Raw genomic sequence first — 72,089 nt, 5'->3', positions numbered from 1 at the left:
ATTTTAGTGTCCAAGAACCTGACTTTAATTTCCTTTCACTCATTCTCCAAGAAGGCCTGTCAGGGCCACGTGCAGACACGACTCCCAATACAGTACTCTGGGTCCCTCTGTTCCTGAGTTGGACATTCAGGTGAGGACTCCTGTTCTTCTTTGTCTCCAGGTACTTAAAAAACACTTTCCGGGGAGCCTGGTGGCTCAGTCTTTAAGTGTCTGCCTTCGGCTCAGGTCATAATCTCAGGATCCTGGGATCGAGCCCCGCATCGGGCTCCCTGCTCCACGGGAAGCCTGCTTCTCCCTCCCCCTCTCTCCCCTGCTTGTGTTCCCTCTCTCGCTGTCCCTCTCTCTGTCAAATAAATAAATAAAATCTAAAAAAAAACAAAAACAAAAACCCACTTTCCTAATGATAAAATTGGAAAAACAGGAAAGAATTTTTAATGTGTGTGCTCCTTTGTCTCTTGAAAGGTTAAAAAAATTGGAATGTCTCTTATTCACTTAATCTTGACTAAGATAAAATATGGAAAAACATATTTATATAAATATTCCCTTAAGATAAAGCAACATTTTCCCTTTCTCCCTTGTTGCATGCTCACACTTTGAGTATAGTTTGATGTGAATGCACATACATATATCCCACTTCAAAATTAAAGCTCTGGTGGGGGATTTTTTTCCTCCAATGGTGAATAAGTGTTTGGGGGGTAATGGGGTAGATAGTGGGTAATTTCTGACGATAACACAGACATATTACGCTTATTCTGGTTTGTTTATTCTTTCCTAGGGTAAATAAATCTGAAAGAAGATAGAAATTGCTTTTCTCACATTTCTTGGGGTTGTATACAATTTCAGTCAACTTTCATGCCCAAATTTTTCTTTTCACTTGTGTATTTGGTTGATCTAAATGTATGGAAAACTTGGAGGCCTAAAGTGAGGATTCTTTTCTCGAGTGAGGATTTGTGGTTAATTCAGCTGGGGACACTACTGCTCCTCACAGTTCTCGCCTCCCGTGGGTCCCAGGCTTCATCAGAGTGCTTCAGAGCCAAGGCCAGTTTCCAGCTTAGGGTGTTTTGTTTTGTTTTGTTTTCATCTTAGAGGTATTTTTACAATCTGTCATCCCTGCGATGCCAATTTATAAAAAATGCAGAATATGTAGCAACAGAGCCACTTATGGATCCTGTCCTCTGTATTGTTGGTGATAGAAATCTCTGCTTTACTTCAGTTTACTTTTACATTATAGCAAATTTACTTAGTAAAGGGTCAGGCACTCAATAATGGGAAAGATTAGATCCTTTAACTCATTTCCATAAACCAAAATCATTTTAATAACATGAATTTAAAAGGATTTTGTATCCAGAGACTGACATTAAACTAATTTCTCTATGAACATTTCTTTGATATAGTCACAGAACTGGGAGTGGAATCATTTCCTGCAGCAGAAACTAAAATGCATGCTTTGGGGTATGTCTCCATTGCATTAATATCTCATCTTATTTATTTGTGTTAAAGGATACATTTGAAAAGAGGGTTAATCTTTACTCTAAATAAGATCTAAAATAAACCCCACTGAGGACTTTATTTAACTCATTAATTAATGAGGGAACCAAGATGTTGCAATGTCCCTCAGCGATAACTAGAGAATCTGAAAAATCTACTAGCCTATTTTCTGTTGTTTTGCCTTCTGTCATTATGACTCAGTATCATTCATGGACACAGATGGTCCTGCCCAGTCTGATGCAATTCCTTGCCACCCTTGAGATGCCACTGTTGGTTTTGTAATAATTGCTCCTGTGTATGAGAGTGAGGAAGGGAGGAGAGGTCCTGGCTCTTGAAGTTGCAGTTCCTCAAACACGATACTGATGCAGACCAGTGTCTGCATGGACTACAATGCTTCTTCATGGGAGGACCACCCCACTTGCTGCAAACCCGAATACAAAAGAAAACATTTGTCAAAGGAGAATGGGGATTCTTGCTTCCTAATAGAGAGGGGTGTAGAGACTGTTCCCAAACAAATCTTCTGGAACTAGGCCAGTGTTCTGGGGAAGTGGCTATGTGAATCCAAAGCGTAGCAAGTTGGATGCCCAAGACAGTTGTTTCTTAAATACATCTTTTATAACTAGGAGGTCTAATGGCTGTATCATTTGATCCATAATTACATCTGAAGATTTATGACTTGTCAACATCAGTCTTCATTGACCACACTTCTCAATTCAAGTTGGCTTTCCCCATGAGAATAAAGCACTCTGATACATTTTATGTGCACATCTCAGTTAAGTATTTTCATCGTAAACATGGATTTCAATACGTGCTCTTCAAAGACCACGGTCAAGAGCAGGGAATTCCTGATTCCATTTAAAAATCTCATTAATGTTTCTCTCATTGTTTTCAAAATATTTTTAAGGAAGTAAATCTTAGAATGATAATTTCCCATTCACATGATTATTTATATTCCCATTATTCATATCTCTTCTAACGTCATTACTGAACTTGTTTTCCTTTTCTGGTGCCTTTTATCCCCTCCTACTTCCTTTTTGCTCTCATTCTTACTGCCAGTCTTTCATTTTCTCACCAATGTCCTCCCATGAAAGGAGAACTTTATAGTTTACTCCAAATAACTGCTCTGTCCATAGTCCCCTAGAGACTTTCTTTGTGGTCTCTACAGTTGGCTTTTTCTTTATTTCAGCAGTTCTATAAAACCTCAAAAGAACTCTTGGGAGTATCTCTTTTTAAAGTCATTATCTGCAAATTCATGTCTATCTTCTCCACTGTGTAAGGGATGAATTTTATGGGCATATTTATAAGCTCCTGATCATTTTGGCAATAAGAAACTACAGTTTCTCATTATCTTCTGAGCAGCACATTTCCTCTTATAAAAAGAAAAAAATTTATGGGCTGTTAGATGAATGCTTTGCTTTTCTGACGTTGCTATATTTATCATTTGATTGTTTACTGAAAACCATTTATTGAGTGCTGACTATGTGCCAGGCACAGTTGTAGATACTTGGAATAAAAAATGGGGATGATACCCACCCCCTGGCTGCTGGGAGTTCCCAGTCTAGTGGGTGCTATAAATATTTAAGCAAATGTAATATAGTGAGAATTACTAATAAGGTTAGAAGGAAGTCCTCTGACAGCACATTTGCCTTCTGTTGGGAGATTGGATATGAGAGAGGACTACAGGACAGAAGAGGGAATCATACAATTATCCCACAGGATGTTTGAGCAAGGTTTTGAGAGAACAGAGGTTCTCTAGGCAGGGCACACAGGTAGGGGGAGAATACAAGAAAGAAAAAAAAAAAGACAGCAAGTAGGAAGGTAAGGAGACATGGAAAACCATGACATTTTGAGAAAAAAAACAGTGTTGGCTGTAGTAGGGATTGTGCTTTGGAGTACAAAGAGAGATGAGGGTGAAAATGTATATGGGGCCCAGAGAGCAAAACTCCTTATATATGTGATACTATTGCATTTCCATTCATCTTGCAGGTGATGATAAGATATTGAAGACTTTAAAGTCTCAGTTGGCCTGAGGTCTGCAAGCAGTTTGAAGATCTGTTGAAGGAAAGAGTTTCCCGGCACAGGGGAAACCATGTAAGTAGCTTAGGCAAGAGATTACAGGACTTTGGGGGTGGAGGTGGGAGTGCAAACTCATGCGACCAGGCATTGAACAGACTGCACAACTGAAGAAGGCAAAGTGCACCATCTGAAGACTGCTGAGGTGTGTTGAGAGAGGGGCAGACAAGAGTTAAGTGTCATTGAGAAGATTTTGACCTGGAGCCTTGCATAAACTTCAGTGCCATTAACCAAGATGTGAATTCGAGAGAAGGAAAAGGATGGGTCAGGGCAATGTAGGAACTTAGTTTAGTTTTGAACATAACAGAATATGAGTTTCCAGGTGGTTATCACAGTAGAGATTGGGACTCAAGAGAGAATATAGTGCAGGGAAGGAAAAGGGAAGAGAAAATTGTTTTTATTCTAGATGCTAAGAGCTGTGCTAGGTGGTTCAGACTACCATAAGGCACCGAACAGAAAGGGATCTCAACAGTCTAGTAGAAGTATCACCATTCAGAGCCTGGAAGCTCCCTGTACCAGAGATTCTTCTTGTTTTGCAAAATTCTCTCCAGTTATATAGAAGTAACTGGAGAAAAAATTAAAGTCATTATAAATATGAATATAGATGCCATAACCTGAGATGTTAAATGGTCTCTTTAATCATGTAAATTGGGTATCTTCAGTGCTAAACTGTGGCCTTGAAAGGTTAGAGGCAAGTTTTCCATATATTCAATTTTAGAATGAACCATTGGTATTTCCCACAGGGTATTTTGTAAAGTTGACAAATCCAGACTTTGGCAAATTCACTATTGACAGTTATAGGCCATGGAGCACACAGCTTGGGGGTAGGATGGGGTTGGAGGTGCTCCTGAAAGAGCCTGGAAAAATAAGTGAGACCCAATCCTGTCTTGCAATAGCATCTGGTAGGACCACACACAAAAATAAAATCCAGAGGAACCTGGTGAGTTCAGTGAAAGAGACGGAGATTCAAGCAGCGTCTTTGGGAACCTTCTAGGAAATACCCAGTGCAGGAATGGTTGGAAGAAGGCAGGGGTAAGGTGAAGACTAGGGAAGAGCATAAAGGAGGTGATGTCTGCGCTGAGTCTTTGATGGTGAGCAGTAGTTGTCCAGGTGAAAGGTCATGGGGAAGGCATTGCAAGGAGAGAAAATGGCAGTGGTGGGGGCAAAGTCCTGGGGTAAGACAGTCTAGTGCAAGTCATGAGCTCCTCACTTCAGTGTCTTGGAGTCTACAATGCTGGAAGGAGGGGGTGGGAAAGACCTGAGCAGGAGCAATAGGGAGTCTGGAGTGGTGAGCAGATTAAGGAACTTGGGCTATCCCTGACAATGGTGATAGAAAGCCATCATGAATTTAACCAGAGGAGCAACCCACCATCACAGCAGTTGTGTGGAGGACTGACTAGAACAACCTGAAGAAGGCAAACTCAGCTCTTACACTAGATCAGGTGAGAAATGCTGAAGGCTGAAATCAGGTCAGAGGTAGGAGGGCTGGAGAAGGTGGTGGAGCTAAAATACATATCAGGGTGATAGAACTGATGGCCAGCTGAGATTTGGGTGCTATTGACCAAGGTGGGGAATAAAAAATAAGGGAATATAAGAGGTAGGGAAATGAGATGAATATAGCTCTAGACATATTAATTTGAGGTCTTTATGGGCATCAAGAGAGAAGTCCAGGCTAGAGACAGATTTGAAGGATGATGACAAGGGAGATGTTGGTGGCAAGCATTTACTGGGCTTCCCCTCCATGCTAGGCACTATACTGACTTTCCCATTTATTAGGTTGTTAATTCTTATCCTACTTTATTCTTCAGAGCTCCTATCACTGTTGCATATCCAATGGCCCATTTCTCATTTCTTCAGTGTCTCTCACACTATAGTAGAAGTGCCACAAGGACAAGGATTTTTATATGTTTTTCTTATCACTATGTATCCAGTGCATAACACATAGTAGCTACTCAAAACATCTTGGTAAATGAATGAATCTTCATGATAACAGTAGCACTTAGAGATAATTACTTTTTTTCTATTTTATGTATGTAAAAACAGGCTTGAGGGATTATGTATATTGTCCCAGGTCAAATGTCCAGTTGGTAGAAGTTCCAGGATTTACACCCGAGTCTCCATGGTTCCAGAAGTTAGGCGCTTAACCACACTCCATACCACCATTAGCATAAATGACCACTGAAACCACAGGAAGTTATCCATCCCTTTCTCCAGGAAGAAGAGTGGAGTGAAAAAAAAAAAAAGAGAAGGACAAAGAGGAAATCCTCAGTGACCCCAACCATTGTGGAAAGAAAGAGAATCTCTAATGAAGACTGAGAGTAATATCAGAGCAGGAAGAGGAAACCAGAAAAGGAACTGTGTTCTAGAAACCGAAGGAGAGCCTACCCAAATAAGGCAGTGGTCAGCAGTTCCAAACTCAACTAATGGTCAGGCAGGGAGCGCTCTAGAAAATGCTTATCAATTGGACATCTCCATGGCTGGACTATGGTCTTGAGGAGGGAGAGACAAGTTTTCTTGATAATAGTGAAGACCATGCTGAGCACCTTGTCAATGGGATGATGGTGGCAGAAGCTAGCCCATGGATAAGGACTAAAGGGAAGGTGGTGGAGAACCTGGGGATAAACAACAATTGCCATTAGTTAGTTGCCTGTGAGGGGAAAGAGGAAAACAGGACAGTGACGAGTAAGAAAGAAGTGAGGAAAGATTTCTTTGTTAAGGTAGGAGAGAATCCATCTCTTTGGCTTGAACTAGACACAGTAAAAATGTGTGTATGTGGAGGTACAGTGTGTTTGTGGGGGTGTGTAAGTGGAAGGCGGTATGTGTGTATGTGTGTGTGATGTGGTACATATGTGGGGGTGTATATGGAGGGTGTGTATGTGGAAAGGTACATGGATGTATGGGGGGTTTGTGTGTTGAATGAATGAATCAATCAATAAAATCCAATAATGCCCATTAACCTTCTTGGGAAGATTGTGCCTTCCAAAACCTCACCTTCTGCTGAACTAGCAAAGGCACTTGCTCCAATGGTCTTCCCCATTAGTCCCCCTTTCACAGGGACTGTGCACCCTTTACTATGCCATTGCTTATCGAGAGTTTATAGGGAAACAGTTGTCTGTCCTCATAAAGAGAGGGGGGACATTGTGCATCACTGATCTACAAGTTTTTGTGCAAGTAGTTTGTGCCAGGAGGAGACCCAAGAGGAACCAGCAGAGCAAGTCTTCTCCTCTTGGTGAGAATTGCTCCTCCTGGAGCACCAGATTTTCCTACTCAGGCAAAAAGAGAAAGCAAAGATTGTCCTCCACTCCATTCTAGGGACAGGCTTGCCTGTGGACTGGACTGGCCACATAATGTGTGGGCCCCATTGCAAAATTAAGTTGGGGGGTGTCCCTGTTCAACAATGATTATGAATCCAACACTAAGAGCAGAGCACTGACCAAGGGTGGGTCCTTCCAAGTTCAGGGCCATGTATTAGAGCCCAGTGATGAACCCGCGGAGAGCCCTGCTGCCAACCAGGCTGAGGTTTGAGTAGGAGCTTCAATTCTCATCTTATGTAATATCTCTGCAAACCTGCCCATTATTGATTTTCTTCTATTAAATGCCAGATAATTTCCTGAGACATATTACATGGCACGCCCCCTCTATAGGTCCTCTTCTCTCTCCTTTGACGGTTCCTCTTCCCATCTTTCTAGCAGCACTATCTGGCAGTTTCTTGAATTCATTTATTTCAATCCTGGGACTCAAGGCAGGAAACTTCTCCAGCTTCCATATTTGGTGAGTCCCTGAAAATGTGAGCCTATGGCTATTATTTATATGTGATATTATATCCTCCCGTGGGTGCTCATTAAATTTGCAGACTTTCCCACAGGTGGCTACAGAGCATCCCAAATACTTTAAAGAATACGGGTCAACAATTGCTTATGCACAATTCTGGAATTCCAGGGGTGGCAGAGGGGACAACTCTGAAAACTTGTTATTTTTGGTCAATTATTTGAACCAATGTGAGAATATTTAATAGTGATTATCCTACTTAGTGTGAATATTTATGTTTCACTATAGAAAATTTAATGGGTTTGAGTGCTTCCTCTGGCCCCCAATGGGGATGCTGCACAATATACAGCATATACTCATGTTACCTTTCTGAAATACAGTAAATTCTGAAGTCTAGCCTGCATGGGTTGTGGTTCAAGGACCGTGATATGATATTAATATATGCTTTGGGAAGCAGTTTGCACTAGTCAACGTTAATCTATTATCATCTGATTCATACACATTCTCTCTGAGAATATAATTAAATGGGTATATAAGCCATCCCTTTCTTTAATATTTAAATAAAGGCCAAAAAAACATGGTCATATGCTTCCTAGATATTTTCATTTCTTTGGGAACATTTGCTGACTATAGAGTTTTAATATTTAAGTCTTAAATCTTTAGCAATGAATTTCTCATGGATTTATTAGAGTTTTATGGACTTAGGAAACCTATATGGAAGTACCATAATAAAGAGGTTCCTGTTTTAAAAAATATGACATTACTGTAATCAACAAACATTTCTAACCTCATTGGAAACAAGCAAAGGAAGAAAATACAACCCTCAAACACACTTAATCTACAGGTAGAATTATTCAGGGACCAACGATAATATTTTATTTTCTATGGAAAGTTACGTGTAATGTGCCTGATGGGCATTTATAGTTTTGTAGCTAGTGAGTGAATACTAACTGTGGTTATAAATAGGGCAGAAATATAAATACTAAGTAAGCCGGAGTTGAGCTGTTACCCCCATTTCCCAGATAAATAAACCGAGGCACAGGAGTAAAGGAAATGTCCTTCACCCACTTTTAAGTTTACTGTTGGTCCAGAGAGTAACTCATTAATTCCCATGCCCCCCCCATCCTCCTCCTCTTTTTTCTTCTGCTCCTCCTCTGCTTCTTTCTTTATGCAGTTCAATGCCATTAGTTGATTCTTTCATTTACTTAACGTTTCTATTATCTTCACTGGCACCAAGAATTTTTCAGTTTTCATGTAAAACATACACAATGTGTTTGGGATCAGGGATTATCTTCTTAGAGACAGAATTAAAGGCTGTGAAAAGTATATGAGGCAGAGGATGGATTTTACTGGCCAATCTAAGAAACCCATTACTTGTCAGAGTCAAGTGTAAGTGGAGGGCTAGTGACCATAATTACAAACACTAAAAATGAGTACAATTTGCTAACATTGTTGCAATTATGTTTGGGTAAATCTCAATTTATAAGCAGTGACTGTTCACAAAGCATCAGGGAGACTGATGCCGGGCAGGTTGGAGAAGGATGCAACTTTTGACTGAACTCCACAGAGGACTTTACAATATAATTTGGTGTTCCTTATAATTTGGTAAGGTGAGTTACAGTTGAATACTGTCTTCCAGGACCCATATGCAGGAGATGTTTATAGTATACCTAGTACAGAAATGAAGTCAGTGGTGGAGCCAGAATTAAAACTTAGGGCATCTGAGGATCCCGTATCTGCTCTCACCCATTAGCCAGAAAGGGGATGAATTGAGTCACCGGTGTGAACTCTGGGGGAGGGGACCCTAAAATAATTTCTCCTGACTGTGCTACATCTTATCTTGCCACATTGTGGGTGACAGAGCCTGTCCTCATTATCTTATGCCCAACCATGAGCCCTTGTGTAGGAGAAGTGAGAAAAGTGAAGTCTGTGGTGTGATTTTGATTGTCATGTGGGAAGGCGATGGAAGCGACTCCCTCCTCGTGGACCGGGATCTGAGTGAGCAGGCCTTTCAGGATGGATCCTGGGCACAGCACTCTTTTCTCGGCCTGACAGCTGAGAGTGCACCTCCTACTTCCTTGGCCACAAGCACACATTTTTAATAAGACATCAGTTGAGCAGCAGAATATTGGATATGACTTTTAATTACATTCTGCTTCCCATAAGCTCTACCTCCTCACTGCTAAAGAAAATATCACTGCCTTTGGGGTCACATAGCTTTCTGTGATAGACAATTTTCAAATTTTACTTCAAAATTCTCATGAAGCTATGACCCACTTCACCAGCTCGCGGTGCAAAATCAGGTGTCATTTCTCCTTATCATTATTGACTACAAGCCTTTGTCATGCCTCCAGGGATTCTAACAAATGTCTTCTGACTGGAAGGGAATCAATGAATAACCCTTTATATAGAGGAGGAAATGGGGATGTTTGGCAATTTCCTCTGAGGAGACTCCTGTGAGTGCCACTTCCTGGTGTTGCTACCAAGATAGGCTGCCAAACATCCCAGGGCAAGGCTTCATGTGCTCGAGAAACCCCCAGGGCACTGAAGAGCACCCCAGCTGCACCTCTGGATCCAGGCTATGCAGGAAAATGCTCCTGCTCTTGGGAAGATTCTCATCTATGGTGCTTCACACTGAATCAGACACAAATTCCAAGATGTATCCTGCCACTTTACGTTCATGCACAGACGCTTCCCTAGGATATACAGGCCATGGTACCTGGACACTGGTTCCAGAGGGGTCACAGCACATGCTCTGTCAGAAGAGGTCTCCTCAGGATGCTTGGGTGGCTCAGTCAGTTAAGCGTCTCCCTTTGGCTCAGGTCATGATCTCAGGGTCCTGGGATCGAGTCCCGCATCGGGCTCCCTGCTCAGCGGGGAGCCTGCTTCTCCCTCTGCCTGACATTCCTCATGCTTGTGCTTGCTCTCTCTTTCTGACAAATAAATAAATAAAATCTTAAAAGAAGAAGAAGAAGAAGAAGAAGAAGAAGAAGAAGAAGAAGAAGAAGAAGAAGAAGAAGAAGAAGAAGAAGAAGAAGAAGGAGAAAAAGAAGAAGGAGAAAAAGAAGAAAAAGAGCTCTCCTCATCCTCTTCATTAACACAGGCCCTGATTTCGAGCTTCCACCCAGCTTCCCTGGAAGCCCCTTCTCTCATCTGCTGGCCACATCCTGGGCACCCCCAGGCCATCAGACATCCTCTAATAAATGAAAACCTCAAATCTTTAATTCTTTTCCTTCTTGGTGGCTATCTGGCCCTTTATATAAATCTACTGATGCAGATAGATAGCAAGGAAAGGGACCATGCCAAGATTTATTCTCCTATGGAAGCTATGCCTCAAAACCTGCCTTGCCAACCACAAAACCACTACGTGCTTGTCTCAAAAGACAGACTTTAAATGGCTACCTAACTACTTTTTCTCTGTAAAACAAAACAAAACAAAACAAAACAAAACCAAAAAACAGCAGCAGGGGTCTTCTATGCTGTTAAAACTAGAAATGGCTGGTGCTATTTAATGTCAGTTTTCAAAAAAGTCTAACTAAATAAAACAAATTAAACAGATTCACCCCACCAAACAGTACTGCTGTGGGCTATGTAGTCACCTCAATAGAAGTCCTGTTGCTGAGGGAGAAGATGGAGGATTTCTGATAAAAGCGATGTTCCATGTGTGAGAATAACCACCAGCATAGGGGTTCTGACTACGTTAGGGACCAAGGAAAAGTCCATGGAATCTAACAGAGCCAGGAAGCCTGAGCGTTGGCTGAGGAAAACTCCATCTCAGTCCTGCAGAGCCCAAAGGATGCCTAACTGCTGTACAATGAGGAGATGGATGTGCAGATGACTTGCCAGGACCCAAGCCAGCTGGAGCTCAGAACATTCCATACACCCTTTTTGTTGATGAACTTATCCTGCACAGTTTGCACCCCATTCCAGTTCAGGTAGGGTGATCACATCTAACATAATGCTAGATTCTAAGATAAGCACATAAGGAGGTGTGTGTGTGTGTGTGTGTGTATATATATATATATATATATATATATATGAAATTATCTTGAAAAGTCCCACAGTCTACCCATAGGTTCATAATGTATTGATTTGTGAGTACAACCCCAGAAGAACTTCAGATGCACATCTATTTCCCCTGTTCTTGGGCATATGCATTGAGTAGAGTGCCAGGTGGAATCATCCACCACATGGTTATGTTCTCTCTTTTCTTCAACTGCATGGAATTCAAATCACATGAGTTAAATGTGCACTGATGTAACTACAGTCTCAGTGGCAAGGGTGGCCTTCTACATGTGAGGTCTTGAAAAAGTAAGAACACACAAGGAAAAGAAATTGCTGGCCAGGAAGTGCAAAGGAAAAGCATACTTCTAAAAACATACTTTGGTGTTGAAGCAGGGAATTTTTTTCTGGTGTTCTCGAAAAACTGCTAGTCTAAGATGAAGCCACTGGAGCTAAAGAAGAGATTGACCTGATTCTTGCAACACTTTCTGAAGTGTTTCTAAATCTGGCTTCCAGGGAGGACACCACACCAGTTCTCCTACTCTTCTGGTCACTCCTTCTCAGCTTTTTTGCTTCTTCCTCCTCATCATCCCAACCTCGAAATGTTGGGACCCCACATGCCTTAGATTTTGGATTTCTTCTCTCCTAAATATACTCTTACTCAGTGACCTCCTCCACTCCTATGCTTTATATGCCATATATACCCTGATGGTTCTGCATTTGTATCTATAGCCAACAGCTCCTCTGGGAGATCCAGACTCACATAACCAATTACCAACGTAACATTTCCATTCGATGTGATAGGCATCTTGAGCAAACGTATCTAAAACTGGATTCTTGATTCCCTATTTCCATCACCTTGCTCTTCCTCCAGCACATTTTATCTCTGTCAGTATCACCTCCATTCCCCCAGTTGCTCAGGTCAAAAATATGAAGTCATTCTTTACCCTCTTTCTCTCCCACACCAGATCAAATTCATCAGCGTATCCTGTTATCTGGATATTCAAAATACATGCACAGTCTGGGGCTTTCTCATCATCTCTGGACACCACGCTGCTCCAGGCCATGGGCCTCTCTTGCGTAGACCACTACCATCATTCCCTAACTGGTGTTCCTTTTTCTACTCTTGCCTCCTACAGACCATCCTTCTCATAGTGGTCAAAGATGCCTTTTATTTTTTTTTAATTTTTTTAAAAGATTTTTTATTTATTCATTTGACAGAGAGAGAGCGCACAAGCAGGGGAAGAAGCAGGTAGAGGGAGAGGGACAAGCAGACTCCCCACTGAGCAAGGAGCCCGATGTGGGGCTCGATCCCAGGACCCCGGGATCATGACCTGAGCCGAAGGCAGTTGCTTAACCAACTGAACCACCTGGGTGTCCCCAGAGATGCCTTTTAAAGATAGAAATCAGATCATGTATCTCCTTTGTCCAAAAGTTTCTGATAGTTTCCCATTGTGGTGAGAATAAAACCTCAGGCCCCTTGATGGCTTTCAGAAACCCCCATAATCTGGCCACTGCTCAACCCCTCAACAACTTTCTTTGACTAATCTGAAGTCACTTTGGCCTTTTAATAGTTCCTAGAACACACCTAATTCTTCACCTCACTAGAACATTTTTATATATTTTATTAATTTCTTTATTATTTATTTGCTCGTCCCTTCAGCCTGGAGCTGCCTTTTGCAGTTTCAGCATAGCTGACTCAAAACCTCTCCAGGGGGATGAGGGGAGAGTATAATTAAAAGAGGTAATCAGGTCTTTCTTCAGCCTTCAGATTCTTAGTGCCATGGATCAAACCTATGCTGGGAAAAAGAGACAAGGTATTTAAATCAACGGCATGGTGGAATCTTCCCTCTAGATACATTTTAATAATTAAAATATTACAGAATCCATCCAAGATGTTGTTAAGAGATATGGATAGAATATTCACCATAGCATTGTTGAAGGCAAAGTTTGGGGAGGGGGAAGATTCCGAAAAATAAAACAAAACATTTTATATTTATAGTGCTTTAAGTTGACGCTTCTCACCAAGCCAGTTCCTGTGGTTTAGGGAACACCACTGATGCACACATATCAGGGCCAACCATGTTGTAAAACTCCGTGTTGGCTCTAATTATGTTCCAATTGATTATTTTAGGTTGTCTGTGTATCCGGGGCATATTACAAGAATAACCTATCCCAAATGAGTAGCATTGTGTGTAAGGCAATGAGAAGTTGTCAAAACGCAAGCAGTCAGAAAATGCAACTCTTGTGTACCTTTACTAAAACAAAACAAGATTAACTTAAAGATGCATGGCAACAGATGAAGATGGAAGTTTGAAATGATAGTAACAATTCAAGAATGGAAAAGTCCTACATAAAAGGACTCAAGGGAGGGGCGCTTGGGTGGCTCAGATGGTTAAGCATCTGCCTTCGGCTCAGGTCGTGATCCCAGGGTCCTGGGGTCGAGCCCCATGTCTGGCTCCTGGCTCAGTGGGGAGCCTGCTTCTGTCTCTCCACCTGCTCATGCTCTCTCTCTCTCTGTATCTCTCTGTCTCGAATGATAAATAAAACCTTAAAAAAAAAAATTTTTTTTAATTTTTAAAAAATTTTAAAAAAAGGACTCAAGGTAAACATTAAGATCAGTGAAGTTTAGGGGCACCTGGGTGACTCAGTCTTTAAGCATCTGCCTTCGGCTCAGGTCATGGTCCCAGGGTCCTGGGATCGAGCCCCACACCGGACTCCCTGCTCGGCGGGAAGCCTGCTTCTCCCTCTGCCACTCCCCCTGCTTGTGTTCCCTCTCTCACTGTGTCTCTCTCTGTCAAAAAAAAAAAAAAATCAATGAAGTTTAGGATTGACATGCAATACTTGTAAATATGGATTGGAAACATAAATGTGCACGAGCTCCTGACCCAGCTCAGTCAGTAGGGCATGTGACTCTTAATCTCAGGGTCATGAGTTCAAGCCCCACATTGGGCACAGAGCCTACCTAAAAAATAAAAACAATTTAAAAAATAAATAAAAGAAACAAGTGTGCAAGGCAAAGCAGTTTTTATTTTTTATTTTTTTAAATTTAAGTTAAAATTAGATAAGCTATAGTGTATTAATTTCAGGGGTAGAATTTAGTGATTCATCAGTTACATACAACACCCAGTTCTCATTACATCACGTGCCCTCCTTAATGTCCACCACCCATTACCCCATGCCCCACCCACCTCCCTTCCAACAACGCTTATTTGTTTCCTACAGTCAGGAGTCTCTTATATTTTATTTTATTTTTTATTTTTCCTTCCCTTCCCCTATGTTCATCTATTTTGTTTTATAAAAATACAGTGGCATATTATGAAATTCATCATGTAATATAATGGATCTATTACCCCAGGTCAATTAACAGCAGTTAAGTAGAACAGAGAGGAATAGATGAAGTAAAATGCATTGAACTCCTTACAATGAATATTGTCAGACTCAGTGTTGCTGAGAATTAGAGCATGTGGCTTTACATATGTAGCTTGCTACTCTACAAGATGACCTCAGTGGAATAAAAAAAACTAAAACTTGAAAATCACAATAGAATAGAAAATAAAGATCTTAATGTCAGTATAACTGTCAAGAGTCTTTGTGATCTGAAAAACAAAAAAAACCCTTTCATTTTGCAAAAAAAATCGTTTGCTGATACAGGAAAAATATGTGGGAAAACGTAAGAGTGTTGCAGTCTGTTAAAGATTAATTTTTAAAAAATCTTGCACACAAAAAGTGTATATAATATCCATAAAGATAAATTAGTATGTATTTATTAACTTTTAACTTCAAAATAAAGTTATGTCCTCTTTTTATATATTCAGAAGACATTTAGAAAACATGAAGCACATATTAGGATTTTAAATTTCAATAATTTGCAAACAATAGATACTGCACAAAGTATCAGATGGAAATTCCAGAAAGTCATACCAAAAAAAAAAAAAGTGTAGTTTATTGCATTTTTAAACCCTAATCTCATTTGCGGTATGTGTGTATGCATTCGTGCTTGGGCTAACATTTGGTATACAAAATTTATTATTTATTTATTTATTTATTTATTAAGATTTTATTTATTTATTTGACAGAGAGAGAGAGACAGCGAGAGAGGGAACACAAGCAGGGGGAGCGGGAGAGGGAGAAGCAGGCTTCCTGCGGAGCAGGGAGCCCGATGTGGGGCTCGATCCCAGGACCCTGGGACCATGACCTGAGCCAAAGGCAGACACTTAACGACTGAGCCACCCAGGCGCCTGGTATACAAAATTTAAAATGTCCAAATATCAGTTTTTTCCTTCTTCCTTAGGAATGGAATCCTAAATTTTAGTGGGATATTTAACCAACCAGAATGGACTATTTTTCCCATCTTCCCTTGTGGCGAGGTCTAGACCCGTGACCGCATTCAGGCCATTGAGATGGGAGATGAAGCAGTGGACTGGGCTGCCAGTAGGTATCCTTCAGCGGAAGAACATGTCTCTCTGCATCACTTCCTTCTTCCTACTGGCTGGGCAGGGCACAGGAACGCAAATGGCCATCCTGAGCTCTGGTGCATCAGCTACTTCAGATGGCTGAGCAACAAGGTAGTTAATCCTGGAAACCTGATGTTACAGAGGCCTTTGATTGCCTTTGATTGCCTTTGAGAGAGCAGTTCCTGATAGGGATAGAAAAAAATGAAACCAAAGTGGCTTGTATGGAGGAGTGAATGGATGATGGAAACTGGAAGCAAGGAGAGAGTCTGCGCTTTCAAGATGCCTCATGGTGAAGCCACAGAGACACGGGGCAGCAATTTGTGCGAGAGTCAAGGCTGGGAGAGGGTCATGCCTTTTCTGGGTGGGAGCAGAACACTGGAGAATCTGGAATGTTTACAGTCTGAGGCCAAGAGAGAAGTACCTGTGAAGAGGGAGAACAGAAAAGAGCGCTTGGGAGGGAATAGAATCCAAAACAAACGGAGAAGAGGCTAGTCTCCTACGCTAAGCTGTTTTCTGGAAATGAAGAAGCACATCAAGTCTTGACAAGGAGAGTAGTCAAGGTTTGAAAAATCCCTGAGGGATGAGAAAAATGAGCAGGTAAGAATGAACACTGCTGAGCCTCCCTGAGGTCCCACCTGAGACTGGCCTAGAGGACGGAGCTTCCACCCAGGGGCAAAGGCACCACTCGGCCACTTGGAAATTAGAATCGGCTCGAGTGGATCGTGAGGCTGCCGTGGAATAGACTTCAAGGCCTGTACAGCAGATGCTCCAAGGGTTGGTGGAAATGAGTGTGTTGATGACAGTGTGGTTGAAATAACAAGCCTGAAGCACAGACAAGTTAGGAAAGGAATTGAAACAAGGAGGGTGGAGAGCCTGGTTGGATGGAGACCCGGAGGCAGGGAAGGGAGTTCAGGTGCAGTCCTGCTGACAGGCAGGAGTGTGGGCCTGAGGGGGGTGTGGTGGTGGCAGAAGGAGGGAGCTGGGAGGCCCCCAGGGGGGACGGGGACGATCAAAGGCACAGCTCAGCCCAAGGGCTGAGTGCAGAAGGAGCTAAAGCAGGGCGGGGGGGTGGGGTAAGAGCACATGGGCTCAAGAGCCCATGGAGCGGAGATGCGGAATTCGGTGTCCAGACTCAAGTCCATATCACACACGGTTTTGGAAGGAACAGGTTTTAAGAAGAAAATTGGTCCAGGGGCCAACTTGTTTCAGAGGCCATGGCGGGAAACCAAACACAATAGTATGGAGACATGCAGTCACTGGAAATAAGACAGCAAGCCAAGAGGCTAAAAAGATGCTTCTCTCTTCGGTATCCTTCAGGAATTTTTGTAAATATAAAACCTGGAAGACATGCACTGTTAGGTCCGTTTAAGGAGTAATTTTTAGAAAAAGTTTTGATCACTGTAAGGTAATTGTGAATAACATATGTTGAGTGCTTACAATTATTACTATTTTCCCGACAATAACGATGAGTCCTTAGGACCCATCCATGCAAGCCCACCTCCCTGCTATTGATTTTTTACTTTTTTCTTGTTCCAGTAGAGGGCACTCAAAGCTCAAATAAATGCATGCAATCATTTTAACAGCAATTGTTTTATATAATTAAAGCTCATATTTTAATGAAAAAGAGAAATTTTGATTCAATGAGACTTAATTACTAGTCACGCGTGGAAATTTCACTCCCATGAAATGAGATCCTGTAAGTGATTACATGCCTCCCCGGACACTCATTATTTTCTCTCCGCACACACTAAAAAGTAGGAGGGAACGTCTCTTGCCTGTAAGACAAGATGGGCTTTCTAAATGCACGTCCACAATGGACATCTGACCCTCGGGTGTCATCTTCATTCCCATCTGACTTCTTTGAGAGGGGTCTCAAATTATCCTGTGGGCTACTGGACAAACATCCTTCAGTGTTGAGAAAGCGCCAGTGGGACAGAAGTGACTCTGAGGAGAGAAAACTCCTTGCTGGCAAAACTGTGCCACAAATGAGGGAGGGAAGTTGAGGCCGCTGTGCACAGCTCATGGAGGGGTCCTTAAGGAAGCTTCTAGAAGACCTTGTGTTTCAGAGAGCTGTGAAAATCCAAGTATTGTTAGTACTTGAGGGAAGACCATCTTCCAAGCACAAGATTAGCCTTGCGTGGCTATGGTTGCCAGTTTGGCGGAATTACAGTGGAAGATGTGAACAGTGGTAATGTGGTTGTCAGTATTCTGTCAAAGCTTCTCCTGGAGGAGTTAGACCCCGGGGTCAAGTGATTCTGCAGCTATGGTCTTTGCCACAAAAGGGGCTGCCATGATCCAAGCACAGCAGCTTCGCCAAACGCAATTTGGTTTGGCTTTACATCTTACGTCGGAGTAAGGATTACTTGCAGGCAGCGAATGGGAATCACTTGGAGCTTCCTGTAATAGTGATGATCTATCAATATGAATTAGCTTCTTAGGTAGTATGCAGGCTGCTTAAAGGGAAGAGAGAACTCTCCCCAAAAAAGTCTTCTTAGCAGAGATCGCAGACCTGGCATTACAAAGAGTATGCTATGGCTTTATGAGTTATTTATAACAGATTTTTCTAAGGCACTGTTACAAGACTCTGAAACTTTACAATTTAAACAACTCCCCTTATCTGCCGCCCCCCCACCCCGCCCCAGACGCAGCCTTCCCAGCACTCATTAACTCAGTCCTGTCTCCTTTGGATACCTTAGTGTTGGGATCCTGAAGTCATATGTGTATGCTAACTCCCTTATGCTCAGGATGCAAATGTCAGTAGGGCAAAGGTCTGAGAAGCTATGCAAAATGGAATTTTTTAGAAAGCACTTTCTCATCTTCCTAATAACATGACAGTACAAGATAAAGGATTTATAATTTAAGACCCTGAGGGTGTGCAAACATCAATAATGAAAATCAAACAACTTTAAGCTTGTGGGGTTAAATATAGAATACATATTTATGGCTTAGTTGTAATTGTTGGGCATGTCTAGCCTTGCCATATATTGTTGACAGATCAGGCGGCAGCTGTCCCATTGTTTATTCTTTTTCTCAGCTTTCTGACATTGGCTTGATTTATAGTTGTTGGCGATAAATTACAAGGTTGAATCTAGTTCCTAACCCTCTAGCTGAAGATTTCCCATTACCTGGCTAGGCAAGCTAAATATTGCACTTAAAATAACATCAAAATCGTACTAAAGGAAAATCATTCAAATGAAAGTGAATGCCAACGGCCTTGAAATGAACCAGCCACACCCCATGTGGCAGCGTGGTAGAGTGGAAAACACACAGCAGTCCCGTCAGCAAGTCTGGCTTCTATAATTTAAGCAAGCCACATCATCTCTGTGAGTCTGTAAGTTACTCCGTCTCCAATCCAACCAACCAGTCTCAAGATTCTGTGCCTCTAGGGATGATTTTTGTAGCACTTAGGGTACGTTCCGCTGTTAAGTGTAAGAAACAAAAGACCCAGCTAAAAATGGTTTAATAAATAAAGGCATGTTTGATCTTACCTAACAGGAAGTCAGGGCACAGGGTAATTCCAGGGACGTTCGCTTGGTAGCTCAGTGAGGTCAGCTGGCCTGCACAAGCCTTGTCTCCAGGGTCACAAGATGACTGCTCCTGGTATCACATCCTCACACTGTGACATTCACAGAGAGGAACGACATAGTTAGCCTGGGTCAGTCATCATCCTCGCTCTGCAGCGGTCCCAGGGATACGAGGAGGGTGTGAACAAGTCTGCGTTCAGTGAGGTGAAGGTGATGGCCAGTGGTGGTTCAGTAGGCGATGTGCAATGTAAACGTGCACACGAGACTCACTGGTAGGTTTCAGAGTGGTCCAGAGGCACAGGACGTATCCCAGATGACAAATCTTTCTAGCCAAGTAACACAGTTCCATTGGGTAGAGACGGCCCTCTTTATTTCGCAGTTTGAAAATTATCCCCTTTGGAACATATTCCCAGTTGGCTCAAAGCACTTGGGAGCACATGTTAAATTCCACAAGCAGCATCTCCTAAATCTACCAAATGTATTTAAATCTTGATCCCGGTAACTAATAGTGAATAAAAAGCATGATACTCCATGATGTAGATTCCGGGGGGAAATCTGCTCCATCGTTACTGTTTAAGCCTTACTCAGGGGTGATGGTGGGGGAGGGAAGAAGAGGGCCCTGTTGTTTCTAGAACTCATCATGGTCAAATTGTAAACTTCTGATAAGCAGTTTTTACTGCCTTTGTGGTTGCACAATTTCCTTGCAAAAAGATCCAGAAGTCTCCCCGTACCAGCTATCCTCCCCCTTTCCATTTTCAGGGGGCCTCTTCAATTCAAGATGGTGTTTTGCCTATGACCAACATGATGCTGTCTTCCCTTCCTTTGTGGGAATGGGGACACAGATAAAATAATTCATGACCAGGAGACATGTCATGTGGCTCCCACTCTGTCCTTTAATCTCAGGCTTCATTATACTGTCTGAAATCCTGTTGTTACTGGCGAGGGAGAGAAAAATGGGGCTTTTCTGTTGGCATGGGGCTGGAGTCCTTCTCATCTCAGTCAATGAACTGGTGCTGCAATGTAGAGTTTGAGGGGACAGGCATTCTAGAAGAAGAACTGCATTCATAAATTGTAAGAGTTGAGGAGCCAAATACCGGAGGCTGAATCAGGATGTTCTCAGCAGTCAGAGAAGGAGGACAGAGGTGGATATCAACTAGGAAATGGATCCAAAAATTCCAAATCAGGGCAGTGTGAGCAAGAGAAAGCACAGAGGATCAAGGGAACAGAGGGAGAGAGAAGGGGACTGAGCAACTGACGTATATGCCGATTAGTCAGCCTGGCTCAACCAGGAGCAGTTTGGATAAAAACAGTCTTCCATATCATTTACACCATCCATTTATTGCAACTTTGAGACTGTAAGTGATGAAAATAAGAATGTATTTCTAATGTTGGGGGGAAATTTCAGAGTGGTTGCTTTGGGATCCAAAGCTGTTTATTCTCAGCGTCACGTGAGGTTCTGTCCGCTCCCTTTTCCTGATATTTTAACCTCAACTTACTCCAGATTCTTTCTAGATTTGGAGATAATTGTTCACATGCAGTTGAACTTTATCTTTGAGAAGAGTGCGCTGGTGTGGAATTTGTTGTGTCTGCCTTCCTGTTATTGCTACAGATTTAGGTACGCTTTTTTACAGAGCATCACAAAGAGGTAGCCTTGAGTCACTACGCATGTAGGTTTGAGTGCAGATGAGAATTTAGTCTACAGATTCCCATTATATAGAACAATGAAACTGTATTACCGTTTATGTGCTAGGACTGAAAAGAATCAGAACATTTTCAACAGATATATATATATTATACAATATATAATTATTATATTACATTTGAATTGCATCATATTTTATAAATATATACTTATAAAATATATAAATATACTAAATATATATCTATCAATTTGGAGAAGGTTTGTGGCTTTAGCTAATAGAAACCTTGACTAATAGGCACTTAACCAAACAGAAGCTTGTATTTTTCAGTTAATGCCTCTGGAGACAGACAACCCGAGAACTGCCTTTTTATCTTTCTGCACTGCCATTCTCAGCATGATGGCTTACTGCCTCCGTGTCGATAGATGGCTGTTCGGCCCTAACCATCTCACCTGCGTTCTATGCCAGAGGTAAAGGAAATCACTGGAACCTCTTATCCCTTTATCAGGAAAGGATAGGCTTCATTGGCCAGAACTGAGTCACACAGACATTGCTAGCTGCAAAGACAGCTGGAAAAGCATGTATTTAATTCTCCTAACCTTAGTTGAGGAGGTGGCCGAAGGCAAATGGGGTTAGGGATGAACTTGGAGCCAATCGGCCAAGCTCGACTGCCATACCCTGCTACAGTGAAGGCCCCACACAGGGATGATATTAAAATCTAAAGGCAAGTTCTTATCTAAATGAAACTTCGTGTGACATATCGCAACAGCCCGGAAAAATAGGAGAAGCCTAAGGTGTCACAGACTGAATTGAACAGTCTAAGAGCTGGCAAGTCTGAATGATACAAACAATTTTCTAAATTTAATTAATTTGCGGGGCACCTGGGTGGCTCAGTCGGTGAAGTGTCTGCCTTCGGCTCAGGTCATGATCCCAGGGTCCTGGGATCGAGCCCCACATCAGGCTCCTTGCTCAGCAGGGAGGCTGCTTCTCCCTCTGCCCCTTCTCCTGCTCGTGTACTCTATCTTTCTCTCTCAAATAAATAAATAAAATCTTTAAAAAAAATAAATCTAATTTATTTACTCCTTTACCTTCCTATTTTTCTTTAGGTATACCTACATTTTCACAAAAGCATTTCAGAAATCTTTTAAAGGTATATAAATTACTACAAAGTAACACAAGTGAAAATTAGAGCAAAGGAATAAAGGCTGATTAGCTGAAACTTTCATGGTGATCATTTCACAATGAACGCAAATCAAACCATCATGCCATATGCCTTCAATGTATACAGTGATTTTTTTTTTTGGTCAATTATTTCTCAATAAAACTGGGAAAAAATTTTAAAAAAGGAATAAAGATGAGAGCAAATTGGAAGCAGGAATTTGACTAAAAATTCATTCCTCCTTGAGGTAAACAGATAGTATGGGCAAACCCAAAATTTGCCTTTGCTCTATCTCTTTAGCCTTATGTTCCCCCTAAAAGAGACCCTACTAAGGTCTCCTTCAGTAGTGGGAATGAGCTCTCCTGGGGCCTGGAGCAACATCTGTGGGAAAAGCGGGCATCCATCCATGGGTGAGCTCCTCCCTCCATTACTGTAGCTGCTTCTTGGGACTGAGGTCTCCAAGGTGGCTTAGCCACTTGGAGTGTTTTTTTCAGTGCTTCTCCTGTTCAGGGACATTTGATTATTATTATTCAGTTAACACACATTTTTGGTTATTTTCTTTCTTGGGTTAAAGGAGAAAGGAGGGAGATCTAGAAACTGAGGATTTCCAAGGTGTCAGGGCCTGGCTGTGTGTCTCCCTGTGGTTCCTTCAATCTTCCTGCTGGCTTGGAAGGAGTCGTGTATTATAGGCGGGAGGCTGAGGTTCAACCAGGTTGAGTCGTGTGCCCACGGTTCGGCCCAGTCATCGGCACAGCTAGGTTTCGAGCTTGGATCTGACACTGCAGCCCAGGCCCGTCCATGATGCCACTTTAAAGGACTTGCATTTATTCATAAACCCGAGGTCCACTGTCAGAGCTGGACATCTGAGGCTCAACCCTTCTCCTTCTGCACTGTTCTCTCTGCTCCTCAACCAATTTCTCTGAAGGCTGTTCTAGGAAGATTCCTGGGCTTGGAATTAGAAGGCTTGCTCACCACTTTCTGCTCTTTGACTCAAGAGCTGTGTGACCTTGGGTAATTCACTGAAGCCTCCCGAAGCTGGGTTTGCTCATTCAGGGACAGAGGGCGATGACAGTGTCCCAGTCACTTGGAGGCAGGGGTGGTGGGAGGAATGGATTGCCATAAAGCTCAAACGGGATCCACTGTGCTACACTCCTTGGAAGAAGCATAAGCTTCAATCACATTCCATGTGTTGTCTTGTTTATTTATTACTGGGATCTCATGATGTGGTTCCAGAGAAAACAAGACATTACTTTTCAGGCCCCAGTTCGCTTGTTTGGGAGACTCCAGGAACCCTCTGTCTCCTATTCCCAGCACCCACCATACTGGTGGCTTAGTGTATACCAACAGCAACGTCAGCGACGTCGCCATGTTGAGCGGTCACTTCAACAATTCCTGAAGTCTAAAGGAGTGAATCTCTCTTAGCCTGTATTACCTGCCATGGGGGTAGTTCCTCTGGAAAGGGAGGGCTCCGGGGGTTGTGTCAAAGGGAAACAGTTTTTGACTCAGACATCTCACACAGCTGATCCTACACACGGCTGTTAGAGCAAGAATCAATGCTGGAGAAGGAAGCACAGAACTGCTGGATAAATAGATCCTAACTGATGGGCATTTTCGTGCCTCCCTAGAACACGACCTGCACGGATACTGCACTTACTCACTCGCAAAAGGACACGCACACTCGCACTCCTCAAGGCAGGCTCATGAGCACAAACACATGGCATTGCACAGGGAGCCTCCAAAGAGCATTCTTGGGGAAGAAGGTCGACTTTGGAAAGCCAGCTAAACATCTTGCAGACCCTGCGGGGATGGTAGCCACCGTGCAACCACAGACTCGGGCCGTCTCTGGATCCAGCCCTCTGGATCTGCGGTCCTCTGACTCAGGATTGTTTCAAAAATTTAGGGAAAAAAAATAAGTGGAAAAAATTATTTTCCCATAAAGAATAGCTGCAAAGCAAAATCAGCCTCTACCTAGACTCCAGGAAGGTATTTTTGGATCTGACAACCTGGACATAAGACATCTGAAGCAGGGGCTTCTCGGCATGACTTCCGAACCAGGGGCCCAGCTCAGGGAGTGTATGTGCACAGGACAAGCACCAGGCTGGCGCTCGAAAAGAAAATGGAAACATTTAAAGGAGGCAGTAGGAACATTTTTTTTTTTTTTTGACTGTGCAGCAAATCAAGCAATGGAATAAATTACTTGGGGAAACATTTGGGGCTCCCTAAATAGAAACGTTCAGGAGAAAACTGAGATGGAACACACACATTCCCATTGTCATGATTAAGCAGTGTTTATTGAGTGTGGACAGGGTACAAGGTAGCTTTCCAAATGCAGAGGCACCCCCAGTTCCTGTGGAAAAGTGTGGGGAAGAGCGGCATGTTGGCAGCTCCCGGCTGTGGTGGAACCCATGACTCATGCAGACCCTACTGGCTGGCCGTGGCAAGTTCACAAACTCTTGAGATGCCTCCTGCTCAGGAGACTGTGTCTTGGGTTGGTGATGAACACAGAAACATTAATTATTGTGATCGTTAGTGGTAGTTCGAATAATTAATGCGCTTAGGGTTCTATGTGTTGTCTTACTTGTTATCATGTTTTAAAATCTCACTAATCAGACAAATCATCTCTCTTGGGTGTTTGATAAATTATAATTGGTAATAGCAACTAAGTCATGATGTCATTTTTAAATAGAAACAGGCTGGTTAACAGAAAAGGGCATGAATACAGGCATACAGGCTAGAAAGGCATATATGAGACAGAGAGAAAGGTAAAGTCTAGAGAAGCTTTTGTTCTTGCCCAGAATCTGATTGTATATCAGAATAATCTTATTGTAATACTGAAGGGGGAAAATTGGTTGGTCAAAATGCCCCATAAAAGCCTTGCAGAAACATCTGACTTTCCTTAGAATCACTTTACTGATGAAAAATAGGAACACAGTTTGAATTGGTTCGTTGTTTCACAGAGAAACCATACTCTCGATTCATTTTCTGGTTACCTTCAATACTGACAACCAAACCAAGAACTGGGGGGATAGTTTCATTAACTATCATTCCACTGGGGCCTGGTTGACCCCCCATGAAACAAAGCACAAAACAAAGCAGCACTTGTCATCAGACAGAATAAAGGACATTACATTATCCTCCCCAAGTTGTGACTCCTGGCTAGTCAACTGAGCATCCCCTTTCTCTGTATTGGTGGACCTTTCCAGTGGGGCTAACATAGGACCCTTTTCCTATCTTTCCTTTCCTTTTCTGTCCCTTTAACCTTTCTGCATCAATTGTGGGACTGCTACTTCCAGAAAACAAGAGGACAGATACTGACACTGGAATCATCATCCCGTTGGTAAAGCCCTGGAAATATCATACCTTTGATAAAGCCCTCCTGCAGAGGTAGAAATGGAAGTACCTTTATAAAGGGGCCTTGAGAATTGCAGGTTTTCATACACAGCATTGGTACAGAGTATCATAGAATCAGTCATCTTCAGAAGAACACTTGTCAGATTCTAGGAGTTACTAATGACTTTCCTTTCAGAGTATTTAACCACATCACAGAAGTCAGAGAACAGAACCAAAGAGTCCACATACCCTATCTAATTGCAAATATCAAATAGCAATAGCTCTCTTTCCAGCTGAAGATATCAGGATGTCTGGGTGGCTCAGTTGGTTAAGAGTCTGCCTTCGGCTCAAGTCATGATCCAGGGGTCGTGGGATCCAGTCCCACATTGGACTCCCTGCTCAGTGGGGAGTCTGCTTCTCCCTCTGCCTGCTGGTCCCCCTGCTTGTGCTCTCTCTCTCTCTCTGACAAAGAAATAAGTAAAATCTTAAAAAAAATCCAACTGAAGATGAAGAAAAAAAAAAAAAAGACTGACATAAGAACTAAGTTGAAAACAGAAAGTACTCATAATATTTGACATTCAGCTGAAAAGTATTCTTCCTACAATGATTTCGATTACAATTATTTAGAAATTTGGTATCCTAAAGCTGTCTAAGAAAAAGTGACCTGAAAAGATGTGATAAAGGGCAATAGAATAATTCAGAAAGAAATAAAGAATGAAGAAAGAGCTAAGTGAGATGAAAAAAGATTGTAAAGAAACTAAATTTTCCAGAGTAGAGTTAAAATCTTTACTAGAGGCTATAAAGAACAAATTCCATATTGAATGAAATTTGACATTCATAACAGTGACACTCTTCAGTGACTCTTCCAGAAAGAAGAAACATACCAAGAGATGAGCATGGAGAGAAAAGATACAGCGTTCCTAAAATGCAAAGCCAAGCTAGGAATGATAGATGTTCCTGGAGAGGAAACCAGACTCATTGTAAGAAAACATTCTTGAACTGGAAGAAACATTACAATGTACAGATTGAAAACGGCTAAATTGGTTTCAGGGAATGCTAGTAAAAAGAAGCATTTTGATAGAATGTGATTCTATCATGATAAGTGTTTGAATTATGAAAATTAAAAAGAAAAAAACAGAGCTTATAAGCACCCATGAAGAGAATAAAAGGATAGTAACAAGCTAACTTTGAGAGCAACAAAAAAATCGAGCCGACTTCAGACCTTTCCAGAAGCAAACATGAAGGCCACAGAGAGAGATCAACACAGTGTTAAGGTTAAGAAATTACTGCCTGAGAATAGGATTTGATCAAGTTTTTATTCATATGTGACAACCCAGAAGGCATTGTGTGATATGTATAAGTTAATAAAATGTTTTATCGCACACATTTTTGAAGAATGGCTTGGAGACAGATGCTATGGGACAGTTATGAGTTACAGTACAATTATGAATGAAGGCTTGTGATGGGTATTTATAAAAAGTATGTTTTCCAAGGTGATTGAAATAACTTTATAAGATATTGACTTAAATTCCCAAAAAGCCCTGGGAAACTAATAGTTGATGAAATTCATGGTCTCTCTATTTAGAGAAACTACGATTTAGCTAGATTAAGTGGTATGTCTCAGAATCTCAATAATACAATGGAATCAGGATTCATATCCTCTGTTCTTGATGCAGAGGGCACTAGTTATCAGACTAGTATTACCTCTTTCTATTTTGAATTAATTTTAGGAAGTTTCTATAATAAAAATGAAAGAAAAAGAAAGTTGGCTTGAAGGGTTGATCATGTTTAAAATCTTCTTCTCTTTCCCAGGATTAGGTTACTGCCTATGTTTCATTAGAATTTTCTCTAGAATCCACTCATAATCTTGTCAACTACAACAAGAAAGGCCTTCAATAACGATGGGTTCTGACTTTTAAGGTCCTTGGTATGTGCCAGGCACTGTTGTAGGCACTAGGATGTAAGATATAGAGAACTAAACGAAACAAAATCATGTGTGCATGTCTCCTACCATCAAGAGCTAGGCTTTGGGGACAGATAGACCTACGTAGACTAAAGCAAAGGGTGCTTGTCTTAGTCTTGGTAATTAGCACACTTCATCTTCACTACGAGGGGACAATCTAGGATCACCAGGCAGGAGGAAAGCCAAAGTTATAAAAGATGAATGGAAAAACTGCTGGTGGAGAAAACAAATTAAAGGCACAGAACAGAAAGTGTCTTTTCTAAGGGTACTTTTCAAAAGTGTCCTTAGAACTATTTTAGAAGAAATTAACCCAAAGACATTAAAGAAACAGAGACAATACAAAAGCTTTCACAAGCTAAAAATATAAGTTAAAACAGAAATAAAGGAAGGGCTGGAAGGTAAAGTTGAAGAGGTTTCTCAAAACACAGAGCAGAGATATGAAAAAAATATGAAAGAATGAAGAAAGAAGGAAACAATGGGAGCGTTAATCCCAAAGTGCCAACATCTGATTAATTAACAGTCAGGGGCTGTGGTCGCACAGTTTGCTTCTGTTGTGATGCTAGTGGTTGTTATTGTTTATGTATTAGTACAAATAATAGCTAACATTTGTTGAGGGTTTTCATTGTACTGGAATCTGGGCTAAGGTCCTAACCCGCAATGTCTTGCTTTATTACCCTCCCAGTTTTTTTAATGGAACAATGGGGCTAGATCAGAGGAATCCTTGGAAGGTAAATGATTACGATGTGGTTACTGAGTGTATTTAGTTGTGGGGAAGAGAAAATAGTCAAGGGGTAACTCTAGGGTGATTGGATGACAACAACTGAGATCAGAAATGCAAAATTAGGAGCAGACTTTTGGGGGGAAGAAGATACATTCAGTTTTAACATGTTGAGTTGAAGGTGCCTGAAGGATATCAGAAGGAATAAGATCAATAGATAGTTGGCTTAATGAGCCTGAGGTTCAGAGAAAAGTCCGGGCCAGAGAGAAACTTAGAAATCACCCACCTATCAGCGGAAGCCAGAGCAGATCCAATCACTCAGAGAAAGTCTGAGTGTAGACAGAAAAGAGCTGAAGGCCAAGGCTAAGACAGCTTGAGGGAAAGAGACTAGGAAGGAGCACTCCGTGAGGGGTGATCCTGGGACCAGAGTGTCAAACGGCCACGGGACAAAAGAGGCCTGGGGAGGAAGTGGTCAGGGATGGGCACCAGTGCACTGGAATTTTCTGCATAAAGGATGATTGGTAGGTGGTATTTGTCAGAACAATTTTAATGTCATTCTGGGAACAAGCCAGATAACAGCTGAAGAATGAATGAGAAATGAATTCATTAAGTTCTTTGCCTGCTTCATGTGTGAATTGAACGAATAAGGCTTCTATCAGTAGATATTATAGGATTAAGAGATAATGTCTGCAGAGTATTTAGCAAGGTGCCTGGCATATAATACAGGCTCAACAAATGCTGGAGTTGTACACATATACACATGTATTACTTTTTTAAACCAGTGTATTATAGTGCTTGGGTGTATACATTTTGGATCTGGATAGACTTGAATTTGTTTAGTTTTGCCACTGTATACTCGTGTAAACTTGGACTGGTCATTTTGTTTCTGTGTCTTTTTTTCATCTATAAAATGGGATGGAGAAGTATCTACCTTCTAAAATGATTTCTAGGTATTATCCATTTTTTTTCTATTCACAATAGATGAGTGTGGTATATTAATTTCCGAATATTTGTTTTGTCCTCAGGCTGAACTCTCATATGAGTATGTGAATTCATGTAGTCAGGGTTTGTCTGGTTATGTAATGGTGAATACAGTTTGTTTTAACGCTGGTTTGAGTTTGTTCTCCCTAGCATTCTCTTTTCCCCAAAGGAAAGGCAGAAAGCCAGGTCTTTTGTATGTCTCTGCCCTGGGTATTTCCACAGGGCAGACTCCTGCTAAATTTGGGAAAGGCAATGGTGGGTATCTGGAATAGGAAGGGAGGAGAAGACATGGCCCAGGGCAGAGGAGAGATGGATGGAGACGGGCACCTACCGTGAGGAGCAGTGGAGACTTTCAGGAGGCTGGACAGTGTCCCGAGACAGTGCCAAGGTCTCAGTCCTTGTGGGACCTTGTAGCCAACACAGTAGTGTCTCAGCACCAGCCAGCTGGGGACCTATAAATAGAGGGATTTTCCTTCAGTGAAGACCCAGGAAACATTGGAACAAGGGGAAGGCAAAAAATCATAACAGAGATTCAGTTTGCCATTGATTTGTGTTGATTTGAGAACTAAAGAAATGGACGGTGTCTTGCGCATGAGTTTGTGCACAGAAAGCCTGTACCCACAGCATACTCATACTATCTACCAAGACATACATGCTACTTGTTTTTATTTTCCTGAGAGTTTCCCATCATTTTTATTTCTTGCCTTATTACACTGATCAGAACTTGCAAAATAACGAAAAGGCCACAAGTTAAGAATGAGGAACAATTTAGGGGTGCCTGAGGGACTCAGTCAGTTAGCATCTGACTCTTGATTTCGGCTCAGGTCATGATCTCAGGATTGTGAGATCAAGCCCCACATTCGACTCCATGCTCCTTGCAGAGTCTGCTTGAGATTCTCTCTCCCTCTCCCTCTACCGCTCCCTCCCCAGTTTCTCTCCCTCTCTTTAAAAAAAAAAAAAGAATGAGGAACAATTTAGCCATGACCTGCCTAGACCAAGACATCTGAGGGGGACATAGGCAAGATAGATGATGATCCCTTTATGCATTCAAGCCCATGAGATTGGGAAACTAGGTGATCTCTCTCACCCTTCGCTACTCCTGCCATCTCAAAATTTAGGTGCAGGGGACAACTGGGAGACAACAAGTAGAGTGAGATTCATTTACTGGCATATGGAAAATTGAAGGAAGGCTCATGGTAGAAATTCAGTGCAATTATAGAAAAACAAAGTAAGTTACCTATCCTGACCGCCAATGTATGTAGATTAAGATTCATTCCCACTCTTAGTTCAATGTTTCTGGAAATTTCTACCTTGTATAATATCCTCATGAAAGCAGGTATGGCAAAAAACTAATTGAATGTTACTATGCTAACCAGGGACTCATAAATTAAAATTTTTTTCATCTTTAGTTCCATCTGTTAATACAGATAATCATCTCACTTAAAAGTTTTCTCATATCATGAGAAATGAATGTATAGATACTATATATATTGTATTTTAAGTAGGAAAGTTTAAGGTCAATTAATGTTTATCAGCCTTTCTCCCCATCCCAAATCAAGGCCTTCAGAGAATCGTCCTTCCCAGTAATCCCATCCAAAGTGCTCTGTGCTCCCACCCTTCCTCCTTGCCCTGCACCCACCCACTTTGCTCAATTGTGAGTAAGTTACCAATCACTCTGTTTTCACCCTAAAACCTTGCTCCACCATCTAGACACTGACATTGAGTTCTCGTGGACATTCTCCTCCCAATCAAGCATGCCTACTTTCCTGTAGCTCCCAGGTCCTTCAGAGCCTGGGGGTGGGCGAGAGCCACTCAGGATTCTTATTGCTACCCATTGTTGCTCTAAGTAAGAAGGCAATTGAATTTAGAGGTAGCGTGCTTGGACTTTAGTGGGATTGAAATCCTTGCTCCACCAGAGCACATCCTTGGACAAGTCATTTGGTCTTTCAGAGCCTCGGTGGCCTCATTTGTAAATGGCAATATTACGAAAACCTACTTGAGCAGGCTGCTCAGAGGGCTGAAGGAGATCACACATATGTCAAGCATATTGATCCATGCCCAGCAGAGGTGAGTGCTTGACAAATAATAGCTAACAACAGCATTACCTTTATCATATTCTCACGTTTGTATAAAATCAGCTTTGAGGCGTTGGGTATCCAGTTGCCCATGTTCTGTGCCTGAATTCCCCTCAGCTTTTATATTCATTCTACCGTCTCTCATAGACCTTCGAATTCCTTAACGCCAAGGACTTCCGCACTCGCTCCGCAGAAGAAACCCTTTCCCGTGGTCCCACCTTGCACTTTTTCACTGTTTACAACTGTTTGCCTTTTGAAATCTTAAACTTTGATATTCCACTCTCTGAGAAACTTCCTGTCAACTCTCTCCATCTGGCTCCACACATCCCATTTCACATCATCCATGCCTCTGATTCCTGGATGATTAGATTTTCCACAAACTATCAGTTGCTTTCTGGCTTCACTTCTTTCTTCACCAAGTTCAGATCCCCAAGTCCGCCTACCATTTCTTTATTGACATTTCCTTTTGGCCCCACTCTTTACTGTCCTTTTGTGGCTTCTGCCCCGCCAGAACCTGAGTGTAGCTACCTCCCCACGCACCGTCCAGTGTGGTGGCCCGTGGTCTCTCTACTGAGCAGCACCAATTATGGGACATTTTCGTCATCACAGAAAGTTCTACTGGACAGCAATGCCTTATCCAAACATTGAACTTTCTCTCTTCTACACCTGTGGTTCAGAACACTGTTGGGTTAGACAGAATAGCGATAAGGTTGGTACCCCCTGAAACTTCAGTGTGTTGGCAGTGGCCTTAAGGATGCCAGAAGCTCTTCTGAATTAGCTCTGCCTCCTACCTCCTTCTGCCCCCATTACAAAATTTCAACTGTTCCCCCAAACCTTCCAACACACCACCTCCACCACCTAAAGGTTCATCACCCCTAGCAGATGAACTGGCCTTCCTTTTCACTGCAAAAATCAATTATGATTAATGAGAATTCTCTTAATTCCCTTCTCTGTCAGTTATAACCCCATCTGTCTATGCCCACACTTTATTTCTTCTTCCTATTCACAGAGAATCCTTCCACCTGTGCTTAGAATTCCCTCATCAGCTCACAAATATGTATTGAGCAGCTACTAAATGTCAAGCACAGTGTTAGGTTCTGAGATTTAGCTGTTAACAAAACAGTGCCTCTTGCCTCATTCTTATGTTGTCAGGCAGACAACAAAGAAATATCTCAAATGGTCATAAGTATAATGGAAAACAACAACAAAAAAACAGGCTGGGTATTAGGGAGTGTCAGGGTGGAGTCAGTTGCTATTTTATATTAAGCAGTCAAGAAAGGCCTTATTGAACTGGGACAACTGACAGGAAAGTCAGGAAGTGAGCTAAGGAGCCGTCTGGTAGAGAAAATGAGGAAATTCCTGGCAGCAGGAGGGATAAGTGCAAAGGCTCTGGGGCAGGTATGGGCTCCGTATATTGGAGGGATCGCAAAGGGGCCTACATGGGTGGACTGTAAGGACAAGTATAACAGAGAAGATGTGGTTAGGGGCATAGCCAGATCATGTCGCTTCTTTCTGGTGCAGTAAGGACTCTGAGTGGGTTAAGAAGCCATGGAATGAACTAATGATGCAATGTATGGGGATAATATAAGAATAAAAAAATTAAAAAATAAAAATAAATAAAATAAAAAGAAGCCACGGAATGGTATGAGTAGGGGAGGGACCTCATCTGACTTACATTTTTTTAAAGGGTCATTTTGAGTGTTGAGTTCTGATCATCCTATAGAGGAAAGGATGGAACTAGGGATATTTGCTAGGAGGTTATTGCAATAATTCAGGGGCAGTGACAAATTTTGGTCAGTTGGGATGGTGGGTTCACCGAAGTGGCAGTGATGGGGTGGTAAGAAGTGACCTGCAAATGGGTCTATACTTTTTAAAGATTTATTTTATTTATTTTAGAGAGAGAGAGTGCAAGCGGGGTAGGGAGGGGCAGAGGGAGACAGAAACACAAGCAGACTCCACACTGAGCACAGAGTCTGATGCGGGACTTGATCTCACAACCCTGAGATCAGACCTGAGTCGAAACCAAGAGTTGGACGCTCACTAGACTGTGCCACCCAGGTGCCCCACAAATGGGCCTATTTTTAAATCAGTCAAAAGAGGGCCATAGACTATACCTGGGCTATTACAGAAGAAGGGACCAGCCAGCCAGCCACAAGAGGGCTGTGGCCCACCCCATGGTGGCCGCGGGTGGAAGGACTCAAAGATGGCCTGAGAGCTCCCTCCAGAGAACGAGTCCACTGTGAGCACGTGCCAGGCCCAGAGGGCATGAGGCCGGTTTTGTTTTCTCTTGCTAAGCTTTGTTAGTGGTGGCACAGACTCAGCTCTGGGGATGGGGGCTGAAGGGCTTGTTAGAGGCATAAGAGCGGTAAAGGTGGGAGGCGATAAAGAGTCGAATACTTACAGCAGCACAACGGGTAGACGGCACCGGGCGTGACATCTTTCTAACACCTTAATTCCAAAGCCAGGTAACAGAAAACCTAAAGGGAATTCCTCCGGAAGAAAGGGACATGCTCCCAAGTTGGCAGCGTGGCAGTGGGCACAGCGGCGCACTGATAGCCCCTGCTCATGGTTTCAGTTCCTCTCCCCAGAGACCACCAGCACTCACCCCTCCGGTTAAAGGTCCGAGACTAAGATGTTAATGGCGTTCAGAAAGGTAGAAAGGATATCTACAATTTTGAATGGAACCACAGAAGAGCCCGAATAGTCAAAGCAGTCTTGAGAAAGAAGAACGAAGCTGGAGACATCACATTTCCTGATGATCACACTATCTTACAAATTGCAAAGCTGTAGTAATCAGAACAGTGTGGCACTGGCAGGAAAACAGACCCATTGGCCAGTGGAACGGAATGGAGACCTCAGGAATAAACCCATGCATCTGTGGTCAATTAACTTGTGACAAAGTCCCCAAGGATAGACAATGAGGAAAGACAGTCTCTTCGATAAATGGTGTTGGGAAAACTGAACAGTTGTATGCAAGAGAATGAAACTGGACGCCTGTCTTACCCCATAGGCAAAAGTCAACTCAAAATGAACTAAAGACTTGAACAAAAGACCTGAAATTATAAAACTCCTAGAAGAAAACATAGATGGTAAGCTCCTTGACATCACTCTTGGTGATGATTTTTTGGATCTGACATCAAAAGCAAAGGCAACAAAAGCAAAAATAAATGAGTGAAACCACATCAAACTAAAGTTTCTGCACAGCAAAGGAAACAATCAACTAAATGAATGGGACAAAATATTTGCAAACCACATATCTGATAAGGGGTTAATAAGCAAAATATGTAAAGAAGCCATACAACTCAGTAATAACACCAATCTGATTAAAAAATGGGCAGAGGAGCTGAATAGACATTTTTCCAAAGACATCCAGATGGCCAACAGGTACATGAAAAGGTGCTCAATAGCACTAGTCTTCAGGGAAGAGCAAATCAAAACCACAATGGGACATCCCCTCACACCTGTTAGATTGGCTATTATCAAAAGGACAAAAGATAACAAGTGTTGGCCAAGATACGGCCAAAAGGGAACCCTTCACCGTGGATGGGAATATAAATTGGTGCAGCCAACGTGGAAAATAGTATGGAGGTTCCTCAAAAAATTAAAAGTAGAACTACCATATGATCCAGCAGTCCCAATTCTGGGTATAAAATTGAAGGAAATAAAAATCACTATCTCAAAAAGATATCACACCTCTGTGTTCGTTGTATCATTCTTCACAATAGCCTCGACATAGAAACAACCTAAGTGTTCACTGACTGATAAATGGGCAAAGAAAATGCAGTCTATAGATAAAATGGAATATTATTCAGCCATGAAAAAGAAGGAAAGTCTGCCATTTGCAAACAACATGGATGAACCTTGAGGACATCATGCAAAGCGAAGTAAATCAGACAGAGGAAGACAAATACTGTATGATCTCACTTATACGTGGAATCTAAAAAATATGAACTCACAGATACAGAGAACGTAGACTGGTGGTTGTCAGAGGTGGAGGGTGGGGAGTGGGTAAGATGGGTAAAGATGGTTAAAAGGTACAAACTCGGGGCGCCTGGGTGGCTCAGTCATTACGTGTCTGCCTTCGGCTCAGGTCATGGTCCCGGGGTCCTGGGATTGAGTCCCGAATCGGGCTCCCTGCTCAGAGGAGTGCCTGCTTCTCCCTCTCCCACTCCCCCTGCTTGTGCTCCCTCTCTCGCTGTCTCTCTCTGTCAAATAAATAAAAAAATCTTTAAAAAAAAATAAAAGGTACAAACTCCCACTTACGAGATAAATAAGTCCTGGGGTGTAGTGTACAACATAAACATAAAAATAACATAAAGTTAAAAGAACAACATTAAAATCGGAAAGAGATGTGAATGGAATGGAATAGAAAGCTCAGCAACAGATAGATCGATGGAATGAAGTGTACTGTTTATTTTGTACACAGTCAATGGGTCGTAAAATGACATTCCATAAAAGGAAATCAATAAATGATTCTGATTAAAGCTTTGAAAAAAAAATTGAAGTTATAGCTCTTCCTTGTTCTGCATGCCAAAATACAGCCCAGATATTTTCGATTAAAGAATAAAATGTCAAAAATCATTTAGAGAAACATGTAAATGGATATCTATTTAATTCCCTGATGGAGAAGAAGCTTCAGCATAAAGCAAAAGATTCCTATATTAGTCTACAGAAAAACGTAAATTCTCTTTTGGTCAGAAACACTGTAAACAAAATTAAAGGACAAAGAACAAACTGGGAGAAATTAAAATAATATGTACCTGACAACGGGTCAGGGTCCTTAATATAAAAAGTTCTCATCAATAATAAAATATATTTTAAAATATATACATATATAATATAAATTTATATGTAATGAAATTTTATTTAAAACATAAAATTTTATGAGTCAATTCTTATAAATAAAAGATATAAAGATATGAACAACTCCTCAGAAGAAAGCTGTTCAGATGGACAATGATATGTTTTACCCCAACTAATAATTAAAAATAGAAGTTACCACAAACCATATATTATATTTCGCCTGGGGGAAAAACTGTAATAACATCCAGGCCAGGACGCAGGAGAAGAACCATGCCCTTACGCTACTGGTTGTAATGGAAATAAGTAAAACCCTTTAGGAGGGTGATTTGGTAATATATAGGAAGATCTTAAATATATCCATGCTCTTAGATCCAGTAATTCAACTTCTGGGAATTTATCTTTAACAAAATAATCAGAGATGCATTCAAGAGTAAAAATCTATCTGCAGTACTATAATTTGTAAAATTTTGGAAACAAATTCAATGTACAATAATAGTAGACAGGTTTAAAAATAAAGGCACATCCATATGATAGATTACTCTTCAGTCATTAATAGTTTCAAGGACTTGGTCCGTTGAAAATCATCACCATATAATGATAAATGAAAATTACTATACAAAATTATGTTTACAGTATGACTGCAATTTTGTTTTATATATACATGTAAAGCATGGTGTATGTATGGTATATGTAAATGATACATATATCAAAACTTTAATTATTTCTGGGAAAGATGAGTGAGATTTATACTCTTGTCTTCATGTATATTTTCTACATTTTCTGCGAGAATGTGTGTTACTTTAAAAATCAAGATAGATGCCGTTTAAAAAGCAATAATTTTGCATTGAGAGTGGCTGGATCAGAGAGAAGGCACCCCTTAATGCTGCCTCTAGGCTTTCATCCTGTACAGATGCACCAGGAGAGGGCGCCTCAGCCTCTCCCCACACGCTGGATAGCTCAATTACCTATCAGGGATCAGGGATGCTCCCTCCACAAGTCAGTAGGATCCTAACTTGGAAAGTCTCACTGCCCTGGTGGTCACGTTCCTTTTCCGGGTCTCCCAGAAATTTGTCCAGAAGGAGGATATGTAGTTTTGAATGCCCCGTAAGAGTTCCCTCTGGTCACACTCTTAACAAACCCCTGTGTGGATGGCTTGTGTTTGGTCACCCCTCTGGCCCCGGGTGCTAGAAGCCAAGGGAGCCCCTTACCGGCAGAAGGCTGAGGCAAAACAGGACTCGATTCAATGGCTTTGCCTTACTGGCCACACACGGGTTTATGGAAGTGGCCCAATTCACACCTACAACCTAACAGGCTGACCCAGACACCAACTGTCCCCGAGCCCTACCTCGCTCCTTAAAAAGTACATGCTATTCTCCTTGGTATCAGTTAGGGGGCAGCAGATATCCTGGCATCTTCTGCGGTCTAAAGGAAGCTTCCAATTTGGAGATCCTCAAGTTGCTATATACTGTATGACTATTTTACTTACCCTGTAACGTGGCCTGGCAGCCACTTCCTGCACTAGCTGACCATTTTGGGAGCCTAAACCTTTCACCTAGTAAGAGTGCTTGTAACTCAATACTGAGCAAAGGTGAATCTGAGTAATAAATTGTCCTGGATAATTATTGCACTGGGCCTCAGCTGAGCCAGTTTCATCACCATCTCAGTATTACAAAGCCCAAGACTTCTCTTTTGGCCTACGGTTCTGTCTCTCACACACGCCTAAGTAAGCTTTATTTTGATGCCTTAAAATACCCTCAGGATGGTGCTGCAAGGAAAGGATGAGTGAAGACATCTATAAAATTATTTCTGCAAGGGGCGCCTGGGTGGCTCAGTCGTGAAGTGTCTGCCTTCAGCTCAGGTCATGATCCCAGGGTCCTGGGATCCAGCCCCGCATCGAGCCCTGCATCGGGCTCCCTGTTCGGCGGGAAGCCTGCTTCTCCCTCTCCCACTCCCCCTGCTTGTGTTCCCTCTCTCTCTGTCAAATAAATAAATAAAATCTTTTTAAAAAATTGTTTCTGCAAGGGCCCCGAGTTTAAGAGAATGAAGTATAGCTCCGCCCATAGTGAAAACATGTTTGCTCTGATGCATGTGCATTATGGAGATGCTTTTCTTTTAACAATGATTATTTCTGGGAGGGATGCTTATAGGGGATTTACATCTCTTATATTTATCTCTACTTTCTACATGTTCATACAAAGAACGTGTGTTAGAGAGAGGGGGCGGGCACCACTGACCAGCCTGACAATTTTGTTCAAAATGTCTTACAAGCAACAGAGGCTTGATGCTGAGCTCATGAGCATCCTTGAGCCAAAGTCTTCTTTTGGTTATAGTCACTTTGGTTTCGTCACCTTGTGAGTTGTCAGTGGCTCCTCATCTGACCAACGCCAAAGGTGGGGACACAGGAGCAGAGAGAGGTAGACTGACCAGAGGTAGTCTGTCCAGCCAGCGACAGAGCCACAGTGTGCGGCCGGGTACCCCCAGGACCAGTCTGCCCTGAAGGCTTTTCACCGCTCGTCTGCCCCTCTCTCTGTGCTCCAGAGAGCAGGATGCCCTGACAGTTCAGTTCAATCTGCAGAACTTTGTAGAGAAAGGAGAAGTAACACCTGCTATGTAGCAGCATGCTCTCTGTGCTTTGTAGGGCTTAGCTCAGGAGTCATCACCGTAATCCTCTGAAGGGGGTGACATTATCACCAGGGTTCACTGGTCAGGAACTGAGCTCCTAACGGGTCATTTGCCCAGCATGCCCCAGCTTGAAAGTTGAAAGCTGAATTTGAACCCAGGCAGCCTAGCTGCAGGACCAACCCCCTTAACTGGGACTTTTCGGCACATCTTCAGATGGAGTTTGTCCTATTTCAGATCCCTGGAGGTGCAGAGCCTGTGCCTTTGGTTACCAGGAGGCCATGGGTAGCTGCAGCCACCCACATCATTCGGGTCCTCTTCACGATGGGCTGTCCTGTCCAGTCAGTTGCCACTGGGCCAATGTAAACTGAGAGTCATTTGGGATGCTATGGTTCCAGAGACCGTCTCCCTCTTAAACCAAGGAAGAAGCTGTTTCTAGGGAGGACCTTCCTTCTTGGAACAAGGACCCTTGGTGAGATTTGGCCTTTACGTGCCTCCATTTGAAAGCTAAGCTCTTCTATGGGAGTTTGGATTGAAGGTTAGGGATGATGGCTCAGAGGGGGAAAGTGTGAAATGGTAATCGCTTTCATATGACACTTGAGAAATGTTATAATAAAGCTGAGTAAATTGGAGCATGAGTTAGCCCGGTCTTTTGCCTAATGATGTCACCCACTTTCTGCTTCCTCCAGCCTATGATTAATAAAAGGGGGATTATTACAGTAACTCATTCCTAGTGGGCAGCAGTGACGTCAGCAACAGCTGAGCAAACTGACTACATTTAGTCGTGCGTGTGTATGTGGGCATTTTTTTTTTTTCCCTGTGACTAACATGAAGCTAAGAGCATCTAATAAAACAAAAGCTCCTTGAAATTTGGGGAACTTACTGGGTGAACTCTTTTCTACAGGGAGCACCATTTTAATTTTTCTCATTTCACAGTTAAATCATGTTGGAGTTGGTCACATGACATGATTGGCTTGCTGCCCCTGCTCATTAAGTGATCCCAAATTGACCCCTGCTCTTTGGGAGAGAGGGTTTCTGAAGCTGTTTTCCTTCTAGTGTAATGGCTCTTCCTTCCTGCATCATTCTATCTCATCCCTAAGAAGGAACTCTATGAGTATTCAGAAAAGGGACAGTGGTCATCTGTTATTTTTGAAAGTTGAGGATGAGTTGTAGAATCCAGAAGTTCTAAACTGTCAGAACATTGTGCTTACGGTTTGCTTTTCCAAGCTGATAAAGGCTTACAGAGGTCCTGCTTGCTAGTTCACCTTTGCAAACTTGACCTTCCTAAAATGAGAGCAAGGCACCTGGAAATATTTACTAACCGCGCTGAACCAGTGCCAGAACTCACTGTCAGTGTGCACGAAAGTACACAGTGACCAGAACAGCAGCGCTCCTGTTGTGCGGGTCTGGACGTGCCACGGAGGTGCTCTCGCAGAGGCGTAGAACCTTTGGACTCTTTCTATCAGCACACGAGGGATGCAGCAATTCACTGATAAAAACACACACACACACACACACACACAAAAACCATCCCCAGCCTTTTCTGCGTCTTCTTCTCCGAAGCTACAATTTGGGAACAGGTCGTGGGGGTATCTTTGTGGATAGGTGAAGCTGGATTAGAACCAAGTTTCCTGCTCTGATGGGTCCAATGGAATTTCTATGCTAAACGTATATGTCCTCGAGAGAGCACCATGGAAGTTACTCCCCGAGGGGATCCAGGTGAGAGAAAAGACTTCAACAATCCATTACATGGTCTCTTGTGAGTATTTTTCATACTCTTCTGGGGCAATAGGAAGACCCACCACTGAAGAAGAGGTTTTCTGTTTGGATTAGAACTGAGTTATGCTAAACAATTAGGAAATATATGTTGGTCGGGAAGGACTTTGCATGCATATTTATTCAGTTTGTATTAATGAGAGTGGTTTTTTTTTCAATATATGTTTTTTTGGTAGAGGTTATAAATGATTATTTCTCTCTCTATATTGAGTTTTTCCTAAGTACTAAATGGTTACTTCTTGGGAAGGAATCCAGGCATTTCTGAATCATTTGGAAGTGGATTGGGGCCTCTGGTTCCAAAATAACCGTCTACCTGAGGAGACTGTGATTCACATGTTGGAGTTGATGAAATGGCATGGGGGTGTCTAAGATATTCCACTCAAGGGTGTCTCTTCATCTTAAAACCCTTTCCATTCTGGACAATCCCAGTTGCTCCGGGACTAAGACATGAGCCAGGGAAGTTGGCCTCATCATGTGAAGAAGAGCATTTCACTTCTAAGCAAGTTTGATCTGGGCAAGTTCCCTCTTGTGGGTCTCAGCAACATTTGTTGTTGATGATGATGATGATGATGATGATGATGATGATGATGATGATGATGATTTTCTGAGACGTGGGATCCTGCACCCCATTCCCCCCTGGCCTAAGGAAAGCTCCACCTGAAGGGTCATGCATGGCCTTCCTTAAATAGTCAATACCACTTCCTTTTGAAAGGGAAGTTCGGAGAATATAAGCTTGCTTGGAACATGAGCTAGGATTTAGGAAAGCATTCTGTTTTATCTCTTTGGATATTGACTGTGTGTCATTCCCCTAAGGTATTAAACAAATAAAACCAAGCTCCATCATATTTGTTTGCTTAGGGAGAAAGGCACAGCAATCTCACTTGTGTGAATTTTACTTCAGGGAATTCTCTATTGCGTGGATTTATCTGATACTGAATTGCTAAAATGAACAACTCATTCTTCATTCACTTAACTCTTCTCCAGGAGTCTCTTGCCTCTTAACAGGTTGGGCGTGGGCCAGCTCATCTCATTTCGCTGCTGGTCACCGAGGTTCTGCTTTTGGTTCGAACACAAAGCCAGCAGGAAATGTCTAGAGGCCACGCTGGACCGTTAGTTGGGGTGGCAACAATGTTGCCCCAGAGGTACTCTTTCTGTGTCAGTATCTCTGTGGGGTGCGGGCCTCCATTAATCGGGAAGCACAAGACACACGAGGAGGCAAAATCACTGAAATTATTAAGATTTTGCATAGTTGCCAAGGCCCCTTAGAGCATGCGTAGGAAGGGAATTAGGTGAAAATGGAAAATTATAACTCTGGATCAGGGTTTCTTACTTGCAGAACAATTACCATTTGGGGCCAGGTAACTGCTCCGTTATTGGGGGCTGATCTCTGCATTGCAGGATGTTGAGCAGCATCCCTGGTCTCTACCCACTAGATGCCAGTAGAACTTTCCTTCCCAGTTACGTCAGGCAAAAATGTGTTCAAACATTGCCAAATATCTCCTGGGGAGGAAAATCATCCCAGTTGAGAATCACTGCCGTAGACTGAAGGATAACAGTTTACTGTTTTGTTTTATTTTTTTTTTTCCTTCTTCTTTTATTTCCCTAATCATTTTAGTTGTAGCATCAGGGTTCCCTCGGTTTAGATAAGGCATTTCCAAATACTCTAAAAACAGAGCAGCTATACCCAGCACAAGGCTTTGTGGGATATTCTGGTGGTTCTCAGAGAAACGTGAGGTTTAGGAATTGGGTTTTGGATTAACTATTTCTGACCCTGTTGTTTCTAATGAGTTTTGGAGGAATTTTAATGTTTCCCTCTCCCTCTCTGTTTGGCTGTGTTGGCTATTTGATTTAACTTAAAAGCAAACAGCGTCCGAGTTCAACTGTGAATGGGGAATGCTGATCCTTCTTTGTCGCCAATCTCTCTAGCTAACCTACCTGCGGCCCAGGCCATGGGCACGCTCTGGCTGGCCAGAAAACAGGCAGGGCTTGCCAATCCTGTAACCCATCTCAACCATTTGATGAGACTCCTGATCTCACTGCAGCAAATATCACTCTGGATCCTGCCCACGTTTTCTGGATTCTGAGCTGCCTCTCGAGGGAGTCACCGCTCCCCACGGAGGCAAGGCTTTCCTGCCTTGAGCCCAGAATAACACGGCAGCTGCTGAGAACACCTCGAGTCCTTTTGATTTCTCTCCGTAGTCACGTTTTATGTTCCCTTTCCCAGACGGGATGAACCAGAAATCATGCTTTTTTGGAAACAGATTTTTCATAGGAAGGAACTAAAACACCCTGAGTCGTCAGCAGCAGAGTCCGTGCTCCGAAACCCCAGCCTCGTGCCATTTCAGCTGAATCAGGCGACCGACAACTTGCCGGTCACCTGCTTGGGGCGTTCACGTCCCCTGGCCTGTATTTTTCACTGCATAACAGCAATGCGTGAGCCTCAGCGAAAATAAGAGGGCCATGAAAAACGGCCCCCTTTTCTAGGCCTGTCTCCTTGTTCCAGGAGTAGTGAGCGTAGTGAGCGAAGAGACCAATTAATAGCATGGATGAAAGCCGAAGGACATACGGTTTGCCTGAGAAGAAAAATGAACATTCTTGCCTCTTGATCTATGCCAACTTTGTACGGGGACAGCTGCTGCCACGGGTAAACACCGCTATAAGTCAGCCGAGCCTTAAGGTGTGTGTCACCACAGGCCACAGGGAGGCACGGCGACGCTGGTCTCTCCTCCCTTCCCACCCCTGAGCTCTTATCCTTAAATGAACTTTGTTTTTTGACCAGCTCACTAATTGTGATTGAAAACACCAGCTCCCCAGCAAGGCGCAAGCCCTGGAGTTCGCAGCAGTAAGACAGGCCCTAATTGCTCCATTTACATAAAAGTAGAAACATACAACGTCTAAATATAAATCTCTGGCACATCGTGCCTTTTGCAATTACAGTAAAATAAGGTACCACAGTTTCCCTCCCGGCTCCTTCTCGCAGCAAGCTGCTCCACCGGGTTCTCCAGGGGCTGCTCCTCGAGGCGAGAACAGAGCCCTGCAAACGCTCCAGCGAGTAGTTGGGAGCTTTGTGAAGTCGCCAGTAAATCAGGCCGCCTGCGCTAGGTGAAAAACGCGGTGGCAGCGGGCCACTGTGCTAGCGCAGGAGCGGGCAGGACCCAACTCCACACTCGGCAAGGGGACAGCTCGTGGGGCGTGAGCGCTCCTGGCGCGCCTCTGTCCGCGCTGGGGCCGGCCCCGCGGGTCCGCGTCCCGGCCCCCGACACTGGCCGTGCTTTCGACCCTGGCACCGAGCGCTGGGCTCAGAGACTCCCAGCGGCACTCACTGAATAGTGATTTTTTTCTCTCCCCCTCTCTGAATTCTTTAGCTGCCAAAAGGGGGGAAAAATCAAGAGCTGCTCTTAAAAGAAGTTGCCCTTGCTGGTGCTCGGGGTAAAAATAGAGGCGGCCGCTCGGAGCGGCTTGGCCCGGACTGCAGCACCGCGAGCCGGGCTCGAGCCGCGGCCGCGATCCGGCGTGATCCCCGGGAGCTGCCAGCAGGTGTTGCTCAAGGTACAGTAGCAGGCCGAGCAGCGGGACCGCAGGGCCGGGCGTGGGGCGCTGCTGGGGGAGGGGGCCGGAAGTGAAAGAGAAACCAAACCGAGGCAGGAGAAGTAGAGGCTGGCCAGGAGTTGGGCTGACCAGCTTACCCCTGCGCCCTTGAGTTCGGAAGGGAAGAGATCATTCCCAGTCCACGACGTTCGACAGAAGTTATTTTAACCTGCCTGCTTCCTCTACCACCCCCACCTTAATTTCCACTGACTGAGGAGGCATTTCCAGTGTGGCTCAGCCCTGAGGCTGGGGATTCAGGTAGAGACTGACATCACTGCTGGTGGGCTGACCTGGTAGGTGGGCACCTCAGTGGCATCCGGTGGCCAACTCCATCTGAGTCACACACGTAGAGGGTTGCGCCTCCAGTCGGGGCTCTGCAAATTTCTGGGACACAAATGTGGACAAGGAGCCACCAGGCAGCTCACAAAGAATATCACCTATTATTTTCTGAGCACGCCTTTGACCCTGCAGTTGAGTATTGCCCTTCCCACTTTATAGACCAGGACACGGAGGTCCGAGATTATATGGTTAGTGAGCAGTGGAACCAGGGTCTGATCTGGGTTTGTTTTGTGCCCCCAAAGTCATAAACACGATGGTATTTCCAGGACACCGGGGCTCATGCCTGGGAGAGGGGTGGGTTCAGAGGCCCTGCAGGCCAGGGCTGTCCAGGAGTGCTCATCAAAAAGGCTGGTGAAGTTCCTTTCTTACATAGGGTTTGAGTCCCTCCCTCTGATTCCAAACTGATGGGCAGGCAGTTTTGGAGTTAACCAGCACCGATCTTGTTTCTGTCTTTCCTTCCCAGACTCCCTCTGTTCCTCTACAGCCTAATGATTTAATTTCTTACTTTATTTCTGCTTATGCAGTTCTTAGAATACCCCCCCCCCACCCCAATGTACAGCTCACCATCCACACTCTCTCTGTGTTTAGCCAAGGCAGACCCTCCTACACAGCAAACTTCTGGTGTCCTAAAGGAACCTCCTTAAACTACACATCAGGAGGCCAGAGCCTCTATATTTTGCTTGTGGGCACAGTGAAAAGTTTATTTTATGCATGTTAAATCCTGCATACAAAACAACATATCTGGTCATATGGCTTTCATTAGCTCCCAATTTTGCACATTTTATTCAACTTGTCATGAGTACCCGGCTTAGGCTTCAGCTATACTCCTTCAAACAACCCTTCCCCACTATGCTTCTCTGAAGATTCCTTCCAACTGTGTTATTTCTCAGCCTTGCTAGCCACCCTCTCCCCCAACAAAAACTCTAGTCATCTTAACCCCTATTCCAAAGAATGTTCATTTCTTTTCATTAATCTCATGTTATATTTGTAACAATTTAGAAATCATAGGACTTGAAGTTCTGATAAAAAAGAATGATGTGTGAGCTTGCTTTCTTTCTCTGCTAGTTGGATTGTGATTCTAAAGGCTTGGGGAGGATATTTATAAAGTTCACTAGCAGAGAATGAGTATTTTCAAACTTCTTGGTGATACATGATTTATGAAGCAGACATTCAATTTCAAGATGTAAAATAACAGTGTAAGTCGGGGGAGGGCAGACCATCATCCTATAGGTATACGTATTTTCCTATTTTGTCCTCAGTGAAGGATCTTATTTTAGAAAGTAAAATCAGAATCCCTATAAAGAGCACTGCAAATTTTCTTCCCTGTAAGAAACAATAAAATACTTTGTAAATAGAGGCAACTTCGTGAAGTAACAGATGTTTTATGTGAAGACATAAAACCGAACCTGAATATAATGAGAAGTGTGTGCTCGAGCAGTAAAAGTTGGAAGCTGGACACTCAGTGAGCTATAACTGTTCAATGCCAGTGTTTTTCTAAAAGGTAGTCTAGTCGGTCAGAGGTTTAACTGGCTCAGTGATCACCAAGTAGTATCCCAGCAGCCAAGAAAGGCTTTCCATTAGATAATGAATTATGAAATATGTCTCACACTGGAAAAACCAGTCATCTGCTGATGTCATGCTGATTCTAACCAATCCCAAACAAAGCCCCAGCCCTCCTCTGTTTGAGTGGTACCAATGTGTGAGTGTGCAAAGTAGTAGTACAGTATAAAACTTCAGAGTGCCAATACCATGAAGAGGAACTCTTCAGACAGCTCTTACCACATGATACAAGAGTCTGCTGGTGAAAGAGAGAGGACCGGAAAGGTAATGCTTTTTAACTCTTACTTAGGAGGTCTTGACACATGCAGCTTCAGAAAGGTTAGAAGGAATTTACTTACTGCATTTCCATGCACGTTGTTGATTTGTACCTTTGGATATGATTCAGGCAGGTTAATGAAGCTTTTAATAGTAGAGCATGCAAATAGATGGCATGTGTATACAGCCCACTCAGCACTTATATACAAGTACATATGCCACAGAGAAAGCTGTTTTTAAGAGCTACATTCACCAACAGTAAATTCAGGGAACGCACACACACTCACAGACAGAGGGGATCCAAATATTGATAAGCTGCCCTTATCTACATTTGGCTATTAAGACTCTCTGAGTTGTTTGGAGTCATTAAACTTTGAGTTTTATTTCAGACTCTCTTGTAAAATTTAACTGGACTACAACATGCTTTGGGTACTGTGTATGTGACGCCAAATACGGTAGATTATGTTAAGTTTTGGATTTCGAAGATGTTTTATTAACGGGTTATAATGCAGATGCCCCCTCCCCATTCTCTTTCACCATCCCCTCCAAAAAAAAAAAAAAAATTAGACTCTTTAGGGAATGTCCACCAAGTCGTAAGAAGAAGAGCAGAGTAATTGATGTTCCTGGAGGAGAAATCCCAAACTGTGATAGATGGCTTGGAACAGACAAAGTCTTGCAAGTAATTGTTTTGGAAAAGGGGGACAGTGTGTCAGATTCAGAGAAGAATTGTTATCTGTGCAAACTGTAATTTTACCTTAATGCCACAATTTCTTCGCCCTCCTCCCCTTGCCCTCAGATCCTAGGCTTGTGGGAATGATACTTATTAACTTTTTCCACCCAGAGCGCATTGCTTAACTATAATACTCTGAGCACACTAGGTGTCAGATATAAGCTGACTGCATCTACAGAAACTGAGGGCTTATGTGTGGGAAAGAAACCGAGAGAGAAGGAAAGCTTTAACAGATGGACCTCTTAAAGATACTTCTGCATGATAAAAGCAATAAGACAGAAAATGAAAAAAGGGTGGGGGGGGGAGAATAAAAAAAACTCAGAGAGGCATTGTTTAAAAATTCACATTTTTCTTTTTCTGTGAACATTGAAATCCGTGATGATTTCATCTGTGCTTTTCCTTTGAGGGGAAAAAGGATTCATCAAGGGGCCAGTCCAGGAACCCTTTGGTCCAGGACAGGGTAGGGGGCAGGCTGAAAAACTCTCACATGGCAGAGGAAATCATTGGCCAATATATTTTAGAGATTCTTTTCCCCTGGGACCAGTTATCCAAGCCCTATAGGGGCACACTGTTTGTAGGAAATGTTGTGGGAAAGGCCAAATGAACTTTGCACTTTATCTGTGAAGTCGGGGCAGGAGGTGGTAGGCTGTAATTTGTGAGTCTGGGAGTGTGAGTGTGTGTGTGCGCGCGCGCGTGCGGGGCAGAGGGGGCGGCGGCTAGGGAGAAGGGAGAGAGTTTCAGGTGACAGGAGCAGGTAGAATACTGCCCGTGCATCCTTCAGTGCCCGACTGCATTTTGCAGTTGGGAAAAGTAGAGTGTCTGAGATGACCCCGAAGAGAAGTTCTACTCCGTTCCCCTCAGATCCCCTGCCAGAGCGTGTGACCCTGAACATTTAAATATGAATGAATGGGAAGCCAGCAACCTCCGGGACTCCCTGTGGCCCGGCCCCGCTGACCGGCCCCGGCGGCTCCCGGCCACTCTGCCCCGACCCCCGCCCCCCACTACCTGTCCGCCCACCTCCCAGAAGCCCCGCCTCCCGAGGCCGGGCGGGGGTCACCTAGAGCTGCGGCCACGTAGGGGTGGAGGGCCCTGGGGGCAGACCGTTTCAACTTAGTCATCCCAGGAGATTGGGACAGTGCCTCCCAGTGGGGTTTTCTCTCCCCTCCAAAAGAGGAAGAAGGTGAAGCAAGGAGACTGGGCAGAGACAGAGAGAGAGAGAAAAAAAGGGGAAGTAGAACAAAATTAGGAGGATTTCTTTCAGAAGGGAAAGTAGAACTCCCGAGAATGGTGATATCTGAAGAGAGGTGTGTGTGAGGGAACAGTGAGCAGAAGGAAAGCAGCCTGTCAGAAAACGGGCTGTCCCTCCCCTTCCTAATCACAGCCTCTACTCACAGACAAACTCCCTCCCTCGCCCATTCACGCACTCACTTAGGACCAATCGTTCTCTCTCTCCTCTCTCTCTCTCCCTCTCTCTCTCTCTCTCTCCCTCTCTCCCCCTCTCTCTCCCTGTCTCTCTCTCCCTGTCTCTCCCTCCCTCCCTCCCTCCCTCTCTCTCCCTCTCCCCCTTCTCTCCTCTCTCTCCCTTTCTCCCTGTCTCTCTCCCTCCCATCCTCTCTCTGTCTCTGTCTGTCTCCCCCCCCACCCTGTCTCTCCCTCCCTCCCTCCCTCCCTCCCTCCTTCTCTCTTACTCGGAGACAGTCAGAACTCTCCTCCCTGACAACCACAAACCTACAGCACTGACTGCCTTCAGAGAGGGAACCTGCAAACAAAACTTCACAGAAAACTTTTTGTTCTTGTTCCAGAGAATTTGCTGAAGAGGAGAAGGAAAAAAAAAAAAAAAAAAAAACCAAGAAAGGAAAAAAAAAAAAAAAACCAAAAAAACCTGTGCGTGAGGGGGGAGGAAAAGCAGGGCCTTTAAAAAAAAGGCAATCACAACAACTTTTGCTGCCAGGATGCCCTTGCTTTGGCTGAGAGGATTTCTGTTGGCGAGTTGCTGGATTATAGTGAGGAGTTCCCCCACCCCAGGATCCGAGGGGCCCGGCGCAGCCCCCGACTGCCCGTCCTGTGCGCTGGCCACCCTCCCAAAGGATGTACCCAACTCTCAGCCGGAGATGGTGGAGGCCGTCAAGAAGCACATTTTAAACATGCTGCACTTGAAGAAGAGACCCGAAGTCACCCAGCCGGTGCCCAAGGCGGCGCTTCTGAACGCTATCCGAAAGCTTCATGTGGGCAAAGTGGGGGAGAACGGGTACGTAGAGATAGAGGATGATATCGGCAGGAGGGCAGAAATGAATGAACTCATGGAGCAGACCTCGGAGATCATCACGTTCGCAGAAGCAGGTCGGTGCGGGGCATCGGGGGTGGGGGCTGCGTGGCTCTGACCTGACCGTCTGGGGACGAACTTCTAGCCCCCAGCCGCGGGGCGCCGCCGGGGGCGGGGGGCGGTGGAGGTCATTCGGTATTGGGCACTGGTGGTGGCCGGAGGGGAGGCGGGGGGAGAGGACTTCACAGAAACGGAATTCTAGGTTGAGCCCTGGCTGGAGAAGGCTCGCTCACACTTGCCGAACTCAGCCGGTCACCCCGGAGGAAGCTCCACGGGCCAATCTGGAGCTGGAAGCCGGGCTGTGAGGGGCTCCCTCGCCCTGCCTCTGAAACCAGATCCCAGCAGCCCCGAGGAAAGCCCGGGCATTTTCGGGTACTGGGGGAGCCCAGGAGGCTTCCGGACCCCCCCATCCAAAGTTTTTATGGGGGGGAGGCGCGGAGTGTGGGGTCGGGGTGGACCGGCACAGATGAAGTCATTGTCTTAAAACAAACCTTCCCTTTAAAAGTCCAGTCAGGGGCCACACCAGAGAAGCAGGGCATACTTATTAGTGACAGTCCTTTTTACCTTCAGAAACTCTGTCTTCTAAGAGCACAGGCATCACATTCTAGGCAGTAAAGAGGTACTTTGGGGGACAGTTGACATTGAACCAGCAGTCACTTTTGGAACACTGACTTTTGCTCTCTCAAAAAAAAAAAAAAAAAAAAAAGAGTTTTGTTCTCTGCAAAGTTACTAAGAGCTCTCTGCCAAGGAATGCAACCTTGACAAAGTGCTCTCAGATACTACACTGAACTCTCACTCAATCCTTAAGAGGAAGAACTTTAATAGATTCTAATCATTGGCTCAGGACCACACTAACCTGTTGCTGAATAGAAAAATACCTGCCAGGAGTGTGGCCGTAGACCCGGAGCCAGGTTATTTTTACGGTTATGGGACACAGACCCTTCGCATGCTGCAAGCCCATGCACGCCCCCGGCACACAGATGTGTTAATGCCCTGTTACTTTCATGGTAATGCCAGCCTAAAGAATTGTATCCCTTGCCAGATCCATTTGAAAGGAATGCCATTGTTTTGTTTGGTGGAGCATATGGCCAGTGAAGTACGTGCAGGGACTCCCAGCATTTCTGTTTAAAAGTTTGCTGCAGCAGTATAAACAATTAAGGCAACACTCAGAATTTCCAATCCTGAAAACCTGTTGACTCAGATGTTCTGTTTTCAAGAAAACCATGCCAGACCTGGGCATCCTTTTGGGGGAGCAGATAGCCTGCTGGCTTCCTGGCTTCCCTGGTGAGAGAAGCCCTGATGTCCTACAAGCCTGCCGGCCGGACAGTGTCTCCCTCTCTCTCTCTCTCACCAGAAGCTTCTTTTCAAAGAAGGTCTTTCTTCCTCTAAGCTCTTTCTTGACGCAGGCCCCAAAGGACATGATCATTATGACTTTATCTTTTGAAGCTTCTTGAGCAAACAGTCAGGTTGGCGGTTTCACCTTGCCACTCGCCTTTCCTGATGGCAACGTAGGAAAGAAAGTGCTTACTAACATTGAGTCCAGGGGAGGCGAGTGGGTTCCGGTGGTCTAGAGGTCTGTCTGCTCCCTGTGCAGACAAAGGGACCCTGTATAGGTTTTTATATACCAGTTACCACACATGATGGCTTTAATTGCAGGTCCTACTCAATTGGCCTTACCCGCGTCCGATGACTAAGTATACCTATGTCTGTGACCACTTTTAATATACACCTGATGCAAGCAACAGCCTCTCTTCCTGACCTAGCTGACTTGTCTAGCAAATCACGCTCTTGGCATCGAGAGGTTTTGCAGTGAAAGAATTTGACCTTTCACATTCTTTCTTACTTATGGCCTTCATCTTAGTGGCCGTCTTTTTCTCATTTATATGAAATCTTGTCATTTTTTTTTTAACTTTTCCGTTAGGTGTTTAGTTTAAAAGAAATTGAGTGACTTTTTTAAAAGGTGATTCATTTGACTCACACGTTGACTCCAGTTTAAGGTTTGTAATGGAAAACTCCTCCTGGTTGAGTTTACAACTTGACTTTGGGTGAGCTGCTGGAGTCACAGAAAAGGTTTATGACACGCTTACTTATTTTTCTCCTCTGAGAAGTTTCACACTTCAACTTTGAGTTGATTTACTATGATTCCGCGGAATTAATGATTGCTATCTGGACAATCTACTCTCCAAGTGGAGTACCAGATGAGTATTTTGTAGCTGATTTTGCCAACCAGGAAAGAGCTTTATCCTCTGAATATACAAAAATGTCTTGTTGCTTTTGGAATAACCCAGCCTTAATAATATTCAAACTATGTCAAATGTAAGAATTTGGAGAAGAGCGGAGGGTATTCATCTTTCTTTCCTCCCCAAACTATTTTGTACCACATGGAATCCAGTGAGTCACTGTCACCGAGTGCCATGCCACAGATGCATCCCCATAGATGCATCTTTCAAACTTAGGATTCCCCAGTTGGGGGGATTCATGTTTAATTTTTGCCTCGACCCTTCTTGACGGTTAAATAAAGCCCATGCTGTGGCCCAGCAGCTGAGGGACTATAAAAAGTTCAAGTGTCTAGAACTCTCAGAACTGAGTTTGTCCCATTTGGGCTCAGGCGGAAGGTGCCCCATCTTTGTAAAGCTGATACGAGTTGTTATTAACTAAGTGGTGAGGAATAGCGCTCGGGCCTTCTGAAACTTCTCCCAACAAATAAAAATTATGCTTTTTAACGCATGTCACCCAAGATTGCTCACCAAGATTACAGCCGGACAGCTGGTACAGAATGCTACCTTAAGACCTTAAAGGAAAAGAAGGGCTGGATGGGGAGGGTCAAGTCAGGTCTCTGTAATTGTCAGTGGAGCTGCAACCAGCGTTCCTCTTGATGGTTCTATCTTATTTTATCTTGCTGTGATCCATGACAATATCTGGTCAGTGTACAATAACAGCATATTCACTGAGTCTTCATATGCAGCCAGATGTATATGCTGATTATCGTCATCAACTTAGCAATCGATAGCACTTGTGGAAGAACAGATGGGGGCAGAAAGACAAATGAAGCTCCAGGAAATGGGAAATTGCTCACTAAAGCCCAGGTCTTGTTGAAAGTAACACATAAATCTCCCCCTCTTGGAGGATTCCGGTTACAGAAGAGTTGAATTAGAGATATAGACTTCCCAAGCAGGGGTCTAAGAAGGCTTGCTTGGATGACTGTTTTCCCCACAGCCCAAGAAAGCCATCTCAAGGTGGAGGTGACTCCCACAGATTCCATGCCAGCCCAAGGAACTTTCCTGCCAATTTCCCCTCACTGAAGGGTGCTTTTAGGGGTTACACACTTTCTTCTCTGAATAACGCGAAGCGGTCGGCCACAAGAGGGCGCATTCCAAAGACTTTTGCTCCTTAGCGGTTAATCTAGGGAAAGGCATTTTCAGCTCCTGGAAGCCCCATTCTGTAGCGCCCAAATCTTGGTGCTTATCAGTTGCCCCCTGCTTCCTCTTATCCTCCAGAAAAAGTTAGGATTTTATGGGATGGGAGAAACATGACTACCTGTGACACAGTAAATGTGACAGAGGAAAGGAAATGGGGATTCTAGTGATACATGTGTACATTCCGGAGCTCTATGGAAGACAGAGGAATGATAAATTTCAGAAGCAAACAAAGCAGAGCGTGGAGAAATGTGACCATGAATCATCAGCAGCACTGATCTGCTCACACATCTCTCCCTAAGACGGCTGGCTGCCTGGCTTTTACCAAAATGCCTTCCATCTCCCCTCATTTCGTTGCCTGGTTTGCCTGTCTTATCAATGCTTTTCACCAGCGACAAATGACAAGTGACTTCCAACAGGGAGGAAAGGGCCGTTTGCTGGCCGCCTTGTGAAAAATTGGGTACAGCTTCGGAGCATGCGTTTGTCTCCGAGCTGAGTGTGGAGCCAAATGGGGGAGGAGAGACAAGGAGCGAGATGCCTGGTGGTTTGGGCCTGTGATGTAGGTGGGTCAGAGTTGGGGTGGGGGGGCCCTCAGAGGGCAGAAAGTCTGCTTTCGAATTTGGAGAACTGGGAGTCATACCTTCCCAGGCACTTTTAGGGAAAACACGTATTTGTCTTGGCCCCTCTTCGGCTACAATATACTCGAGCATGAGCTGTAGATCAGAATTCCTCATACTCCACTGGTTCCTAGATCCAAAATCAAAAGTGCAAAAGTTCTCAGGAACTTTGGAAGAAGTCTCTGAAATTTCTGTGGGTTGAATCTTAAGAATTTTTTCTACTTCTTTTCGGAAACTAAATCCTTGATCTCTCTCTCTCTCTCTCTCTCTCTCTCGATTTCACCATCATTGACATGGAAGACACCCGAATGTGGCCGAGCATTTAAAATTCAATAGCAGATCCTAAGAAAAAAAATATGAAGGCTAACAAAATCAGTCCAGATAATTTATGACCAGACTTGTAGTTCTCCCTGCTGCAGGCAAAACCCTGGGCTGCAGGTGAAGGGAGGCATAACCTCTAAGATCTCACCTGATGCCTTCTGCAGAAACCCCCGGAAACAGTTCAAATGCAAAGTTAGTGCTGAAGAGAACACACCTGCGTACCTGGTCACCCTGCATGCTCCTACCATTGACCGCACCAAATCTAGGCACAGTGGAATCTGGGTGCAGAATGGAAAATTCAAGTAACAGCCGCATTTTACCACAAGGCTTTTCCCCCATGGCGAGTTAAAAATCCTCTATAAACAACAAGATCTTCCACATTCACATTAGAGACATAATTATTACCCGTATGTACAAGGGCATGCTTTAGGCAGGACCCTGGTGAGGAAAACAAAACGGAACACAAACGAAACACTGCGTGTGTGTTTGTGTGTGTGTGTGTTGCTTATTTTGTTGGAAATGTTCATACGCCCACAGATCTGAGGTGCAGGGCTTGAAGAAGAGCAGAATTTTGAGTCCTGGTGTGGGGGATGGGAACAGCAAGGGGCTTGGTTGCTTAACTCTTGGCAGGCCTGCTTTCGTGATTGAGTTATTAAAAAATTAGAAAAATTCTAAGAGCAAAGGAAAAAGGTGCTTTGGGGTATTCTTCCTTCCAGCTTCCGATCTTCCCTCTTTCCAAGCCCCCCCTGCCCGGCAACGTTTCAAAGGTCTTCCCTGTAAGGGGCCATTTTTATCCCTCCTACTCATTTTTATGCATCTTTCTCTCTCCCCTTGATTTTGTGTCCACCGGGCTCATAGAGGTTTAAGTGATGAAATATTATCACCCACATGGGCTTGCGTGGGACTTTCTTAGTGAATTACTCAGGCAGAGCAGGCTGTGATACAAGCCTTGCTCACGAGCCTCGGGAGGGAAAAAATAGCACAGAGGATGAAAAGAATATTATCAGAGAGTAGGTAATGAAAGGTTAGCAAAGCCAACAGCTCTATCTAGGTAGATAGGTAATAATGCAGGAACCCAGTGCACACCTGTGTAAAGTACTGTACCTGCTCACAAAGCATTGTGGGAAGGCTTCCATTTCAGGATTTGATGCAGGAGCTAGTTAAGTCTAACCTGAAACTGATTAGTAATTGATCCTAAACACCTCAGTTTCAGGCAACCTCCTTCCATTTTTCAAATTGTTATGCGCAGAGATTTGAAGGCTGGAGCATCCTCACAGCATCGCTGCGGTATAACAATCTCTCTTAGGTAAAATACAGATAAAGGGAATAGAATCAAGTGACTCGTTCTATTTTTCATGCCTAAGAAATTTGAGGGTTGTAATATCTTTCTGAAACCTACAGCTCTGATAAATATTAATCATCTCAGCTTCTAGCTGTCTCATTCTCTCCACCCCCTTCTGCAATGAAAGCTAAATGTAAAAGGAAAAAAAAATATTGCACTGCTTAATAAGTCAAATACAATAGAACTTTTAAAATGTACCTGCATATAAGGTAGACATTAGGAAGACTTGCATCTCTCTCTTCCCCCTGGTCTCCTGAGCATTATGGCAACAGCATTTTCATGAAATTGGATCTGTTTTATTTTTTTCCCCTGATAAAATATCATGCAATATACAAATAGCAGTTCCAGAAATGGACACCAGGAGAAGGAGGCGACAGCATGTCAATTAGCAGGGGGAAAATCCAAATGTCAGAAATATGGGGGAGAGATACAGCACGCAGGCAATGGATGCGAATACAGGGACAAGAGTGTTTCAAGCTCAGATAATTAAACCGATGCATAAGTCAGCGCTGTGCCTTCTCCACAATACGCCAGCGATGCCATACAGTTAATTATCAGCCAGGACCAGGTTGAAAGTCATTTTATGATGCCTCTCTGATCCTAATATAACAGCACCTGACAGATTGAGCCCCCTCTAATGAGTACTCTCTTTGTACGATCCTCTCTCAGGAACACTAAATCATTTGCTTCCAAGTACAGCTGCCTGTGAAGAAGGGTGGGGCTTTATCATGCCTTAGAAACCTGCTCTTGTGGAATGAGGGGCTGTCCTGTAGGCTGTTGCTGGAAGCAAGGGGCCTCAGCCCCCTTGGCCCTACAAAAGCAATTTGCATGTGCTGTCTCTCGCTCCTTGTGTCATGTCGGCCAGTTAGCCCACCCTGACTCCCGCCCCCACCCCCAGCATCTGTAGACTGCTCTGGACTCTCTTCATGGAAAGTCCGACGTGGGCTGGTCCGCACTGCCCTCCGGACCCTCTCTTTACCCGAGGACCGTCTGCCTTCACCCCGGCCCCTCCTGCCAAGCCTGGGTAAAAGCCGAGAGGAGCCTGTGGGAATGAGTTACCTGAAACCCAGAGAGCTTTCCCATCCTGAGGACGAGTCAGATTCTCCAGTTTCACACACTTTCCTAGAGAAACAAAACACAACCTTGTGCCCTCTGGCTTCTCTAATTTAGCAGCTACTATCTCTCTGTCTTTACAGTGGCACCCTGCACGGTTTAAGGTTTCAGAAGCTGGCCTGCGTAGAGGCAGAAGGGAGAACAGCCGGTAGCTTGTTACTATTCTCCCCGGGGCAGGGCAGGAGGCGCCTGCACACTCGTCCCGGGGGGGGGGGGGGGGGGGGGGGCTTGGTAGCTTCGGGAAGGACCCTACCGCTTCAGATCTGCTGCAGAGTGTCTTTTTAAATTTAGATCATTAAGCTCTCCTTCCTGGAATCTTCTCTTTTGCTTCCCACCTCCACCACCCCCCCCCACCAAAAAAAACCAGCAACAGAAAACCCACCAGGTTTTAGCAAAGGGGAATACTGCATTCACGTTTTGAAAAGAAATCATGCTCCCTAAAAAAAGACAGTCTCCCCTTCTTCTAACTGCTCTCTACTCTGGTGATCTAATTCTAAACCTAGCTTTATCATTCATTTTAACTCCTGCTGGAGACCCAAGGCTGGAGGAAAAGGACCCCACCCCACCCCCCACACCACCACCACCACCACCACCACCACCGAGCCCAGCCCAGCGTGCTAGCAAGTTTATACCAAGATGCCAGAGAATCTTTTGTATACATATGTAGCCTTTCCTAGCCCTGGCCTCAGTGAATTTACCACTATCAGAATCACAGCGTGCAGAGTGTGTTAAATTAAGAACAGAATCTACAGTGTGCAATGCACAGAAAAGCCTGCCTTCTGCTGCAGAGAACTTGAAACTGTGCCGAAAATTTATAGTACCGTAAACATCTCAGGGCTGAGAGTGATAAGTATGGCTGGATTTCCGTTCGCTATAGAAATCCAGGCAGGGAGACCCTCCTAGGGAGTTGCGAGTTCTAAGATGACCTTCCCTAACATTGTTCTCAGATTTGTGTACGGGATGCGCGCACACCGGGACAGTCGTAAGCGGGTACACGCGTGCAGGAGGCGGTTGGGCAAAGAGGACATGTTTCATAGACCACCGAGTGGTGAAAGGGCCACCGAGGGAAGATGTTTCCTCAATCTGAGAATTCCAGTCCGGACACCTGCTCCTTACAGTAAACGTTGCTGCGTGTGTAGACATACAGGAGCTTATGGAAAAAGAGAAGGGAGCAGTTTAAGTTAGGCAAGAACTGAATGGTCTCTGAAGCCAACTGTCTCGCCAGTGTGGGGATTTCCTTTCCGTTAGTAGCAGTCGCTGTAATTGGGGCTCATTAAGCTGCATTCGGAAGGGAAGGAGGCAAAAACGGGGGACGCAGCAGTGGGAAGTGGGTCGCTTAATGTAACTTCACTGGATGCTAAAGATGTGATTGCCTCGTTCCTGGTAAACACTGGGCCATGACAGTGAATGAGATAGATAGGATCTCAGACTGGGGGCATCCAAAATCAGACTGACGGGGGTGGGGGGGCCAAGGGGGTCAGGAACTGAACCCTTATCAAGGGCAGCCACTGAGGGTGATGTGTTGGGAGCAGGAATATTCTCGGCAGGGGTCACCGCCTGGCGGTGAGAGAGTGTATGGGATGCACCTGACCTCGAACAAACACCATGTGGCTGCACCACAGAGCACGGGGCACTGGGAGAGAGCTGGGGTTGAAGGCGAAGCTGTGGAGGCTGGCTCGTTTCTGTTTTAAACCTGCTTAGTAGAGCAATGATTGGAGAGGGGCCTGGCTCCATGCTGGAGAGCCAAATGCAAGAAAAGGCTGTTGCAGCGACCTAGGAAAGAAAGGATGGAGGGGTGGGGCAGGTCGTGGCCAGGGAGGAGGAGGCTAGCTCAGTGGGCACTGACCCCACGTACTTACATGGGGGAGGGGAGTGTCTGTGTATTTCTGTGGGAATAGCGCCACTTCCACAACTTGCTAGAGCTCACAGGGGGTTTTCATCCGGGTTAGGCCAAGCCTGCGGTCGAGTGGGTCCAATGTCATTATGCCATTCCCATTTTATAGAAGATGAAACTGAGGTTAAGCAGTGAACAGACGCAGACACCTGCCCCCGCCGCCCCGCCCCCCGCCCCAGGCTCCCAGACACTGACTGAGATCTAGGCTCTCTTCTTTTTAGAGCCAGGAGCTGGACAGATTTTCTCCGGAAAGGGCCAGAGAGCAAACATTTTAAGCTTTGTGGGCCTGTCTCTGTCGTGGCTGTCCAACTCCATGATCTAATGCAAAAGCAGCCATAGATGACCTAGAAAGAAATGAGCATAACTGTTGTCCCATAAAACTTCATTTATGGGCACTGAAGTGTAAATTTCCTATAATTTTCACAAAAATACTCTTTTTCCTCGACCATTTAAAAATGTCCACACCGCCTTGCCCTCCCGCGGGCGGTAACTCGTGACCCCTGCTGCAGATGGCCCGCGGCAGAGGCGCCCGTGTGCCTGAAACGAGTGGGTGGTGACCCCCGGCACAACTAACGAGTGTCCCTGCTCTCTCTCTTGTGCTGTGTTTCGTCCGCAGGCACCACCAGGAAAACGCTGCACTTTGAGATTTCCAAAGAAGGCAGTGACCTGTCGGTGGTGGAGCGGGCCGAAGTCTGGCTCTTCCTCAAAGTCCCCAAGGCCAACAGGACCAGGACCAAAGTCACCATCCAGCTCTTGCAGAAGCACCCCCAGGGCAACGTGGACGCAGGGGAGGAGGCCGAGGAGAGGGGCTTCACGAAGGAGAGGAACGAAGTGTTGATATCGGAAAAGGTGGTGGACGCGAGCAAGAGCACCTGGCACATCTTCCCGGTGTCCAGCAGCATCCAGCGGTTGCTGGACCAGGGCAAGAGCTCCCTGGACGTTCGGATTGCCTGTGAGCAGTGCCACGAGACGGGCGCCAGCCTGGTGCTCCTGGGCAAGAAGAAGAAGAAGGAGGAGGAGGGGGAAGGGAAGAAGAAGGACGGAGGAGACGGAGGGGCAGGGGGAGAGGAGGACAAGGAGCAGTCCCACAGACCTTTCCTCATGCTGCAGGCCCGCCAGTCTGAAGACCACCCCCATCGGCGGCGGCGGCGGGGCTTGGAGTGCGACGGCAAGGTCAACATCTGCTGTAAGAAACAGTTCTTTGTCAGTTTCAAGGACATTGGCTGGAATGACTGGATCATCGCTCCCTCCGGCTATCACGCCAACTACTGCGAGGGTGAGTGCCCAAGCCACATAGCAGGCACGTCGGGGTCCTCGCTCTCCTTTCACTCGACGGTCATCAACCACTACCGCATGCGGGGGCACAGCCCCTTCGCCAACCTCAAGTCGTGCTGTGTGCCCACCAAGCTGAGACCCATGTCCATGCTGTACTATGATGATGGGCAGAACATCATCAAGAAGGACATTCAGAACATGATAGTGGAGGAGTGTGGGTGCTCATAGAGCGCCCTGCCCAGGGGGGACGGGAGCCAGAGTTGTCCAGAGAAGACAGTGGCAAAATGAAGAAATGTTTAAGGTTTCTGAGTTAAACAAGCAGAAAAAAAAAAAAAAAATAGAAATTAAAAAAAAATAAACTAAAAACAAAACCTGAAACAGATGAAGGAAGATGTGGAAAGATTCCTTAGCCAGGGCTCAGAGATGAAGCAGTGAACAAGACGGGAATTGGGAGGGAGAGGGAGAACAGCACCCCCTTCATTTCTTCTGATATCAAGGTGATGACATCAGTCGCTTACACGGGAGTATTGTCCCCTCCTTTTCAGTCCCCTTTTCAGTGTGAGCCTCGAAGTCGACTTGTCTAGTCTGCAATAACGTGGGCTGGCACAACCCAAATAGCATCTAGAAAGCCATGAGTTTGAAAGAGCCAATTACAGGCGCTTTCCCACCCAGTTACCCAGGTCGTAAGGTATGTCTGTGTGACCCTCTCTCTGTGTATATCAGCCCGTGCGCACACGCACACACACACAGACACACACACACACACACGGAGGCATTTCCACACGGCACATGCACACACATACTGGTAAGGGAACAATGGTGTGCAGGTGGTCACACTTCTTTTTCTGTACCAGTTTTGCAACAAAGCAGAACAGAACAAAAAACCAACCTAAAAACAAAACAAAACAAAAATCTGAGAACAAGAATGGGAAGAGAGCAAAATCAAGGAACAAAGAATACCAAGTTACATTTCGTTAAGGTGCTTATGACTTAGTACTATGCAACCTAATAGGTTTGAAACTGTTTACCTGAGAGAGAACAAAATGAGAGACTTTTTTGTATTGGAAGTAACCTGATTAATTTTTATTTTCTTCAAGGAGAGATACTTGAAAGGAATATGTTTGTCCATCTGTTGGATCCAAACATTTCTATATTTTGTAAATGTTGTTTTTTTTTTTATCGTTTACTATTTGCACTACAATGGTGTTTGACCTGTCTAATCCTTATTTAACAAGTATTTTCTTTGGGTGGGGGTGGGGGGGGTTTAAGAGCTGCACTTAATGTGAGCTATAAGAGAACTGCTAAGCACACAAAATAGCTATTTTTATTATTATAATTATAATTATTATTATTATTTTGTACCTTAAAAAATAGACACATACACCAAAGACATTTGTGTGAGCCTTTAAAACAGTCTGTCTGTGGTTGGTATCATTCACCATCAGTGAGTCAGGGGTTGGGATTCAAGGCGGAGGAGGGCGGATTGTGTTCAGGCGGAAAGGACCTGAGAAGTTCGGTTTTTGACTCCTTTGACATCCACGAAGCGGGACATTTCATACTGGAAGTACAGTAGCTGTGCACTGTTAGTTATCCCAGAACACTACATGCTTGTCTGTGTATATGTACGTGGCCTGTGCATACGCATACCTGTGTGAATATATACACGGATCGCATCATGCCCATGCACATTTTAAGCACGTCAGGCTGTCATTTTGTAATGTTCTTAAAGCAATGAATGTTTGTGTGCAAAACACAGTATTTTTAAGAAGGATAGGCTATAGTTTTTGCTTTTCCTCCGAACTAGGTGGGCACATTTCAAAAAATGTGGATGGGAAGAAGCCTGGAAACTCCAGTGACTATTCAGCAAGACCCTCTTTCATTGTGCAGGGACCCAGCTCCCTCCTCTTTCTCGCCACCCCCCCCCCCACCTCTATCCCACCAGGTATTCCCTGCAGGGAAAACAGGAAACTCATGTTCTTCAAGGTTCTAGGCTGATTTTTTTGTGTGTTTTGTGACTTATATTTATTATCTATTGGAATCAATCTTAAATCGGAAAGCTTTTTCGGAAAGAAACAAAAAATTCATCTTTAGTCCAAAATAAGAGTTGGGTACTTTTTTTTTGATGATTAAGGCCTAATTCTGAGAACTATGACTTGCTGGGCTAAATAATGTTGTTGTCACTAATTAAAAGATAAATAACTTGGGGGGAAGGTCTTAAGAGATTGAGAAGAAGAAAGAGAACTGCAGGGAGGCATCAGTGACAAAAATCCCTAATATTTTAATTTACAGCCAAAACTCTTGATATATAAGTTTGTATGTATTGACTCAGATGCAAAAAAGAAAAAAAAAAAAACACTTTGTTTTATAAATATCAAAGTACATGCTTAAAGCTAAATTTCTACTAATTTATTCCACAATATTTAGCTTGCCTAGAATAGCTAATAAGTTATTCATTTATATGCTTTTAAAAATACAGAGCCTTATTTTTACTGACTTGTTTGAGGTTTGCAAAAATTGAAAAAAATACTAATAATTTGGAAAAATTGCATTCATTAGTATTTTGTAAAATACTGAAGCTTTCAGCCCTATGTCAATTCATAGATTTTTTTAAAAAAATTAGTTGTAAAAAATAAAATAGTGAGAAACCAAACATTACTAAAGGTGGCTTAGCTCTTCTTGAAATATATATCCTAAATTGGTGTACTATAACACTAGGCTGTATGTAGGCAAATTATTTTAATGTTGTTACTGGGTAGATATACTTACTACATCTTGAGGTCCACCCTTTCTTATGCAGAAATACAACATGTACTCCATGAGAGTGGACTCTACGTGTAAGAGGGAGAGCGTGCAAAGTTAGTACTTGCTTCCTCACTCTTAACCATTGACCAGGAAATCATTCAGGTGGGGAAGGTGGGCATGGTGAGGGAAGTTTCAAGGAGAGGGGGATGGCGATGTTCAACTTTAGAAATTTCCATGAAAAACTTAAAGGGCCTTTTGGACTGCTGCTTATTTGGTAGTGGCGCTAATAATGGAACCCATGGAAATAGTGTGGGGACCCAAGTCCTAGTTCGCAGTGCACTAGCAGAGATGGCCAGGGCAGTGGGAAAAGCAGGATGCTCGAAAGACAGCTGATACCTGTTTGTGGCTCCCATTCATCTCAAGTGTGTGTGCCATCTTGTTTAAAAGAGTGCTCGACACAGTGGGGATAAGAAGGAGTTTGATTGGTGGCCATAGTGATTGGAAGTGGAGCAAAATGAAATTCCATATGATAATATTTTAATGGGATGTGTTAATTGAAATTAAATGATTAGGTTGTCAAACATCCCCAAACTTTGACATTATTTCATTAAATTTATGTGGCCTTGAACTAGAATTATAAATTGCTGCTATCTTTAATAATCTTGGAAGATATGCTGGTTTGTAAACAACCACACTTTTCATGTAGCAGCACGAGGCCAAAAGAAAAAGCTTTTAAATTCTACCATATTGGGTTCCTCACAGTAGGTTTTCCTTAAAACAGGGTGGCTCTATCTGATCTTAGCATCTCTCTACTCTTTCTCTAGGGCTGATCTCTAGGCTCTTAAAAACCTACTCATACCAATCTTAAAAGCTCTGAAAAGTATTTGACCCCAAGTATTTTTTAAGAATGATAAATATTTGGTAGTTTGGATTCTTTCTTTTTTTTTTCTTTCTTTCTTTTTTTTCTCTTTCTTTCTTTCTTTCTTTCTTTCTTTCTTTCTTTCTTTCTTTCTTTCTTTCTTTCTTTCTTCCTTCCTTCCTTTCTTTTTTCTTTCTCTTTCTTTCTTCCTTTCCTTCCTTCTTTCTTTTTATTTTTTTTTCAAAAAAAGCATGGCAAATTCCAGCACACTGAGTTGGGATTTTCTTGTCCCTAAAGACCAAACAATTTCATAGATATTTAAGATTGATTCCACACTTTGTTTTCAAGGAGAATGCCTGCATTCTCCTCTAAGGAAGAGCAAGTGAATTTTGTTTTTCACCCCCCATGGGATTGGACCTCAAGAAGTAACTTTAAAAAACAGAGAACACAAATGCCTCAGTTGTATTAAGTTTAGATTCAAATTATTATGTTCACTTGAAAAAAATGATTTCCTGGGGGCCTTTTGGCAACTTCCCTTTCAATGTAGAGAAGAACTTAGTCACCCTGAAACCCTACACAATAAATTGGAACTTGTAGATGTGGGCAGAAGGTTTGGGGGTGGACATTGTGTGTGTTTAAATTAAACCCTTTATCACTGAGAAGCTGTTGTATGGGTCAGAGAAAATGAATGCTTAGAAGCTGTTCACATCTTCAAGAGCAGAAGCAAACCACATGTCTCAGCTACATTATTTATTTTTTATGCATAAAGTGAATCATTTCTTCTGTATTAATTTCCAATGGGTTTTACCCTCTATTTAAATGCTTTGAAAAACAGTGCATTGACAATGGGTTGATATTTTTCTTTAAAAGAAAAATATAATTATGAAAGCCAAGATAATCTGAAGTCTGTTTTGTTTTAAAACTTTTTATGTTCTGTGGTTGATGTTGTTTGTTTGTTTGTTTTTATTTTTTTATTTTTATTATTATTATTTTTTTTTGGCATACTACATGCAGTTCTTTAACCGACGTCTGTTTGGCTAATGTAATTAAAGTTGTTAATTTATATGAGTGCATTTCAACTATGTCAATGGTTTCTTAATATTTATTGTGTAGAAGTACTGGTAATTTTTTTATTTACAATATGTTTAAAGAGATAACAGTTTGATATGTTTTCATGTGTTTATAGCAGAAGTTATTTATTTCTATGGCATTCCAGCGGATATTTTGGTGTTTGCGAGGCATGCAGTCAATATTTTGTACAGTTAGCGGACAGTATTCAGCAACGCCTGATAGCTTCTTTGGCCTTATGTTAAATAAAAAACCTGTTTGGGATTTATTTTTTATTTTTATTTTTATTTTATGTCTTACTGGTTTTCCAAGATCAACTTTGCACACATATTGCTACACCCTTTGCTGGGTGATAATTTCGTTTCTCCTGTAATTATCGGGATGAGCATGAGAATACAGACTGAATGGGAGAGAGAGGACAAAAGCTGGAACGAGAGAACTCAGAGAGGAAAAGAATAAATATTGCTGTGGCAAGGCTTTGTAATAGGCTGCAGATGCTTGGACCAGCAATAGATGTATTTTATTCATTTTGTTAATTTCCCATTTCTCAAACTGTAGTGGCGAATAACATGAAATAAAGTAATATTCCTTTCTTCCCTCCCTTCTTCTCTCATTCCCTCCCTCCTTCCCTTCTTCCCTCTCTCCTTCTCTCCTTCTTCTCTCCTTCTGTCCCTCCCCCCTTCTTCCTCCTTTCTTCCTCCTTTCCCTTCTGGCTAGAAAACTGGAATTGCAGGGAGCAACTAGGGCTAAAAAAGATATAACTTAGGAAAGAAAAGAACAGGGACCAACAGGACCAATAGGGCCTCACAGAAGTCTAGTCAAGGATGAACTGACGATCTTTCTTTCTATAGGTTTTGCTGTAGTATCTGTGTCCATCTAAGGGCTTGTATGGAGGCAGTAACACTTGTAAATGCCCATGTGAACCAAGCAAGTCCCCATGTGACCACCTGCTAGATGTTTTCCCTTTTACAGATGAATCAGAGGCATCAAGTAACATTAATTGGAACGAAGATTCCAAGCCAGGTCTATATTCAAGTTTAAAGTTTATTATTATTATTATTTTGCTGCTCCATACTCCAATTTTGGTGTTAGATTCCTTATGTCTTGAGGGAAAAAAAAGGAGGGGGTAGGGTGGGGGTTGAGTGTTGAAGACACTTCTAACTTCTTACCACAGACACTTTATACCCACCAGAAAGTTTACTTATCTCCAAGTAAAATGCCAAGTTCATGTAAATTCATATGAAACCCTTTTTATTTGTCTTAGGTAGGAAAGTTACATTTCCTGAAAATTAAAAAATAAGAGTTGTTACAGTTTTGCTTTATATTTACAAATATGTCTTACTTTTCTATTCTTTTATTTTGCTGGATGAAACCTTTGACCTGTTTACTTTATGGGCCCAGTGATATTTGCGTGTATGTCCGCACACACGTGCAGACACGAGCGAGTGCATTAACCTTCAATTCCCGCCAGGTTTAATAATGATTGCATGTTAGTAACTAAGTAAAAACCCCAGCGAATTACAAACGTTATTAGGAAATTTATACAGATGTTATTATAAATTAAGGCAAAAATGACTGAAAGAAAGCAAAAGTCAGGTATAGAAAAATATATAAGTATGTATATATTACACATCTAACCTATGTGATGAAGATACATATATATGAGGCACAGAAAGAGAGAGAATGTATCATCGTTTAAAAGAAACATCTAAATCCATCTCCTATAGAGGTTAGATGCTTTCTCAGAAAACAGTTGTCTGAGGAGGTATCCAAAAGAAAGGGAACAGAGAGCCGCATTAATTCCTTTTTGCATCAAATATGGAGTCAGCTCCTTTGACAGAGTTCTCTTGTTTCTTCATTGATCCAATGTTAAGTCTTCTCTTTGGTCCATGAAAAGGCAGGATTCTTTAGAAATTCTCCATTACACCCTTTGAGGCTTTCTTTAATTGTCATGTAATTAACAGTAAGAAAAAAAGGGAGGCAAATTGTTTATCCACAAGCGGAAAAAAAAAAAAAAAAAAAACCACAGAGCTGTTTCGGGACTTTTTGGAAATCGACAATTGCCCCACTTGCCTGTGTGCACTTTGAGAAAAGCCTGAAATCCTAGGGGTCCAGCAGGACCTCAAGTCACTAGGGGGACACCCGAGAAGTCCCTTTCTCACAGAAAACTTGGCCGTTGAAATCCAAAACTGGTTTCAAGAACTATTAGGCCAACTGCCTGAATAAAAACGAGGAGGGATCTTCCTTTTTAAAAACTGTTCAGGAAGGAGTCAGAGGAAGTACTGAGAGAAGGTCCGGTCGGTGACAGAAAAGAACACGGAGAAAAAAAAAAAGCCACCCAGGGCAGAAGTTAATGTGCTTGCTGTAATTCCTACTGTCGTGGTGGTAGCGGGGCCTGCATCATTGTTATGTGGGGACACAGTGTTCTGAGACAAATGCTATAATGTGGCAACAAAGATCCCATCAAATATATACGCCTCTCATTAATGAAGTTGTCCCAACACAGTCAAGCACCACAGCCTAAGTTGTTTTGAAAAGCTTGCTACTCACATGGGATAAAGGCAGTCATTATGGGGGAACTCATCCATTGTGAAAGAAAGAAAGAAAAAAAAAAAAAAAAGACAAACGCTGCTAATCTGTGCCAGAAACTGCAGGCCTAAGGCAGGGGGATGACAAAGCATTGCCCTTCAAAGTGCTTATTGTGCTAGGGCTTCCAAGCACTTTGAAGACAGTCATCAAACCCTTCTAAATGGAACCAGGGAGGCTTCCTGCCATTGATCTCAACAACAAATGTTTGTGTTTCATGGTCAATTTATTTATTCCTCAAAGACTCGAAGTAAAATTGTTATTAAATAGGATATTTTTAAAGATAAAACTAATTTTCCATCCGAGTAATCATATCCTAAACACGATCAGTTTGCTAACCAGATGAAATGGTTTGAGATGGTATTGCAGTGATATATTTAGTAGCTTTTAGTATTCCAAGTATGATGGAGTTTCACAATTCTGAAATCAACTAACCCTTGTGTTCTCAGAGTAGTGAGTTTTCACTAGTCTTCATAAGATCGTGGACCCGCCCAACTTGCTATGAAGTTACTACTAATGGCCTCAGATTGAAAACATGGAACAAGCAAATATAGCCCCTTCTTTTGGGCTTGGGATAATAGGATTTGAATCATATAGAAAATTCTAGATAATTGGGTTGCATCAATCATTCATTTAGCCACTTTACAAAAGCACTCTGGGCAGAGGACTCGAGAGTTTTTTTCTGAACTTGACACTGCCTAGTAAGTAGTATGCCCCTGTGACTCCTTGAAAGAGGAGCGGACAGCAAATGCTAGATGGCCCCATCAAGTGTCCCAGCAAGCCAAGTGTCAACGGGTATGGAGAGGCAAGACAAGCATGCCGATACCTGTGGCCATTAGATCTAGCTCACTCCTGAGACCAGGCTTTATAGGGTGATGGTGAACAGCTTTTATCTTTAGGCTTTAAATGTTTCACAAAACAGAAAATGAAATCGAAACCCATTTTATATTGAACAAGTACCCAATTAAGATTCTAACTAGACCCATCCATCATCTGGGAAACTGACTTTCAAAGTAGTCAGCCCAGAATTGGAAGTATATGGATTAAGCCCTGGAAGTAAATTCTATGAAAAAGAAATCACTGTAAACAAACAAACAAACAAAAAAACACCACCACCACCTTTCAGATGGTGAAAACCGGGGAGAAAGTAGATGACACCCATGGGTGGTGAGGGTGAGGTCAGATGCTTCTCTCCAGCTTAAGTTGTGACTTACTTAGCAGGAGTAAACCGATAAATGCATGAGCTGGCCTTGAGGAATCAAATTGCTTGAGGTTTTTATTTTTGTTTTGTTTTGTTTTGTTTTTCCTGAGGGAGGAGTACGTGCCCTAGGGAAAAGAGGGTGAAGAAGGTTGCACCCTCCACCTGTCAGACTTCAAAGACTTGGGTCTAGACCAGCGGTAAGAGGCAGCTGCAGGCAGAAATGGAAGGACCCTTAACATCAAGGACCCTGTGTTTCCCAAATAACAAGTTGTGATACTGTATGGGAGAGACGACCATTTTCCCTGATCATGTGTTGAAGGCAGCACCACGGGTGCTGAAAGAAAGTGGGCCAACAGTTTGGGGAGCCATGAGACACAGGACCTTCACCAGATTTCAGCATTTTTGTGGTGGCCTCTAGAAGCGGTGGCCAAGTGATGGATCCCCATTAGAGGTGTGGAACAACCCGAGAGAGGCGTCGTAGGAACTGAAGCTGACTGGGCAGTTTAGGGGCACACCCAAGGTTTCCCAGGCATAACTGGATAAACTGTAAAAATGGCCTACATGGTCAACTAAATTCCATCTTTGATCTTGTGGAGATGGATGTGGTTTTAAACTGTATGAGTAGGGCTTATTGTCATAACCCTGCCTCCTTGTTTTCACATGAGATTTACTATGAAGGTGATTTTAGTAATTATATGAACTCACTTCTGAGAAAAGTCAGCTTGGTTTCTCATGAATGGATGATGTATGCATTAACCCCACTGGAAATTGGGTATGCGTGGAGAAACTGAAGATGAGGTGGTCACGGAGTGAGTGCTAAACATATTTGGTCCAGGCTGTCCTTGAATTTGGTGACCTTGAACTAGATGCTTTGATTCTAGATTTATTCTTCTGCAGGGTGGAGCCCGCGGTACCTAGGAGGGTATGTCCCTGAGGCACAGAGCTCAGTGTCTGACATGGTGAGTTTACCATTGACCGCTGCCAGAAATATCCATGTCAAAGTGCTTTTGTGACTGAAGAATCAAAATCACAATGAAGATACCCTTCCTTTCTTTTTTAATCCATAAACACAATCTCCTAGGCCATTCATTTGTTTCTAACATTTTTTTTAATTCAATAATTTATTGCTTAATTACCATTGTACCCAAACTACTTGGGATACCACTTCGAGATGAGGTTTATGATAAAGAAGCACAGTCTGTTTGAGTATAGTTTTTAAAGAATGATGGTGGCCGTGTAACACAACCTTGGTCAAAAGTACTTTTTTAAACTTTGGAGGTTACTCCTCCAAAAAATTTTCAAGTAGAACCAATCCCCAAATACCTACACATTTACCATCTCACTCCAATGTAAAGTCATTGGAAATGCATTTATTGTAGGTTATCATTTTCCAGAGACCCACAGCAGAAAACTCCTGTCTTTGAAAAGTCAGAAGAGCCCCTTTGGCCCACTGAGAGGGTACATGCTATTAGAACAGGTGAAGCTGAGGGGCACCTGGGTGGCTCAGTAGTTAAGCATCTGCATTCGGCTCAGGTCATGGTCCCAGGGTCCTGGGATCAAGCCCCGCATCGGGCTCCCTGCTCCGCGGGAAGCCTGCTTCTCCCTCTCCCACTCCCCCTGCTTGTGTTCCCTCTCTCGCTGTCTCTCTCTCTGTCAAATAAATAAATAAAATCTTAAAAAAAAAAAAAGAACAAGTGAAGTTGAGTTAAGGGTCAGTAGAGGAAAGTGCTAGAAGATATTTCTAATCATTATAGTTATGCCTGCCCTGTGATACTGGGCTTCTGAGTTTTAATCTTCCTTTTTTTAGCCTATGAATTAAATAATTAAATTACATGAAGCTTATAAAACAGTGAAGAGAATAGCTTCTAGGGTAGGTAATACAAACTTGAGGTCAGCAACTTAGTGGCACTGTGACACTGGCAAATTATTTAAATTCAATAACTATGTTTCCTTCTCTTCTTTAAATTTAGGATAAAAATAATATCTACCTGATAGGATTTTTTGGAAAATTTCCAAAAGTGAAAAGACATCTAAGTGGCAGAGCTCAGTGTCTGACAAGGTGAGTTTACCATTGACCCCTGCTAGAAATATCCAATTATATTTTTATGGCCCCACCCTCCAAGAATTACTGGAAACACTTCTTTCTGTTGGACCCTTGGCCCGTGCATTTTAGGACTCAAGTTCTGACAGTGGCCCCCACAGGATGTCTTGAGAGTAGATATTGTTGCTTGCTCTCTGTGATACCAATCAGGGAAGGGTCTTGTTTTTAATCCAAACAGCTTTCTTACATAATCCTGTTATCACCATCCTTTTCAGCTTAGTCCATCTCTTGAAGTAGCATCTAATTTCTTTGAATTGATGGAAACTGACATGTCCCATATAAAAAACTTTTTTTCATAATTAAAGAAGAATCTTTAAATATTGAAAAAAAGGAAAAGAAATTAGTGTATGTGTGACTATAAGAAGTAGAAATTGACCAAACAGGTTGAAATAATAAAGACATTTGTTGTCATGTAATTTGGAACCAAGTTTCCGGGCACACCAGCTCTATTTCTTTAAAATTCTCTGATCATTCCTCTCATTTTGCCTTTGTCCTCAGGCTCATGATCTCTACAAAACCCTTAGCAAAAACCTAGGCATTATTCATCTTCATTCGCATCCGGCATAGAATCCTTCCCCCATGGTTTTCTCTTAAAAACAGTGAGGACCTTTTACAGAGAGGGTAAATCTTTCCTAGTGACTTTCTGGCTCAAGTTGGTCCAGGCCAATCAGAAGGACAGAAGACCATGATTGACTAAGACAAATCAGAACCAGCTTCCTGAGAAGAGTCAGTTCCCTAAATCATATTGCTGCTAGATACCTGGGATTAGGCAGGGTGAAAGGTGGAGAGTCAAAAATACAAGTACCAAACTCACATTTCAGTATTCTTGAAGGAAATCTTTATACAGTGTCCCCACTTTCTACATCCTTAAATGAACCACACTGATCATAATTTAGGCTTTTTTGGGGGGAGGGGAATGATGATATAGGGATTATTATTCAGTGATAATCTCAGTAGCTACCGTTTAGGGGGACAGAGCTGTTTGCACCTAAACTAAATAGTTCCTGGCTCTTCTTGAATTTTATGACTGCTTCTTCTGAATACTTTGTCCCCTCAATTGTTGTGATGCTAACAATTTAAGTTCTTGTGATAGATAACAATCCTCTTCTCAACTTTACTTTGCTATGACAGGAAGTAACACAGAAAATCTCTTAATGGATCCCACTGAACTGACTCTGGGATTGATGGATGATTCCTATTTCCTGAGTAAAATATGTTGTCTGATGCTCTCAGAATATTGAATGTGTATTGCTAGTGGGTCACTCTGTACAATACCTGTGCAATTTTGCTCTCACTGGTTGAGTTGTATGGTTACTAAGGCTCAGTTGTGTTTGTTCCCAAATCTGTATGTGCCAGTTGTATTTGTGATTATGCTGCATAAAAACTTGAAATACGAGTAAAGCAAAACACAAAAAAGCAAACTAACAATCAAATGAATTGTTTCTATAGAGGTAAGGGAAAAAAATCACTAAAAACATTGGTGGCTAAATTAGCCATGGGAGAAATGATTGCAAAAGAGTGAAGAAAAATGACAAAATAGAGAAAGATTCTACGTTCATAAAATTTTGCAGGGGTCTTTAAATTCTTGTTCTACTTTAAAGACTCCCAAACTGTAAATGGTAGAAGATGCATTATTCATGTGATTCATACAGGAAAACGATGACAACCTTCAATCAGCAGATCCACTCTCAAAGAAAGGGCCATGGCCCTGTATCTAGAGCTTGGTGAATGAACACACATTGACATACTCTAAGTTAAAACCAAATGTTAAAACTATTCATCCTCTTGTATAATTACCCTCTTTAACCAGCTGCTTCTATTAACCAACCCCCTCCACATTAGGCAAGAAGGCTTTATGGTCTATTGGAAGGATGAAAGAGTGGAGGGTGTTCATGTGCATGTGCGTGGCGGGGAAGGCAGTTGTTGGGTTATAGGAGTTCAGAATGCTAAGTCCTCATTCAGAGTAAGACAATTTCTAAAGTTAATCAAAGATCATATAAATGTGTATTGTTTACCACTTTAGAATAGTGACTCAAAAACAAAAAGCTGAAGTTTAAAAAGCCTTTATCTTTGGGAAGTGGGACTGTTACAGAGTAGGGAATGCATATGAGGGATTGTTTTTTGTATTATATGCTTGCTACTTCTGACTTTTTAATGGGGTGCAAGTTTTACTCTTATAAATATAAAAATATTAACCAGTCCTGATTCTGTTGGTGTGGCAGCCAGCTTTTAACATAACCCCCAGTGAACCTTGCTTCCTGGTATTCACACGCTGGTGTGATCCCACATTCCACATTGTCTCAGGGTTGATCTGTGTGACCAATAGGATGCTGCAGAAGTGATGGTGTGTCACATCTGAGACAAGTTATAAAAGAGCCTTTGG

The 72,089-nt window shown here is 43.2% G+C and overlaps 1 protein-coding gene across 1 annotated transcript; it reads left to right on the top strand.

The window, feature by feature from the left end:
- Window positions 1-45,679: 45,679 nt before the first annotated feature.
- On the top strand, window positions 45,680-64,087 carry INHBA (inhibin subunit beta A). The gene is made up of 3 exons (XM_045864932.3): window positions 45,680-46,127; window positions 48,651-49,188; window positions 58,491-64,087. The coding sequence occupies exons 2-3, from the start codon at window positions 48,801-48,803 to the stop codon at window positions 59,375-59,377; spliced, it is 1,275 nt and encodes a 424-aa protein (XP_045720888.1). The 5' UTR covers window positions 45,680-46,127; window positions 48,651-48,800; the 3' UTR covers window positions 59,378-64,087.
- The last annotated feature ends 8,002 nt before the right edge of the window (window positions 64,088-72,089 follow it).

Source organism: Mirounga angustirostris, unplaced genomic scaffold (genome assembly GCF_029215605.1).
Source record: "Mirounga angustirostris isolate CCGP_5_RB_7025 unplaced genomic scaffold, mMirAng1.0.hap1 SCAF_12, whole genome shotgun sequence".
In the NCBI taxonomy this organism is placed as follows: domain Eukaryota; kingdom Metazoa; phylum Chordata; class Mammalia; order Carnivora; family Phocidae; genus Mirounga; species Mirounga angustirostris.
The sequence above is the reverse complement of the archived record's forward strand: the minus strand, read 5'-3'. Positions and strand labels throughout refer to the sequence as shown.

Coding starts and splice junctions, on each gene's coding strand:
- INHBA (XM_045864932.3), top strand. CDS start 48,801: ATGCCCTTGCTTTGGCTGAGAGGATTTCTGTTGGCGAGTTGCTGGATT. Junction 49,189..58,490: donor CATCACGTTCGCAGAAGCAG/GTCGGTGCGGGG, acceptor TTTCGTCCGCAG/GCACCACCAGGAAAACGCTG.